General features: G+C 35.2%; 9 protein-coding genes across 11 annotated transcripts in view; 5 read left to right on the top strand and 4 right to left on the bottom strand.

Moving 5' to 3' along the window:
- LOC145601161 (D-2-hydroxyglutarate dehydrogenase, mitochondrial-like) overlaps positions 1-4,379 on the bottom strand; it is a 17,857-nt gene extending 13,478 nt beyond the window's left edge. The window contains exons 1-6 of one of the 2 annotated variants that reach the window (XR_014104353.1): positions 4,096-4,379; positions 2,728-3,077; positions 2,276-2,377; positions 1,640-1,687; positions 1,231-1,301; positions 758-876 (exon numbers count right to left, since the gene is read on the bottom strand). Coding sequence is in view for 1 of the 2 variants with exons in the window: in XM_081657112.1 (XP_081513238.1) it covers positions 758-876; positions 1,231-1,301; positions 1,640-1,687; positions 2,276-2,377; positions 2,728-3,077; positions 4,096-4,321 (916 nt within the window). In the remaining variant the exon portion in view is untranslated. The remainder of the gene's footprint in view (positions 1-757; positions 877-1,230; positions 1,302-1,639; positions 1,688-2,275; positions 2,378-2,727; positions 3,078-4,095) is intronic. The other variant, XM_081657112.1, reaches the window with a different exon arrangement.
- A 650-nt stretch (positions 4,380-5,029) lies between these two features.
- Positions 5,030-9,115, top strand: LOC145600121 (CDK5RAP1-like protein). Its single transcript, XM_081656011.1, has 3 exons — positions 5,030-5,436; positions 6,067-7,124; positions 7,840-9,115. Exons 1-3 carry the CDS (start codon positions 5,174-5,176, stop codon positions 8,349-8,351), a joined length of 1,833 nt encoding a protein of 610 aa, XP_081512137.1. The 5' UTR covers positions 5,030-5,173; the 3' UTR covers positions 8,352-9,115.
- Positions 9,116-13,838: 4,723 nt separating this feature from the next.
- Positions 13,839-29,667, top strand: LOC145601873 (3-epi-6-deoxocathasterone 23-monooxygenase CYP90C1-like). The gene is made up of 9 exons (XM_081657957.1): positions 13,839-14,112; positions 24,851-25,175; positions 25,277-25,426; positions 26,278-26,565; positions 28,132-28,221; positions 28,313-28,391; positions 28,543-28,649; positions 28,888-29,015; positions 29,300-29,667. Exons 1-9 carry the CDS (start codon positions 13,871-13,873, stop codon positions 29,400-29,402), a joined length of 1,512 nt encoding a protein of 503 aa, XP_081514083.1. The 5' UTR covers positions 13,839-13,870; the 3' UTR covers positions 29,403-29,667.
- Positions 29,668-31,356: 1,689 nt separating this feature from the next.
- LOC145602668 (ribosomal RNA small subunit methyltransferase, mitochondrial-like) lies at positions 31,357-33,354 on the bottom strand. The gene is made up of 2 exons (XM_081658832.1): positions 32,920-33,354; positions 31,357-32,810 (listed from the first exon to the last, which is right to left on the bottom strand). The coding sequence occupies exons 1-2, from the start codon at positions 33,334-33,336 to the stop codon at positions 32,046-32,048; spliced, it is 1,182 nt and encodes a 393-aa protein (XP_081514958.1). The 5' UTR covers positions 33,337-33,354; the 3' UTR covers positions 31,357-32,045.
- Positions 33,355-50,819: 17,465 nt separating this feature from the next.
- On the top strand, positions 50,820-55,919 carry LOC145600987 (beta-galactosidase 3-like). 2 transcript variants are annotated; one of them, XM_081656881.1, is made up of 19 exons: positions 50,820-51,103; positions 51,187-51,282; positions 51,398-51,510; positions 51,703-51,769; positions 51,889-51,981; positions 52,147-52,290; positions 52,463-52,551; positions 52,652-52,757; positions 52,847-52,934; positions 53,081-53,199; positions 53,313-53,477; positions 53,595-53,779; positions 53,898-54,007; positions 54,107-54,216; positions 54,317-54,427; positions 54,513-54,626; positions 54,714-54,916; positions 55,041-55,377; positions 55,469-55,919. In XM_081656881.1, exons 1-19 carry the CDS (start codon positions 50,948-50,950, stop codon positions 55,619-55,621), a joined length of 2,559 nt encoding a protein of 852 aa, XP_081513007.1. In that variant the 5' UTR covers positions 50,820-50,947; the 3' UTR covers positions 55,622-55,919. The 2 variants fall into 2 exon arrangements, with proteins under 2 accessions (XP_081513007.1, XP_081513006.1); XM_081656880.1 differs by having other exon boundaries at positions 53,898-54,216.
- A 739-nt stretch (positions 55,920-56,658) lies between these two features.
- On the bottom strand, positions 56,659-59,585 carry LOC145601888 (thioredoxin H1-like). The gene is made up of 3 exons (XM_081657971.1): positions 59,423-59,585; positions 57,124-57,246; positions 56,659-57,033 (listed from the first exon to the last, which is right to left on the bottom strand). Exons 1-3 carry the CDS (start codon positions 59,582-59,584, stop codon positions 56,842-56,844), a joined length of 477 nt encoding a protein of 158 aa, XP_081514097.1. The 5' UTR covers position 59,585; the 3' UTR covers positions 56,659-56,841.
- A 1,306-nt stretch (positions 59,586-60,891) lies between these two features.
- On the top strand, positions 60,892-61,920 carry LOC145602564 (protein FAR1-RELATED SEQUENCE 5-like). The gene has a single exon (XM_081658752.1). It carries the CDS (start codon positions 60,892-60,894, stop codon positions 61,918-61,920), a length of 1,029 nt encoding a protein of 342 aa, XP_081514878.1.
- A 753-nt stretch (positions 61,921-62,673) lies between these two features.
- Positions 62,674-63,402, top strand: LOC145602562 (uncharacterized). Its single transcript, XM_081658750.1, has 2 exons — positions 62,674-62,689; positions 62,777-63,402. The coding sequence occupies exons 1-2, from the start codon at positions 62,674-62,676 to the stop codon at positions 63,400-63,402; spliced, it is 642 nt and encodes a 213-aa protein (XP_081514876.1).
- A 2,307-nt stretch (positions 63,403-65,709) lies between these two features.
- Positions 65,710-69,392, bottom strand: LOC145601352 (protein RTE1-HOMOLOG-like). Its single transcript, XM_081657357.1, has 3 exons — positions 69,248-69,392; positions 66,900-67,176; positions 65,710-66,285 (listed from the first exon to the last, which is right to left on the bottom strand). The coding sequence occupies exons 2-3, from the start codon at positions 67,164-67,166 to the stop codon at positions 65,860-65,862; spliced, it is 693 nt and encodes a 230-aa protein (XP_081513483.1). The 5' UTR covers positions 67,167-67,176; positions 69,248-69,392; the 3' UTR covers positions 65,710-65,859.
- Between the last annotated feature and the right edge of the window lie 1,763 nt (positions 69,393-71,155).

The raw sequence follows: 71,155 nt of genomic DNA, 5'->3' as shown, positions 1-71,155 counted from the left end.
CAATGAGGACACAAGCTATCACATGCATTGAGCTTAAAGTAAAATCAGTCTAGCCATGCACAATAGAGGTGATCAAAATTCGGGTCAGGTCGGGCCAGGCCTTAACACAATTCCTCGTGCCCAAACCCGTAAAAAAGTAACGGGCTTGCCAGGTCAAAACGGGCTTTTCGGGTTTTTTCAGGCTGGGTTATGGCTTTTTAACTAAAAATGTGTTTTTATACTTGCCCAAACCCGCCCTATTTTTGGGCCGGGCCAATGTTGATCACCTCTAATGCACAAGGGTCCAATCCATCCTATTCCCACTTAATGTTCTTGCTGAGTCAATCTTCTCATAATTCCCCACCTGTCTCTAGACTTAATCAGCCACTCTTTCTCACTTGTAAGCTAAGAATGCCAATGATTATTTCATCTGAAAGTCAATCTAAGCATTTCTATTTCAGCTAAAAAATTTTGTTTAAAATTTGCATCAGAATTAGTCTATGTCTAACCTCTAATTGAAGTTCATCATTCATTACAATGGCGAAATTCAAAGACAAGCATCCTATTTGATTTTCCATTAGCAGATATAGATCCAAGCAAACAACATAGTAATTATGTAGGCTTAAAACACCACTATTTTACATTTCTTTTGCTTATAGCTAAACTTTTATGAAATTGTCATTTAAATTATTTTTAAACATCTGCAAAGGTATTACATGTTGACAAATTAATAAATGGAACTTGGGATAAGGGAAACCTAAATGCAAAAATACACTACCTAAAACATTTCCATGCAAAGATCCGTAACGAACCAAGCGTAAGCCACCAGCATTGGTAGAAACATTTCCACCTATCTGACAGCTTCCTTTGGCTCCCAAATCAAGAGACATCACAAATCTAAAGCATAAAAAAATTCAGCATAAGTAATACATACAAGATCTGAAATAGCACTGCAAAAAAAATAACTTGAAGACTTAAGGATTATACTACTTTTCCTAAAGCTGTCATGATAGTATCACACAATCATACATACTATACAGACATTTGGAAATGCAAGATAAAAGTGCACAAGTATACATAAAAGAACAAGTTGATACAATATTTGAACACATAATAGAATAATAAAACTGAAAGATCCTTCACAACCTCAAATTATCAAATTTCAAATCGCGCTCATTTTTCAATGACCGAGTAGCACAGTTAGGCACTTAAGATACCATACATATGAAGTACAAATTAACATAAGCTTACCCTTCATTGTCCAAAAAAGATTCCAGATTTTCCAATATGCATCCTGCTTCGCAAACCAGAATACCACTGACCTAAAAGATACAAGTTTTTACAATTGGCAGCATTACAAAAATGGGAGCTGAAGTACTATTATCTAATCATCCATTTTAGAAGGCATACCAAAGTTAATGAATAGCACAGGGTTACTCATCATGCATTGATAGAGGGAAAATAATTAATATGAAGAACAAAAGCTATAAGGTCTGTTAAGAGTCTTGAGACTATATGTCCCTTTTGCCACTAATTCCATAAAACGTTTAAGAGTTCAAACAGTTACCTAAAACTTTTGCTAGCATTCCTACATGATTTTTAGAGTAGTTAACTACTACTACATGATAGATTAACTAATTAAGTAAGATAGAAAGCATACCTTATCGAAAGATATGATCTTGTTCATTTGACTCATGTTGACAATAACCTACAAAAGAAAAAGAAGAGAAGCAATCATTCCACATATTAAAGTTGATTCTTTAATCTTTATAGCTTAAATAGACCAGTATACACAGATATCAACTAACTCAATTGGTAAGGTCCGTAGGTATCCAAGACCTATATATATACATGGTTTCCCTTTATAGCTCCAGGCTCCATACAGACCAAAAACAAGGACTCAAGTACTAACCCTGCTCAGGACAGCTTAACAAATTCCAGCAATACAGAGACAACTGTGTAAATCACGTATTTACAGCTTAAACAGCGTCATTATGAAGTCAGAATTTGGTTCAGTCAAGCTACAATCAACTGCTCAAATCTGCAGCACATATTACCAGGACTGGCACATATAACAAAGTTTTCTGACAGCCATTGCCAGTGAGATGTGAAAATGTTGTGTTTGACATAAAGCACACAGCCTACAAGTCAATACTTTGACAAAATGATGGATTAAACAACATAGTAATAACACACAAGTATCATTTTCAAATTTTACGACGTATATTAAAAGAATATTTCCTTGGTAAAATTAAAAGGGTTACAATCCTAATTCTTTTAAAAAATATAATTTTACCTCATCAAAGACAGGCACACTTCCACCAACGAGACCAGTGTTACCCCCTTGAGGGACGATAGCCAAATGTCCAGAGTTGCAATATCTCATTATATGAGAAACCTGGAAAGTGAAACAAAATAGTTTTGATAGAATCATCATAATCCATTTCTCACAATAACCTGGAAAAGCTGTTTCGAGTCTTAAAGCTTCATTTTCTTATAAACAACTTAGTTATAATTCATTTGTACGGGTACAAAACAAAGAATCATAGTTTTTCTTAATAGTTGAACAGTGTTTATATCTGTAAAACATTAAAACCTAGCGTTCCACAGAGATTAAATCCTATTTCCATGTATGACATTACAAGTACCACTGTGATGAACAAATGATTCTTCTACACCGAGATCATGATTAATAACATAGTTGCTTTCCTCTTTGGTGGAAATAGAAAAGAAAAAATGGACAATTACCTCTTCAGTGGTCCTGGGTAGTAGCATAAGCTTGCTTGAGCCTTGGTACTTATGCATCCAATCTGTGTTAGCAGGCTGAAGCCTATCTGGGTCCTGAATTACATTGTTCTCCCCCAATATACTCTTAAAGTAGGTGATATCCTTGGTATTAATTTCTGAAAATGATGCACTTCTCTCAACTGGTGCAGATCCATAAAATCTTACCGGAAGATTTGAGCTTCTCAGAAAAGTACCCTGATGAAGCACTCTGCGATCTATCAATATGTTGTGTAATTGCTGAAAGCTCTGCCTCTGTTGTTCAGTGAATGAGCTTAATGATGTGAAACTTCTACCAAAGTTAAACATAGAGCCTGTAATAGTTTGATGTTATCTTATGAAATTGCATCCAAATTTTTTTTTTATGCTAAGTGGAATGTATGATCCACCAGGGTACTTCTTCTACTATGAGTCTATGATACTTATCCACTAAAAACCCCCACATCTTCTTATACAAAACCCCTACTAAGGTAGGAGCGTATGTGTTGCCCCTTGAGTGCGAAAAGAGCAACAACAACAAAGCCTTATGGACATGAATTGAAATTAAAAAAAAAAAAAAAAAAAAAGCAACAATCATTAAAATCCGTTGTAGCATCAAACCATTTAGAAGATCAGCACTAAGTCATATTAGTAAAAGCCCTGAATCCTTTGGCCTGTTAGGTAATTTCCTTGTCCTTGTCGTACTGACAATGAAAGCAAGTACAGTTATCCATAATTTTTTCAACGAAATTGACAAACAATTACTCCCTCCAATCCTCAATGCCTCTCTTTATAATTTTTGGAATTGATTTGACTTGATGGACTCCCCTATTATGGATCACCCTCCATTTAACAATAATTTTCTAATAGTCATACAAGAGTTTCAAATGTTGGTATACATTATACAATACTTGATCCTTGGTATCAATTAAAAATGAATTTGACAAATACAACTCCTAGTGTGGAGTTGTGGACAATGAATGTCGACTTGCTTAATTGATCAAAAGTATTGGGGGTAAAACCCGAGACACGAAATCAAATCTCATCTACACCACTGCCTATCCATAAAACGCAGACCCTTGACCCACTTCTTACCGCCCTCTTTTCTCCAATCTCTATCTAATATAGTTGCTACTGTATTTAAACATCAAAATTCCAAAAATACACAAAATTAAAAGAGTAAGCGATAAATTCAAAATAATCATTGTTATGCTACTTGATTTTAGTTCAAAATTTGAATCACTACAACGAAAATTGATTAGCAAAATAGAATTTCACAATTTTCAGCCAATTCGCACAGAAATAGTTTTGGGGGAAAAAAAAAATCAATGGAGAGATAGAAAGAGAAGAAACCTGAATCGGAGGATCGAGAAGTGAGAAGAGAGTTGGGAAGTAAAGAACGATGATTGGGGGAGAGAGGCCTTGAAGAAGCACGCCATTGCCATAGCAGTGCATAAGCTCGTCGTTTCTCCATTTTCTCTCGCGAGTTTTTCTTTTCTTTTTTTTTTCCCCCCGTTTCCGGAGTGATTATTTTTAGTGGCGTTGGTAATGAAATACGGCACCTGCCTGCATCACGCATGAGACTTGACTCTTAGAGTATACGGAAATGGTGATAGCTAGTATTCAAAAAAATATAATGTTGATTTCTTTCGGGAAAAAAAAAAATATATTGCTGATAGCTTGGCAATTTGATACTCTCTAAGCTCCTAATGTGTTACCTAATCATCAATAACTATATACGTGCAAGTCTTGATTAGTCTTATAAAAGACGACGTATGATTCATTATTACAGTTGGTAGTGATTTTTTAAATTAATTGAAAATTAATTATATAGTATAATTATTCTGTGCAAATTAATCCAAGATGAAGAAATTGTGACCATCAATACCATTTTGTGCAATGTTTTGGTTTGCCTCAACCAACTTTTCTTGAATGGTTGGGAGTTGAGAACAACAAGATGTTATTCAGCAATTCAATGCAATTTTGTCGGTTCAAGTTTACACACATTGCCAAATGAAACGAAAACCATATGAAAAAGGGTGAAAATTGAGGGCATGGTCAAATCAAAAGGTAATGGGTATTATACTCCTCCATTGTCCTTGCCCATGAGCTTCAATTTTACCGTTGACCCACCATCATTAACAGTTTCATTACAAAGCAAACAACGTTCTATAGGTTCCAATCTACAAGCTTCGCTATGTATCCAAGTTGGTCAAATTAAAATTACATTGTTATCCCTTTTTAAATTGAAAACATTTTTTAATATACCTTTCATATGGTTGTTATGCACGTCAAAAAGATCAACTTGTATTTTCTCGGCCGCAACAACTCTATCCAATTTGAGGACGGGAGAGATGCAAAAGCAGCGCTCCACAAAAACAAGGGCGACAGCCGCACTCACAGTCTGAGAAGCTCGCACAGACACCCATCAATGGCGTCGTCTTGTTCGTTGACAACATCGTGGTCGTCGGTAGTTAACCGCCCTCCTTACTCCCTCTGCATTCATCTCCACCGACGATGTGCCTCTTTCTCTCTCTTCCGTCACTTCCGCAACCCTCCTACTACCAAATGGGCCGCCACCATCCCTACCTTCACCCTTTCTCTTTCCAGAAACTTCTCCAATCTTCCTGATGCCCTTATTCTCCGACATTTCATGCCTCGTGCTTCTCTCTCTCCTCCTGAGATTCTTCCTGGGTAAGTGTTGTTCTTTATCTCACTTCCTCTTGTTCGCTATTGTTATAATTTGCTTAATTCTATGAATTATGCCTTTAATTGATGATTTGGTGATTATGTTTCATGTTATCCATTGTTTTCTGGCCTTAATTACACCAAATATTATGATAAATTGGATGATTTTAGGCTTTTTGTAAGTCCACGTTAAACCCTAAATTTCGATTTGCTAATTTATTGAATTGTTTTAAAAAGGGGAGCCTTTTCTGTTAAATCATAATTTTTTGATATATGACTCTAAGAGAAGCAGAAGATTTTTAGAGGGTATGCTTGTGGTATTGTATAAGCTACAGAGTCTCATTTATGGATCAATGATATATTGTGCAACATCTTATAGTGCAGTGGATTGTAATCACATTTAACTTCCTATACCAAGAAAGGATTTCCCACCAACTTTGCAATTCACAAATCTGATACTATTTATTATCATTTGAACCTTGATGAATCACTTCTATACTTCATTTGAACTCCATAAGTCCATTGCAGACTACACAATTTCTTTATGTCTTCAGTTTGTGGGGGATTGTATGTCTTTTAATATCGCTTGGTTTCTAAGATGGTCTTTCCTTGTTGCTTTCGTCGATGTTTGTGTAGCAATTTGGAGGTTTCTGAGGCTCCTCAAAAAGGTCGTGTTTATCATGAGACATATGGTTGTCAGATGAATGTCAATGACATGGAAATTGTATTGGCTATCATGAAGAATGCTGGGTATAATGAGATGGTTGAGGCTCCTGAGAGTGCAGAGGTCATCTTTATCAATACTTGTGCAATTAGGGACAATGCAGAGCAGAAAGTATGGCAACGTCTCAACTACTTTTGGTTTCTGAAGAGGAATTGGAAAACAAATGTTGCCCAAGGGAGGTCACAGTCTGTCCGTCCTCCTAAAGTTGTGGTTTTGGGATGCATGGCTGAGAGATTAAAGGATAAGATACTAGATTCAGATAAGATGGTGGACGTTGTGTGCGGACCTGATGCTTATAGAGACCTTCCACGGTTACTTGAGGAGGTAGATTATGGTCAAAAAGGGATAAACACTCTTCTATCTCTTGAAGAAACTTATGCTGACATAAGTCCAGTCCGAGTTTCAAAGAATTCCATTAGCGCTTTTGTCTCTGTTATGAGAGGTTGCAACAATATGTGCTCATTTTGCATTGTTCCATTCACAAGAGGTAGGGAGCGCTCACGTCCTGTAGATTCAATTGTTAGAGAGGTGGAAGAGCTTTGGAAGGAAGGGGTTAAAGAAGCAACACTCCTTGGGCAAAATGTGAATAGCTATAATGATGCATCTGGAGTTGAAAAGGATGTTGAACCTGGAAACAATTGGGAACTCAGTGAAGGCTTTTCCAGTATGTGCAAGGTGAAAACAACGGGCCTACGCTTTGCTGACTTATTGGATAGGCTTTCCACTGAATTCCCTGAAATGCGGTTCAGATACACATCTCCACACCCCAAAGATTTTCCTGACGATCTGCTGTATCTTATGCTGGATAGATATAATATCTGCAAAAGCATACATTTACCTGCTCAATCTGGAAATAGTGAAGTACTTCAAAACATGAGACGGGGCTATACTCGAGAGGCATACTTGGAACTTGTAGAGAAAATTCGCAGGATAATTCCAGATGTTGCACTGACAAGTGATTTTATATGCGGTAAGGATACTGTGCTGCTAAATATCCAATTTTTAGGTTGCATTATAGTAGTATAACCACAGAGACGAGATATGGATATCTATTTATTTATTTATTTTGATGACCTCTTTTCAACTTTGGTACCTACTATAATTGTGTATAATTTTACAGGAATTACTTTTCCCCTACTTCGTATATTATTTGTGTTCCTAAATACAATTCATGCATGTGCCTTGTGGATTACCTTCTTTGCAGATCTATCTTGGAAAACTTATATGGCTCTAGTATTAAGCCAGCTCAGTTTCCTCTGATATTCAAATTTATATATTTGTGGGGCTTGATCTTGTTTAATAAGCAACTGTGTCAATGTAATTGTTGACCTGTTGATCCCCATTCAAAAGTCTCATGCTGTCAATTGTCTTTCCTGCAAGCGCTTATCTTGAAATTTAGATAGTGTTAACTACTCTTTCTATCCAGAATAGTCACATTTTTCTCAACCTCTGATATTATGGATATGTTCTATAAATATACCCTGCATAGTAGTCGTGTTATTTCTATCTTCTCCCCATTACTTAATAATCAAACCACTGCTATACTAGGGAGTCTCTATCTCGTTATTTTCCTATAGAAATGATTAGAAAAAATGGAGTTTTACACATTCAATCATCATATTTTTGTTGTTTAATGTTTTGTAGACCATGTGTATTTATTAATTTATATCTGCCAATTTTTGCAGGCTTTTGTGGGGAAACAGAGGAGGCATTTAGAGATACAGTTAGCCTCATCAAGGCTGTTGGCTACGATATGGCATACATGTTTGCCTACAGCATGAGGGAGAAAACTCATGCCCATAGGAATTATACTGATGATGTTCCTGAAGATGTCAAGCAAAGGAGGCTAACTGAAATGATAGAGACCTTCCGTGCGAGTACCGGTAAGAGGTATGATTCTGAGGTTGGTACAATTCAGCTTGTGTTGGTAGAAGGCCCCAATCGAAGAGCTCCTGAAACAGAGCTGATGGGTAAGAGTGACAAGGGTCATAGAGTTATATTTCCAATTATGCCATTGGCTAATAGAGATAGCCAAGACGAGAATAAGCGAAATCCTGGAGTTGGTGACTTTGTAGAAGTCAAAATATCAAGATCCACAAGAGCAACCCTTTTTGGGGAAGCTCTTGCAATAACCAAACTGAGCTCATTCTACAAGGTTGCGGAGGAAGAAGCCATGGTTTGTGCTGGTAGATCATGATAAGGTTTATGCCTACAATATGTAATTTATACTCATAATTTGCCTTTTTGTACTAGGAAATTTTGGTTAAATATAGCGAAACTTTAACCATTTAATTGTCTCCCCACTGCTTCATTTGTTCTGCCAATCAATCTGCCATGAATACTGGCTTCAATAAGGAAGAATATGTGAAAACTGATGCTTGTCCCGTGAAGGAAACATGTAGGAGAAGCAGGACGGCTCTCTGCGTTAGTGGTGGGTGTCAATGATCTGCTATTCTGCTGTTTGTAGTTTGTACAGAAACTATTGGTGTACCCTTGAACTTTGACTATTATTTTTCGAGACAAAGTTGAAACTTCAGAAGTTGGGAATTGGAAGAAACATGAATGGTGAAGCCTCCTTTGTGTCAAGTGAATGATGAATGACACAAACTCCCTTGCTCAGTTGCTCCTGTTATGTTGGTTGGTAGATTGTACTATATCTTCAAATAAGTTCCTATAAGGTTCGATCAAGCTCTATAAAGTTCAGAAGATTTCAGGTGACTCAAATTCACCCTTAATCATCATATAAAATTGTTGATGTTCTAATAATTAATGGTCGCTTTTTAGTTCTTTATATGAGATGCAAGCCTTGATTGATAGTCGTATGATATTTATAAAATTATTTATTTTACTGTGTAATTCTGTAGAATGTTTAATGTTAAAGAAGTACATTATTGACGACATAGCAAAAAAAATTATGTTCCAACACTTACACGGAAAAATCACAATACTGATTTGGTGTTACTTTTGTTTTGAAAATGATTTGAATATCAATTTGGTGTATTCTTGTTTTGGTGCATATCTATGTTCCTTGTTAAAGTAAGATTGGTCCCTATTGAATATTGATACGGGATTATAAAAAAAAAAAAAAAAGGCAATTTCAGAAGATACAAGGTTAGAAGGTAATGTCTTTGTTGAAGTTTTTTTTTTTGACAAAGAGATCTATTAATTAAAAAACAAGATTACAACCTAAGCTAAGTAAAAGGAAATAAAACACCACACATACAATAAACTCTAACACATACAAACTAAACTGAAACAAAACAAATACTGGTAAAATGTGGCTTTTGCACTTGATGGAGGCTTGATTGTTGGACGAAATCCACGAACGGTAGTGGTAAAACTTGTCAAAACAACCGACACCTGTGGTATGCCTTGACATCAACCCATAATATCTGTTGGCTGCACTGAAGAAGAAGATAGTGTAGAGACTGGGGTAGAAACCTTGAAATGGAACCAAAGGACACCAATAGAGCTTGACAAAACATGGGAAAAGTAAAGAGAACGAGTATCCATGGCCTGATTGAGAGAAACTTGCGAGCAAGACTTGATGCTCACAATAAGAGCAATCCCAATGACCTATAGTCAAGTGGGATTCTTGGCTCATTACTACAACTTGAGTCACATTTCCTTGTGACTCAGTACCCATTTGAAAGGGTACGGTTGGTCTATCCTCCTTGAATGGGATAAGACACAACTTCATTAGAGCGCTATGAACCCCCAAACATTGTGTAAGGGGAGCCTCTTTCAGATAGAATTTTTTTAAAGCAATGACTTTAAAGATCATTGCAAACTGACAAAGGGAATAACCTTTCCTTGTTAATTCCCTCTCGACCCTCATATACTCAATCAAAGACCAAGAAACATAAAGCTGCGTTCTGCCACAAACCACTGCTATAACACTACCCATAAACACCCTGCATTCTAAACCCTGCAAATCTGCAAAGTGAAATAGGCTAAAACCCTTTCCCAAAAATCTAACCCTATAGAGGAAAAAACATAAACATCCCAACCCCAAACCCACAAACAGAAATAACTCCTGTGTAGTAAACCAAAGGACAAGCACCTGCCAAGTCCGAACAGCAAAACCCCGAACTACCTCCCTTCGCCCCTGTACCCACCAAGGAGTAAACCAAGAAGCAAAACCATACAGCCTAAACCATGGATAGCCAACTACAACTTCAAACAAAAGAACTCCAACTATAAGAAGCCTAATTACCAGACTTATTAGGGAAAATAAACTAAACAAACACAACATAAAACTAAGAGAACACGAATAAGGCAAAAAAAAAACTGACCAAGAGATTTAAGGCTAAACTAACTAGAACAAGGAAAAGGAATACAGAGGGGAGTGACCAATTAAGCCGAAAAACTACCTCACCGGCGGAAACACACCCGAAAAACTTCGGTCAACCGTCAAGGCCAACGCAAGGAAGCCGTCTCACCTGAATCAGACTTCGATTAGCGAGAAAACCCTAACCTTAACTTCACCTTTACCGTCGGGAAAACAATTAACGGAATTCCTTTCGACGGCGGCGTTAAGACTAGTCTTGACTCCTTGTTTCGTTGGAGAAGAAGCTAAACCACTTGACGACACCAAAAAACAAGAACCACCGATGAATTAGGCGAACAAATTTGTTGTGGAAACTCCTTGTTTCCAATTCCCAAACAAACACCTAAAAAAATAAAGCAAACTAAAGCTAGTAAAGAAGACCAAGACTCGCCGGCGATGGCTAGGAGAAGAACGCCGATCGCCCGCGAGCAGAGGATGAGAACAGGGGAAGCGGTGGGGAGATAAGGTTGGGGGTTTTCTAGAGAGAGAAGCTGATGGTCTTGTCTGAAGTTGAACCAGTGAAAGTGGACAATTTGCAATTTCCATCCTATGTAGGAACAGTCTTCTCCTCACAAACCAGTCTTTTCTGGTATTATCAAAGACAATTCTATTGGTAGCTACTAGCTAGTACAGTACTACACGCATTTATTTACACCATCATCCATTATAGCAATGATAGTGGGCTACATTTCGAAAGAAAGGGAACGCGAAGAAACTTAAAAAGTAGACCAGACTCGTACCCAATTACTAAACTTAAAACTAATTTAGAGCTGATCCAAATAAAAAACTAGCTCCTCATTGGAAGTTACACTTTGTTTGGATAGGAAGAAATGAAAGGAAAAGAAGAGAAGAGAAATGGAGGGAGACAAAATCTCTTGTTTGGGTAAAAGATTGGGGGAAGGAAGGGGGAAGGAGAGGGAGGGATCCATTTTCCCTCTCTCTATAATAACCATAATCTCTCCAAAATTGGAGAGATTTGGAGGGAAAATGGAGCTCACCTTCCCCTCCCTTTCTTTTCCCTTCCCTTCCTCCATTTTCCCTCCCCTTCTTTTCCTTCCTTCTTTGCTATCCAAACAAAGCGTTAGTCACAATATACCAAAATATGACGTGATTGAATCAGTACTGATACATACGGAGTAGCTTGTTTTAGTGTTTTCATCCTCTCTAACCATAAGCTTACCTTGGAATTCTATTTAATTGTTGCTTTATGAGAATATTCCTTATTCCTAAGTTGTCTAACTTCCTTAACCGAATCAAACTACTTGTGAAACGTTCCATCTCGATAAGGCTCTTCATCTTACATTAGAAAGGGTTGACTTGTAAGATGTAGCCAATAGGCTAGATTTTAAAAGGAAGAATCTAGGGCAGCATGAATAACCACGCACATTAAAGAATGCTGTAGTTTGTTTGGCCAAATGAGTGGAAGCACTAGCCCTGTACATTGTAGCACTCCTACTTGTTAAGGCGTAGCAGCCCACCCAAGAATAAGAAAAAGATGTACAAATTAAAGGAAATTATTAAATGTAAATTAAAAAGTGTAGAGAGTAGTAGCCTATAGTTTGCAGGGGTCTATGGGCTTACTAGCAGAGTAGTAGTGCTCCAGTCAGTTAATGCTCTCAACAGATGAGAACACACGTTGATATTGCTGCCTTTTGTTTTTTTTCTTTATTAATCTTTGTAACATTCATCCTTTTACTACCAATTTTTCAAATGCTGCTGTATTTATTGTATCTGATCCGAGTATTCCTTCTCATTTGCAGGGATGAATGCTGATTTTCAACCTTACAGCTTCCGCATTGTCAGAGACATTTGGTATTTCAATTTGGATGTTTATATTTCCTTCTTTTTGCATTTTCTTAGCTACTTAGCTAGGTTATACGAATTCCTTTAGGGGCCTTAGTTAATAACATGTCAAAAATCAAGTTTTGTTGAGGTGTGCTGTGCTGCATGTGCATGCTAGAGAGGCTAATAATTGTACACTTAATAGAAGTTGTCACATTACTCAAACCTTTTAAACTCGTGATTTTACTAGAAACACCTTTTGACTAGTTGTCCTTCTCGTAATTTCTCACGTCTCTACTGCTCAATGACAGTTGAAAATTAGCGGTATCAACCTACTTATAAAAATTTGGTATTCTAAAGACATGTTGTATCTTTATTAATAAAAAAAACATTCGGCATGTAACATTTATTTTCTTTGGGACGTAGTATGTACACATTATTTTTCCCTTAAATTACTTTTCTACACTAGACCACCAGACCCATATGGGATATGGCCATATTGATGCTACTTGGTGTCCCAGAGGGGCCATCTGTATAGGTCAATTGGAGCCAGCATGGGTTGGTATCCAATCCAATCCACCCATCTTCGAATCCTGCCGACCCTTTCCATGCAGTCCTCGATCACACACTTCTGGACCTAAGTACAATATCCTTCGTTTAAGAGTAATATTAGGTTTAGGCAGAGATATGTTAGAATTAGAAAATTATCATAGGTATTGGAACCTAGCTTTTGTATAAGCTGATTTGATCTTGTATAAATGATTTAATTTAATAATTCTGTATAGATAAGGTCATGGAGTTTCCAGACAAATATTTATAATCCTTGCTCATTCACTGCACCAAGAAGGTGGCCCATCCTCGCAACCCCCTCTCCTCCCCTGGCCTCCCCTATCATTTTGCATAAAATCCTACGCAAGTTATACTGATGTGATTAATTTAGGACGGAGGTAGTATATCTTTACGTAGTATAATTTATTAAATTTTGCTAAATTAATATAAAAATTATGGTTGAAAAAAAAGTGCGGCCTTTGTTTCTTTAAGTTGTTTTAATTTGCAAATTTATACCATTTTCACTAATGTATTTTTATACAATATAAATCATAAGCTACAAGTTGAAACAAATCAAACAATGAATGTTAGATCTAATTTGCATAAAGATTTTAAATGTCAGCAATTTAGAAACGTGTCAACTAAAAAAGAACAAATGAAGTATTGTGCAATCTTAATAACTTACACTTGGTATTTATAAAGAAATGGGTGGTCGGTAGCACATAGTCCATATTATAATACAAGTGATACTATTTGTAGATTTGTTTTAAGAGCAAGATATGATAGATTAGTGGAGTAGATCGATATCAACTACGATTCTAGGGATCCTAACGATTTGGATTAATCTGTGAAGGGGATTCACTTTATTACCTAAAAATAAATTATTCCTCATTAAAAAAAAAAAGAATTAATAGAAAAATAAGGTACGGAAAAGGTAAAGGGAACAATCAAGAGAGATTGTTGAAAGAATATAATGACTAGTCTCAAAGTGGAAGTTATCATAACACAAACTAACTCATTACACTTGTAACCCAAAAATTCATATCAAGAGAGAAATGATGGAGGGATGGTGGGCGGCTATGGGGCTGATCATCATACCGCTGCTGCTGTTGCTGCTGCTGCTGCTGCTGCGACGACGGTCGAAATTAAACGAAAAGAAGATGAAATACAAAAACATGATGAGTAGTAGGGTTCCTGATGGATGTTCAGGTTGGCCTTTTATTGGCGAAACTCTTGAATTCATCGCTTCATCTTACACCTCCAAGCCTGTTTCTTTCATGCTCAAACGCAAATCCTTGTAAGTTTACCCCTCTCTCTCTCTCCTTTTTCACTCTACTTGTTTCATTTGCGCTTTCTTTCCTTAAACATCTATCGTCTTTAAATATCCAATATTAATCTCTGTTATAACACTTGGATTATTCAGCAAGTTTATCCATTATCCCGAATAAATAAATACAGTAAGGGGATGCCTGGATTGCAGAGAATAATTAGGGGGGTAATTATTAAAGCACTAACTATTCAAGGGGGGAGGGATGGGGTGGACAAAGTGTACAGGGGTAATTATTTGTCAGGTTTGGAAATGTTATCAGATTTATAATTTCCAGCCCATTTCCAAGTTTGAGAATGTTACGCTGGGCTTTATGATGTTACCTTCGTACTGATATTACTCAAGATCACTTCTGTTAGTTTGTTTTTTTTTTTTTTTTACTCTTTCTTTTTCCATTTTATTTTTCTAACATTTCTTTTATGATTATTTTGGAAATTAAACATTAAAAAAGCTAATTAAGAAAATAAATTCATAATTAGTACTTAAGTACCTTACAATAGTAAAATAGACAGTAAGCTAAAAGGTAGCATCAACATTATTAGTACATATGTCAAAATATACTCCCAAAGACCACCCTTACTTCTTTAAAATCATATTTAAAAAATCATATTTCTCGTTATCATCCACCAAGTCTCGAAATATGACTATCTCATCTTCAGTCATCTTAACACACAAAGAAAGTGCATTAGCCGTAGAAATACCGGGAACTTTTCCTAATTCTTCACGCAATCCAACCTTGATATTTTTTGGCCCTTCGAGAATACTCACCAACTTATCAATCTGAGCATTGCTATTCTCCAACATCTTTCCCATCATCGACTCCAAATTTTTTTGAACATTTTGAATTTCTTTGTTGGTTGTTCGCAACTTTTTCTTAGTTGCCTTCTTGGATGAACCCTCATCTATAGTCCTCTTATTAGACCCTTCAATCAACACATCATCATCGTGGTTTGTAGATGATACTTCAACAGAATTTTTTGATGATGTAGCATCATCTTGGGTGATGTCTTGGACATTCATGACTTGATCATCTCTATCAAGAGGCATTGCATCTTTCACTCCAGTAGCTCTATATTTTGCAAATACTTCCTTAAGATCATCAAACAATGGGAATGGTTTTCGATACAAGCCCTTTGCTTCTTTGTGAGTCTGTAAATTTATGGTATTAGACATGGCAGCAGCAGGATGTACAAGGAATGAGCAACACTAACATAGCAACATGGCAGCATTATACACAAGTTCTATGTTATTATAATTAGGGAGGGGGGAGTGCAGGAAACAAAAGCAAGTAATGATAATAATTCAGTTGATACTATAGCAATCTGTTGATATTCTTGATACCAAAATATTGTCATTTGCCACTCATATTATTCATATCATTATAACTTTTTCTTATCAAATAAATTTAATGTCAAGGTTCTATAGTAACTCACAGCATAGGCTCTATGCAAGTAATGAAATATTTTGCAACAAAAACTCTCCAAGACTGCAGATATTCAGACAGGATAAACACAGAAAACTTTACACATACTACAGGAGAAAGAGACACTACAGGACATAGCAATGGTCTCACATACAGCAGGACCAGAACAACCAACACTAGGCACAGAGCAGCCAATAACTAGCATAGCAACAGTGACATAGCATACAGAGCTTAATAAAATCATGCATGTATAACTAATCTCTCCAATTAACATACTATATAAAATCCCAGCAAACTTTAAATTTATCAAGCATACAATATAAAATCCCAGAAAATTATATTATCAAGCATTAGGGGTTCATAAATTTACCTTAGCCCATCCTTCAAACAAAGTACGATCACCCGTGACCATTTTCAAAGTGTCATCCCAGCCAAAACCACTACATTTATGCTTGATATCCAACAATGCATTAAACCTTTTCTTCAAATAAGATAGTCTTGAATCAATGTTTGATGCTTTTAAACCTGCTTCAGGCATCTTCTCACCAAATAGCTTCTCTAAATGATTCAAGTAGCCACTTTTAAAGCCACCTTCACCTTTCCATTTTCCGTCGTTGTTCATCTCAACCAAAAACTGGACCAATAAATCATCTTCTTCACTAATCCATCTCCTCGGAGCATTCCTATCACTCATTTTTATAAAACTAAAAATGCAAAAAAAATAAAATACTTAAGTAGGCAATATATATAGTCAATAGAACAAGCATTAGAGGTTCATAAATTGGATGCATTTAATTAATAGTACAAGCTATAGTCAAATATTAAAAATAAATACAAAAAACAAAACAACATAAATTTGTCACAAAAACCATTTAATCTATCCTCTATGAAGTTGCCAATTATCAAATATTTGACGAGCAAGGTTATCTCTCCAAATAGTCCACGCATTAGAAGTCTCAAGGACATTGATATAGTCTTCATCATCGTCATCCATGAATTGTCTTCCGAATTCGGTATCTAATAACGGTTCAAGTGGATCAAAGCGCATTTCTCTACGAATGAGGTTATGGAGAAGACAACAAGCGCTTATAATATCAACATGTGTTTCAATACCATAAAAACTACAATTTCTAAGTATTGCCCAACGCATCTTGAGTAATCCAAAACATCTCTCAATTACGTTCCTAGCACAAGAGTGTTTCATGTTGAAGTACTCCTCCGGAGTAGTAGGTTGATAACCCTCCTTCCACTCTTTAAGATGATACCTTTGACCTCTATATGGGGCAAGAAAACCTTCTCCATTTGTGTAACCGGCATCAACCAAATAATAATTTCCTAAAATATTGTCAAAAGTTTATCATAAATCAATTATATTAAATCAAACTTAAGTTAAACTCAAAAAGTATTATCCTCACCTCGAGGGACTTTAATAGGATGTCTTCTACTAAGTGCATCTTTGAGAACCCTACAATCGGCAGCAGAGCCTTCCCACCCAGGCAAAAAGTATATAAATTGCATATCCATAGAACAAGCAGCTAAAACATTTGTTGCTATGTCCCCTTTCCTTGTCCGATATCTAGGCTTGTCAATGTCAGAGACCCTTAATTTGATGTATGTTCCATCTAAAGCCCCTATGTAATTCTACATACAATAAAAATAAATTTAGCTACCAATGTATGAAAATATGCCTAAACCAAAATCTGACAAAACTAATTAGCTATAATATATACCTTAAACCACTTCCACCTTTCATCCTTGCAATCCTCTTTAATAGGCTCCGGAGTCTTTAACAAGTTTTTGTGCAATCGCAAAACACATCTCAATACTTCACGAAAGTTTCTAGTGATGGTCTCTTTAGATCTTCTTAGACGTCTCACTATCAACCTTTGTTTTAAGTCATGACCTAGTATATTTAAAAATATAGCAACTCTCTCCTCAACAAACATGTTTCTTGATTCTTTTAAACCCCCATAATTACGAAGCAAAATCACATAATGTATAAAATGTATTTCTATCCATTCTTAGTTGGTCAATACAACTAATTTCATCACGAAGAAACTCTTTTATATTCTTCATACCTCGAATAAGGGTTCGTTTGGAAGAATGAACATTTTTTTTGCGTGGTATTTTTAATGAATCAAGTATAGACATAATGTGTAAAAAAAAAATCATCATCATCATCATATCCCTCAATCTAATAAAGTAAATAAGTAAAATAATAGCATTTCGGCGTTTTGATGGTGGCATACGAGCCATGGCTGCATAGAAGAATAACATACAATCAATAACATGTAGGACTTTTATCTTAGTACTCACAGAAAGTCTTATATGGGATAACAACTTTGACTTTAGAATTTCTTATATCAAATATTGGCAAGATTTATCATAAACTTCAAGATGGCTAATTATATGAGTGTTTCATCCTTGATTAAAACATATATCAATGTGTTTCAACTAGTATAATAAAAAAAATTGGAGATTACCCAGCAAGTGAACATCAGTCAACATCAGTCGGGTAGCTAGAAACATTAGAAAATTATACTACATTTTTAGTTATTATCATACTACAATGTTTAATACCCAAAATAATAATCCTATACAAATCAATCACAGAACCATCCTTAAAATGTGCAGTACATAATATTAATTGTCGTGAATTAAAATGTGCAGTACATAATAAATTTGAATGCATAAATTTAAAATTCAATTTGAATGAATGCATAATATTAATTCATCAGAAAATTTGAATGCATAATATACAATGCCAATCATAGATCTAATCACAAACATCAATTAATGGAACTAATACTCGTTCAATTTCATAAAACCGCACAAATTGAACTAATTTTCGATAAATTTCATAAATTACGCCTACTAAGAACCCTAGATTAAATTCAGAAAAATAAAAACGAAAATTATCGTAAAAATCAAATAACAAATCATAGATTTAATCACAAATTAAACATCAAAAGGATTCATAATCTAAGAAAACCACAGATCAAATAACCAAGATAGAACGGCTAACCTTCAGATTCAACTTCGATTTGGGGCAATTTACAAAGAAGGAAGCAACTTCAAATCCAATTCTTCAAGGAAAGTGTTCGAAGGAAAGGAGGAGAGGAGAGAGAAAGCTTCAGTCGGCCGCCATAGCTAGGGTTACTTCGTGCTTGAAGGTCAAGAGGTGAAAGAGAAATGAAAATTTCTGGTCTTTTTTTTCACCCGTAAAAAGTTAAGCTGGGGGGGAGAGTAATCCTTTACCCCTGTTTTGGGAGGAATGAATTACGGGCCAACATTACTACCCTCAATCCAAGTATGCCAAAAGGCCCATAATAATTAACCCATAACATTTTACGGGCTTTTACCCTCAATCCAGGCGGGCCCTAAGAGTTAATTACTACTTGATTAATTCCGAATTAATTAGTATTGTACGTTTCAGGCTTAAACTACAGGGTAGTGTAGTTTTTGACATGGCCAACAATACAACTAATTACCGAGTGGAATTGTACTAACATATAGTGGATCTTACATCCAACACAAACAGATGTATCAAGGTCTTGTCAACACGCTCTACCCGTCAATTTCTCTGTACTAATCTACCGATAATTAGCAGAGAATGAGTCAGATCAAATCATTATTAATTTATCATCACACACTTAATTACATGTGTTTTATTTGATGTTCAAAGTCAAAATTTCCCATTAATACCTATGGATTTCTGTGTTTCAATTCATAAATTGTTTATTAAAAATTTTACGTACAAAAATGAGGTTTTCAGCTTTCATAAACAAATGGAGTAGATTCTTTTCATTTTTATTATGTTTTGGAAATTTGCCTATTTTGACATTGAGATGACCATATGGGGGACTCAGGGTAGCATATGCATATCCGGATATCCCAATTTCTATATACGAAGTATATCCTAGTTGGGGTTTGAAACACATTCCACCATTTTTTTTTCTTTGGTCTATACTCTCACCCCATCAATGTTAAAAGTATCACCTTATCAATAATCAATCTATAATATCAATCCGTATAACGTATTTTATTATCAAAGACTCTTTCTAGAAGGACAGCTGGAGTACAGCAAGTCCCGCTGAACAATGACACACTAAAAATGACACGTGTCATCTCCTTGTGTGTCCTTAGTTTTTTTTTTTTTTTTTTTTTAATAATTCAATTATAGTATAAAATCTTATACAAAAATAATTTTTATATAGGTTAATAACAAAGATGATTTCTTTAAATAAAAAAGATTTGATATGCCTTTCCACACAAACATTTATGACTTTAATAGAAAATATGAACATAATTAACTTTAAGAAAGTATTTATATTTTTCCCCTAATAAAAATAATGTGTATATTTATTAATTAGAATTCACTTCAAAGTAGTGTGTATATTTACTAATTTTATTTAGTTATTTTTTTAAATTTTGTAAAATAACAATTTATATTGAAAAGTTGCTACTATTTTTTAAAATCACCGATCACCAAGCATGACACGGGACCTAAACTAATTTGTACAAATTTATACTCCGTTTGTAATTAATTTTTCCCCGTTATCAATAGATGTATACGTTTATACATACTAATAGATACATTTGTTTATAAACCTACTTTGATCACATATATATTTGATTATATGTTAGTAAAAATAATACTACCTCCGTCCCCTTTTGATAGTCTCTTATGAGCAAATTTTAGTCCCAAAATGTTCACCCCATTTGCTTTTTCCAACAATCATTAATATTAATTTTTTACCAAAATTCCCTCCAATTTGCAACAATTCTTATGCAAATTTAAATTTCCCATGTAAATTTTGTTTTTCCATGTACTTTTATTACTTTCTCTCTCTATTTTTTTGTATACCCAATGTCAATTTACTTTTTCAATGCACTTTTACTATTCATATTTGTGTTTATTAATTCCCGTGAAAATGCCCATAAGGGACTATTAAAAGGGGACGGAGGGAGTAAAAGTTTAATAATTTTTTTTTTCTTTGAGGGCATAAAAGTTTAATGATTTGATACTAATATACATACATTGAAATTAACCCCATAACAATTAGGGTGTTGATATTGCCAAGGCAAAAAAGTGACTTTCAAGGCTAAATTATCTACTACTGCCCGTAATCTATAAGAATCTATAAATGTCAAACTTATTAATTCAATGAAATATTTTGTAATCTTATAATAATCTTTTATTGCCAATAATCTTTTATTACCTATAATTTTTAATAGCTAAATATTCCGATTAAAAATTTTCCAAACTCCACCAACTAATTATATTCGTCAAAATCCTCCATTAATTGTTCACCATTATAGAGTGTCAATACTCTTACAATTTACTATTCCTTGTACCGGATTCATATACGAGTAATTTTTATCTAGCCCATGGTGATAATAGTGCACCAAATTCAACTGATCATAATGTACCTCATGTGTTTTTAGATTGATTATTTTTAGTTTCTTAGGAGTATCATGTAAGTGGTTATTTACTTTTTTTGTTATAGTACTCCGTATAAGTTTTAACCTTTTTAATAATATACAAATTAAGCTTTAAAAAAAATTACTCTAACATTGAGAAACTACTACTCCGTACTTGTTATTATGGATATTAATCGTATGATGTAGAACTCCTTGGACGTACGATATATTTCTCCAGAGAATGATGACTAGTTGGTTTGCCCGGTTATATTTATTGTCTTTAGAACTAGATTAGGTCCCGTGCCATGCACGGTTATTTTAATTACTCCATATTTTCTTTTTATAAATTAATTTATGCATTTATGGCATACAAAATAAAAAGTTAATATCTTTGTAGAATAAATTATATTCCACCATAATTACACTTCTGTAAAAAGATTATTTATTTCCGTCTTAATCCGTACTTAATTGGGTAATAACATAAGAAAGGTAAATATATTATTGTTTGTTCATTTGGTTGACAAAAAAAAACTTTTCTTTTAAATAACTTCTTTAAATAAAATTTTCTAAATTAAAAAAAAAAATACTAAGGACACACCAGGAGATGACACGTGTCATTGCTGGTGTGTCTTTTAGTATATAGTTATTGATTGATGAGAAATATTTAAATTGAAAATATTTAGCTACTAAATTATAGTAACAAAAGATTATAAAATAATATTTGGAACAAAAGGCATTAAAAGATTACAAAATTAATGAGTTTGACATTTATAAATCGATTCTCATAGATTACAAATAATGGGTAAATAATTTAGCCTTGGAAATGACTTTTTTTGTCTTGGCAATATCAGCACCCAACAATTATAATAATGATATTTATGGGTGTGTAGTACTCATAGTAGATAAAAGCTTGCCATGAGGTTAGCTTGTGGGTTTGTTGCTTTTTGCCTGTTAGGATAATAATGAAGATCCTAGAGAGAGTTATTATTAATAATAATAACAACAACGGCTTTTGATTAAGAGTAGGTACACATGTTAAACGCACAGAAGAAGAGATCAAGAGTTGTAGCAACACTTAAAGATCGAACCACAAACAACACCTTTAATAATCATGATTCTTTAATACCAACATCAACTAACGCACCTACTTATGAATGAAAAATCTTCCGATAAAAAGTGGTGTGATCGATGACCTATTTATGAAAATGAAAGGCATGCATGATATTTTCTTGCTCCATAAGAGCCGTGAAGATCATCATCATGCATCTTTTGTCAATAGTATTGTCATCCATCATCATTAGTCGGTTGTATCACTACAAGAGGTAATTGCCCTTTTTAGGTTGCTCATCATATATATAGAAGTCGGCCAATCCATTTTCATTTTCTTCAATTCTCTATTTTAATATCAATAAATATTACAATTAAATACTCTATAAAATAGAATAGAGTAAAAAATTAGGTGACACTGTCTTACAATATTTGTATCATTATTACGTAATATCTACTATATTACTAAAATTCTTTAATTAGCATCCTCCTAAACTCTATTAATCTAGATTAGTTGGGTAGTAGTCCCTAGTAGATCTTAAAGTTGATACATTACGTCAAGAGAAGCTTTAAGTGGATACTTTAATTTGTCGCATTTAATAAATTTATTACGAGACATGGAGAAGTAGTTAAGTTTTGTTCTTTTCAACTTAGTGATGGAGTTTAATTATATTTGAACTTAACAGAACTGAACAAAAAATCTAAAAAATAAGTCCAATGCAGGAATGTACTCATCTCAAAAATGATGAATTGAATCACCCTTAGCCATCGTTATATATATAACTATATACCCTTTAATAAGCTATTGCGAGATTACCTCATATGGAGTGTAAGAATTTTTAACCGTATCTCTTCCTTTTTCATCACTTAGGAAATAGGAATGACTTAATATTCAAGTTGTCTACAAGATAGCATGGAATAAGAGCATACAAGCATTCAACAACAAGCTAAGTTTGTGATTTTATTGTAAAATTGTACCATACAATCAATGAAATAACAGTGTATCATTTGTCAACACACTGTAAGACTCTATATAAGATTATTGCAATTTGCATATAATTAAAAAAATATAATTTGGTTTTATAAAGACTAAAGATGGCAATGAATTGTGTATGGCGGTCAAGGGCTATCTCTTTTAGTGGGTCTGTCAGTTAATTAACACGGTCCACACGCTATATTTAAGCCAAGTTGATGCCGGTCCACCGGCCGGTGTCATCCTCTTGCCCATTAGGAGGCCTCATGACGTGTTGGGCCTCTAATTATATGCATAAATTTGGAATTTTCCGGTTTACCTCTAAAGAACTATATAATGTTGGTCTACCTCTACAGGAGTTGATAATGTTTGGGTTAATAAACAACTGAAAACATAGGAAGAAGTGGAAAGTCACAGAAATGAAGAACAAGTGTATAAAGATAACAAAGTTTATCCTGTATATGAAATGAATTATATTTATGTATGTATGTTGAAAAAGAGAGACATGAGGGTCTGTTTTGCAGAAGTTTCCCCCTGGGCAACAGTAGTCAATCTGGAAGAAACCTTTTTGTCTCTTTTCTTTAATCAATGTAGCAGTTTTATTTTTATTCATATATTTAGTGGGAATATTACTTGCATAGTATGTTAGCATATGGTAGTTGATTGACTAGTCAGTAGTTTGAATTATTTCAGGCAAAGCACATAATAAAACAAACACTACATAACAAAACTAATACAGAAAGAAAAAGATATAGCACACTAACTACAATGTGAGAATTATAATTTTTTGTGAGAATGGATGTTTAATCACAAAGTGTTCAATTCATGTGGTGTGTTATTCAATCTGTTGTAATTAGGCCATGTTCGAGTACATTAACAAACCTATTATTGTATATTACTCTGTACGTGTCAATAATCAGCTGGATTGACTTAATCTACTGGATCGAAAATAAATTATCTAGTTTTGGGTACAATTGGGGTTCGTACGTGTGTCTTAAAGGATGAATACCTAACAGTTTTACCTTTGAATAGGAAGAAAATAGGAGGCTAATAATAAATAAAGTATCTTGAATGGAAAAGACTGTTGACTACAGTAAATTGACTCAAAAACCTGGAATCTGAACAAAATTGGTTCCGCAGGCTGTAAATACAAACACACAAATCTAAAAGTATATCCTTGCATTGCTACTCACATTAATAGACTAGTTGAGTTTTCCAATGTAAAAAATAATGACTCCCATCCTCCTTTGTGTGATAGGGGCATAGGGCCATTGCATGTTTCACACTTTGATCACTACACTTGGTTTGTTTTACAACTCGTATGACTCTCATATAATTCATGCAATCAGCTACCTTTTGTTAGCTCTCTGAGAATTTGCTTGCTTGTTGCATGTACTGTATCATATCACATGTGTTTTTGTACCACTCTAGTAAGGGTCTGTTCTCTTACGTTGAAATTCAGTTCAATTCAGCTCTTAATTTCCTTCTCTTATAAAATATTCATTTCAGTTCAGTTCAGCTCAGCTCAGTTCAATTCAGTTCAGTTCAGCTGAGTTCAGTCAATGAGAACAGGCCCTAAATTGCACTATGTCACGTATGATAATTTTCACCATTGATCACCTCTAAATATGTGCTCTAAAGCGATGATAATAATCTAGGCACTTTGGGAGAGAAGCTCTTGTTTAGATGATCTTGTCTTAGCAATCATTAAAAAAAAAATAAAAAATAAAAAAAAGAGTAAACTCCGATGTACTTAATCATGTTGCCTTACAATTTTAATTACTTTGCGTGTTCTCTATATCGATATTAACTTTTATTAACGTTTATTTTCTTTATTTTAGGTATGGAAATGTGTTTAGAACACATCTATTAGGAAAACCGGTAATAGTGTCGACTGATCCAGAAATAAACAAAGTGGTGTTACAAAACCATGGGAACATATTCATTCCATCTTATCCAAAATCCATAACTGAACTATTTGGTGAATCATCTATATTGAGAATGAATGGAGCTCTCCATAAGAGAGTACACGCGTCGATTGGAAGATTTTTGAAGTCCCCAGAATTGAAATCCCAAATTACAAGAGACATTGAGAATTCTGTTAAGACATCCTTGGAGAAATGGAAGCATAGTAACCTTGTTTACATCCAAGATCAAACTAATCAGGTGCATTATCAAAAAAGAAATATTTTATATTTTGGAAGTAAATCATTGAGTAAAACTTTTAAGTGAATAATTGTATGTACATTGTGTGGGTCATATTTCAGCTTACATTTGAGATATTGGTGAAAGTACTGATGAGCCTTGGTCCTGGTGAAGAAATGGAATTGTTCAAGAAAGAGTATAAAGAGTTCATCAAAGGCTTGATTTGTTTGCCTATCAAGCTCCCTGGCACACAACTTTACAAATCTTTAAAGGTAGACTCTTTTTTTTTTTTTTTTTTTTTTTTTTTTTTTTTTTACATTTTGAATTTTGAATTTAATTTTTTTTTTAATACCAAGTAACAAATTAATAGTGCATATAATATATGCATGCATGATCATTTAGGAGTCAAAATAAATTAAGTTGGCATCATCCTCAATTTTTATTTATTATCAAATGGGTTGTACAATTAATACATTGTGGTACTCGATCCACACTAACTTAGCCTGAAAATAGATGTACTCTTCCTTAATTAATGAGACTCCATCAACCAATATGCATGCTGTTTAGTTAATTACATTAAGAGTATCATTTACTAACAATATATAATAGGTTTTGGACCATCTAGGGTTGGTTGGTATCTATCTACTAGAGTAGTTTCTTCATATAATTACAAATGTGGCCTTAGCCCTTAACATTTTAGGCATGTCCTCTGTTGATCGAGTACAAATTGTGTGGCAGAAAAAGATAAGGATATACGGAATAGTAAGAATGATATTTATTGTCTTCATTCTCTCAATTCTCAAGCAAGTATCCTCTTTGTCCCTAACAAAGTAATTAAAAAAAAGTTAGTATCTTTATATATAGTAGGTTTACTCCTTTATATTAATATATATGAGTACTTATATTATTTTCTGAATTTAGGCCCCCCCAATAACTTTCTATTTATGCTTATGTCCTCACACATATGTGACCCACCCATAATTTTCACTTTCGATCATGAGCAACTACAAGTTAATAAGGTGACAACTTTATTAAGGGATGGATGATATGATTATAGTCATTATACCATTGTAATTTGAAAAGTAGACTCTTTTGCTAAAAGATTTGATGTTGATGCATGCAGGCCAAAGAGAGGTTGCAAAAGATGATAAGAAAGATAATTATAGAGAGGTTAAGCAATAAAACTCATGATACCAACAACTTAAGTGCAACCATCTATGGGAGTGACGCTATTGACGTATTGTTACGTGACATTGATGACCGAAGTGAAGCTGATCAATGTCAACCATTGGACTTTATCGCCGGAAACATAATCGAGATGATGGTTCCGGGAGAGGACTCGGTGCCAATGGTGATGACCCTAGCCGTCAAATACCTCAGTGACAACCCCGTTGCTTTGGAACAACTTGTGGTAAGTGTGTCATGAAATCATTATTATGCAGTTACTTGTAGGTAGGGATGGCAACGGGTCGGACGCGGAGCGGATTATGCTAAATCCGACTCCGATCCGACAAGAAGTCGGATGTTAAATCCGACATCCGACTCCGACTCCGACATCCGACTCCGAAATCCGACTCCGACTCCGACTCCGACTTCAATATCCGACCTCCGACTCCGACTCCGATCCGACCCGACTCCGAGTTTCTTTTACATTATTTAATATACTTTGAGATGTTGGGCTATTTGGGCTTTGACAACCCACACCCAATGCCACCATGACCCACACAAAAATCCACTATCTATTGGAGTCGGAGTCGGATAATCCGTCAAAGTCGGACATTTGTCGGAGTCGGATTTTTTTCTCGGATTTTTTTAGGATCCGACTCCGACCCTCCTCTGACTCGGAGTCGGATTATTTTAACGGAGTCAAACTCGGATTACTTTTTTCTTGGATTCGGAGCGGATTTTTTACCTCGGATCGGGGCAGAGTAGGGTCGGATTCGGACTGGATTGCCATCCCTACTTGTAGGTTTATTCAATTCATATTTCGTATTGTCTTGGTACTTTTGCATGCATTTTGGACAACCCTAATTTCGGTGACTGCCTTCTATTTTCTTTTTTCTAGCTTAATACTGTACTATATTACTTAATTCTATAACCTCATCATTAGTGGATCGGAATTTTTTGTTCACATTAAAGTAATCCAAAAGTTTGATAGAATTATTGTATACAATACACCCGTTATACATACAAGTAATTTATAATAGACCTAGTGCATATTGTCGGTCAGTCACAAGTTGGTGGAGGTAAGCATTAAATAAAAAGGGTGTGCAATGAGCTGTCGTGATCACGTTTTAAATTTTGGGGGCATATTCATATTGCATGGGCAGTGAACCCCTGCCGTCCACGTCTAATATAAAGCCACAAAGAAGTTAGCTAAAGCTAAGCTACGCTACATATATACCAAACTTTGACTTCTCATTACTTAATTTCATTTGGCTTTTTTTGTTCAAGACACGGGGATATCTTTGTATACAGAGTACCCCTTTATTCTTCCATTCCTATGATAACAGATTAAACCATTTACTTTCCCTTTTGCGGGTCCTCCAAAACGTGGAATTGTAATCACTTAGTGCCAAATAAATTGGATAAGTATAACCTATTTAGATAGTAGTTAGTAGTGACATATTATTCAGGCCGAGATAATATTATACTCCGTATATGATTAATTATGTCGGTTCTAGTTACCCACACTATAATATTCGGGCTGAGATAACATTGTATATGATTAATCATGTTGGGTTTAATTAATATCCGGCCTCTTAGGTTTAGAATGTGTAATATGCAAGTAAAGTTATCTCATTTTTTAATTTTTTAATTAAACATGCATGAGGTTATTAGAATTGCCAATGAAATAGTCTCAATTAAAGGAATAGGAAATCTACATAATTTAACACTATTGATTAAATTAATGAGGCGTTGCATGTAACGAAACAGTAATTCTTTTGTTTTTGTTTTTGTTTTTGTGGGGAAGTAGGATGAGAACATGGAATTGAAGGGGCAGAAGGCTAATTCAGTGAACTCCTATGCATGGACTGACTACATGTCTTTGACGTTCACTCAAAATGTGAGTTGATTTTTGATTGTATACTTTAGTTTTCACTCAACAAATTTGTTTTTGTACTTGATAATTCTAACTATGGTTATGCTCCTATTAGGTAATTAGTGAAACTCTAAGAATGGCGAATATCATAAATGCAATTTGGAGACAAGCCACTGAAGATGTAGAAATTAAAGGTGAGATTTCCATGGACTATTGTATTTTCTATCAAATTATTTAGAATAGTGTTAATTTAAGCTTATAGAAATTAGTTTCAAAGTCGTACCTTGTTTCGATTTATTTTATAAAAGAATAAGTAATAAGCGAGTATGGTATCTAAATTTGCAGGTTATTTGATACCAAAAGGATGGTGTGTACTAGCATCCTTAACATCAATTCATATGGATGAACAAAATTATGAGAATCCATATGACTTTGATCCATGGAGATGGGAGGTTAGAAAGTGCATGTTATGTTATTTGACAAAAAACATAATACTCCATAATTATAACATAAACATGCATGGTCATTATCATCAATCATTGCTTCCCACTTATAATGATTACAGTATTACTTACCAACCCATTACTATCATTATCACCATCAATTCATCATCATTACCATTATAATTTTAATTAATAATTGGATTTCATCTGAACTTTCTAACTTTTTGGGCGGCCTCTTTTTTAACAGAAGAAAGGAATTGTTGCAAGTAGCAATACGTTTTCTCCGTTTGGTGGTGGTCAGAGATTATGCCCTGGTCTTGAATTTTCAAGGCTAGAAATCTCAATATTTCTTCACCATCTTGTTACTACTTATAGGTAATTCTACTTCTTTTAGACAACAACTTTCGCAACTTCGATCAATACGTACATATATACATTTTGTTTAATACTTCTTCACTATATTGATTTTCAATTTGTTTTGTTTGCATATATTCAACCACTTAATACCCAAACTAAGACGCACGAATGAATATATTACTTGTAGTTTGAAATGAATTAAAGTATATGATAACAATATGCAAGAGAACATGTAAATTATTAATATACTCCTATAGTAATGTTCATACTTTTTCCGTTCTTTTTTAATCGAAATATGACAGATGGGTAGCAGAGAAGGACGAAATAGTATACTTTCCAACAGTGAAGATGAAGCAAAAACTTCCCATCTCAGTTAAAAATCATGGATATGATGACGAAAGTTAGAGTCCTTTATTTTATTTATGGAGTAAATGATTACAAGTAGTGAAGTAGATGCATGAGCCCACCCAAGCTAGCTAGGGAAAAGCAAGTCAGCGAGATAATATAGTCATAGATATCCTGATTTTTGGGCCCTTTTACAAATCACAATGTTTTATTTTTATTATAACTTCATGTGGGGAATGGGGATGGTGTAAACTCTTTGAAATATCAAGTGTGAATTTTCTCGAAAAATTACCATCCATTATTAAAATTCAACACATTAAAATTATGAAAATTGATTTTGAGACACCTTTAATTGATTTTAGCACACCCCTATGTGAGAAGAGCATAGAAAATCGTGCTCTCACATAAGGATGTGCCAAAATCAGTTTCCCAAAACTATCTATGCTTGTAAATTAGTTTATATAATGATAATTCAAAGCTTTTTTGTATAATGTATTTGAGAGATGATCGTTTGATCTTTACACATGTGAATATGTTGTATCTTCGATTGAAATATAATATGCTTATATGCTATGATTAGATTTTGTATGGTCGAAGTGGAGTGTCAAGTGTGGTCTCAAGGGAAAAACTTTGTGGCATATATGAGTTTGTTAGGTTAGTGCATTTTTTCGTGTTGGGCAATTCTTCTTAAACGTACTCAAGGACAGAAATTTCTTCCTAGCGCACTAGCAAAGTTAGTCTCAGCCTAAGGTAGAAAAAAAATGCAGCACAATATTATTGAACTTTGAACGTCAGATTGCCAAAAGAAAGACAATAATTCGTTAAAAGCTTCCACACGTGTTCTTACTTAGTGGATTTTCAGGGCCCGTTGAAAAGGGCTTGGAATCACAGTACATTTGATCGTACTATTATGGATTATATGATCCAACGATTCAAGATAGAAGCTGATAACGAAAAGGAAATAAAATGGAAGGTTCAAAATAATATGGAGTTGTTTGTTTTGTCATTGTCAAAACTTTAATGGTTGGCAGTCTTGCACCATATTTATACCATAATTGTCAAATCCACGATATAAAAGTATTCAGCCCTCACCTCTGAAAGAATTAGATATGGGCTATAGCTATAGCCTATAGATGGATGTGGACAATTATGTAGGCTTATTAGTGAAAATTAGAGGTGGCATTCGAGTTGTTCAGGTTGAGTTGTTTTTTGGTAAGACTTATTTAGATAGTTTTCGAGTTTAAATCAAGGAAAACAGTAATTTCAAGTAGAATTCGAATTTTGTGTCGAATATCTCAGGTCATGTAATTGAGTATAGGTCAGTTTTGCTAGGTGCGGCTAAAAGCTCAAGATCCTTATAACCTTAGTGTCAATGAATATATACTTGTATAACATAGTCTAGGATTTTAGGATCACTGTATTCATCATATGCAACAAAAATATAAAATATTAACATGGTCAAAGATTTCAGGATCACTACATCTTATGTGGTCTCAACCAATTGATACAAATAATATATTGTTTGTTAATAGTATTGAAATAAATTCTAGATTGTTGTTTTTATAGTAGTATTTTTGAACATGGTAGCATATTAACAATTACGTATATTGTGAATTAACTCATGATACTCCGTAAAATTTATACTTGGTAATAATGAAATGTTGATTAAAAAAACTGCCTTTACATCTTTTCCACAAAAAAAAAAAAAAAAAGAAGCTAAATTTCACCTTAAAAAATAATAAAAACAGTCATTAACAAATTAGAATAGATGAAACTGAACATAGGAATTCACAATAAATCACAGTACATAAAAGTAGTGAATTTATGCCGTTACTGATCCAACAATGCCACACTGTAAAGACCCAAAAGAATTCCACAATGCCTAACATTTGCATAGGCCCGCCCAACAGCAGCAAGTAAAACCCAGTGCCACAGCCCATCTTAGGATGATATCAGTGCATTCTAGTATATATTCAAATTCATTTACAAATTGCCCTTTGTGTTTTGTTATGATTACTAAATCTTAGCAAATAGCAAGTAATATTATTTTATTGAAATTGTTTTAATTCTCAGCTCTGAAGCAATCACAATTTGCTGATCTGTGGACTGATAATACATTTAATGAACAACTATAACTTAACTTTAATGAACACGTATTGGTATGCCATGAACTAGTAACAATACGGTTCATCTTACAAATTTAACACACTAACACTTGTTCATCTTGCAAAACTTGCACGAGCCTTCAGCCTTTGTAAACCCATGAATAAATATAGACGAAGAGCAATGATTTGAGTCCCAGTTACATACACAGTACAAAACCTGCATCATTTGGCAGCAACTCAGCAACCCATTGGGTTAAGGCAGCTGCATAGTCTTTTGACTCTTTTCATGTCGCACCACGGTCTCCATTAGAGCCAGACAGCCAGCACCACTTGCTCGTGTTGAGGGAATTGATTGATCTCATACTTAGAGCCAACACCAAATTCTCATCTTTTGCTTGTAAAACCATAATTACTGGAGTCAGTCAGTGATTGAGTGAGTTGCAAGATTTTTTTGGATGATTTTTCTCATATTTCCATGAGCTACCTTAATATGAAGCCTTCAGAAATGTTGTCTCGCAGTCTACTAGCATACAACTTAAGGCCAGCAGTGGACAACTGCACAAAAAATTACACAATATTTTGCCTTGGAAAATTGAGTCTATGATTCAAAGAAAGTATCCAGAGCTGCATTGCTTTCATCTTCTTCATTGCCATGAAAATAAATCTTGTTTTCATTAAACAACGACAGCAAATGCAATAGCTCCTCAATAGATATCTTTAAAGGTCTCTTGTCTTCAAAGCCACTACTTCTGAGAATTTTGATAACCTTTTCTTTGAATAATGAGACTCCAGTTTCTGGAGATGGAGTAGAATTATCCATATAATCATTTAGCCCTTCAACACCTACTGCATCTTTGTATTTATCACTGCTTTCAGGAGAAGGGTGAAGCATTGAAGTTTCTTTGTTCACGCCCATAAAGAAAGATATTCTCATCAGCTCGTTTAGCTTCTTCTTTTGCTTGAATGTAGCACCTAATGTCTTGTTTTTCTTACTAAAACAAGTCCTCGTAAATGCACACCATTCACTTAGATCAACTTGAGGGACGTCCACCTTTGGTCTGATTATAACAACGGAAGAGTCAACTTTAGGAACAGGAAAAAAGTCCCTTTTGCTTACGTTCATAACATGTTCCACTTCTGCAACCAGTTTCACATTTACTGCTAAACGATTGAACTCTGAATCCCCTGGATTAGCTAATAAGCGACATGCAAACTCTTTCTGAAGCAGAAGTGTGGCACTCCTAAAAGGGCGAGTTCCAAACAGTAATTTAGCAATCAGAGGTGAAGAAATACCATAAGGAATATTTGCCACTACCAGATCAAAATAAGGAAACTCTGTCTTCATTGCATCTTCACGTATTAGCTGCAAAACCAATCTATGTGAGCTAAGGCGTAAAAAAACTTGCTAGTTTGATAATGACTTTAGGATATTCCACAAAAATCATTAATAACTTGACATTTTTCCGACTTACAGTTAAACGATCTTCAAACCCACATTCAGCAACTCGCTTTTGAAGTGCTTCAGCCATCCTTTTGTCAATCTCAATAGCCACAACCTTACTAGCAGCTTGTAGGAGCCTCAGGGTCAGATTCCCAGTACCAGGACCAATTTCTAAAACTGTGTCAGTGGCTTTGATGTTAGAGCTTTTCACAATGGAGTCAAGAACCCGTCCACTAGTCAGAAGATGTTGACCCTTGCTTTTATATAGTTGGAAATGGCATTCAGCATTTTCTTTAGCAGTTCGTAATTTATCACCAGTATCATCAATACTGCCAACTTTTGAGATATGATTATGATAAAGCTTGCAGTCAAGTTCATGAAGCAACTGTTGGTAGCGCAGAACAAAGATATTGCGCGAAAACCAGGGGAACTTAATTTGCTGAAGCATTGTGTCTTTACCTAGTTACTTCTGCAACTGATTATATTATCAGGCATTAGCAAACTGCATGAGTAGGAAGACTTTCTACAAGTCAGATAACCCAAACATACAAACTCCAGTACTTATGCATCATATAAAAACTAATAAATTTGCTTTCAAAGCAACACATCCAGTAGTCACAACTATAAAACCATAATCATAATCATTGTGCAATTCGACTAGGTTTCAGATTCACGAGAATTATCAACAAGAAACATGCACATATATCAATATCAAGCTCCCACATAGTACATTAGCACCATGGAATAGTCGTCTGGAAAACGGTGTAGGTGATCGCAATCTTAAAACTACAGACATCATGCATTCATGCCTACCTAATTGCAGTCACCATAGAATAGTACAAATGAACCATAATCCCTAACAGAATTACAGAAATGCAATAGAAATAGTGATGTTTCAAACATATTACTACTACATCATCAAATAATAAACTTGTAGGATTTAGACCTTATATCTAACAAGTTTTGCACAAACGTGAAATACAAGGACATTCCATTCAAATCATAGCCAAAGTAAATTACCAAAATGAAACCCACTTAAGTATTCATAGCCAGAAATTTGTTAATAATGCTTCCTTTAACTAACATTGATAGTGACGGATCTTAAATATTAGTTACAAAAGTAGTGTCGTGTAATTATTGAAATGGGAAGATGTGAATAATGTTGCTATAAAAATACAGTGAATTCGGGAAACTTGATGGTTGCAACATCTGGGAATATAATCAAATAAGGGCAATAAAACAGGAAGATGATAAACTCAACTCAGCTAAACATTTCATCAAACAGGTTGTGTGCATAAATAAAAGTATCACTAAATAGAGTACTCATCATAATCGCTGCAATTATGAAACGTAGTTTTCTGAGCTAAACAATTCATCCAACACTTTGTGTGCAAAACAATATAGACTCCTTTAACATCATAAATCATAGGTTAATGTATAATTGTGTAGTTAGTGACGAATAAAAAACGGTAACAATTATGGGTAAGCAACAAGCAATAATAAGTAGGAATAAATAGAGAGAATAGAAATGTACTTTACTCGCATATAAGCTCACACTACTCGGGGCAGCTGTCTAAGTTTCTTGGACGTCTGGCCTTGCAAGTTTTGTGATGAATCGGATTTTATCCAAAATGTCAATTATCTAGATATTTGCTGCGTTTCTTTCCAAATCGAATAAACTTGGGAAACATTCAATTTGACGTTTGGCCAATTATAATTTAAATGAGCTTATGAGCGTGTTAAGTACTAGTCGGATTTGAGCCGAATAATTAGGTATAAATCACATACTTAATTAAGGTGTACATCAATTGATGGATTCTTTAATGGATTAATTAATAAATAAAAAATATTCTTTATCTTAGTTGAGACCAACAGATAAATATATAGGAGTAAATGTTAGAAATTACAATTACAGAAAGTTAGAAAACTAATTACAATGAAAATACAAAATAGAATAGGACGAGATTAATCTCTGTCCTTAGGATAATATTAGGCCCCACTATGATGCTGATGGGAATTCCTACGCTAATTTACTCCCAAGATTATCCTATTTCTAAGAATGAAAAACAGCATAATTTTCACTCTCCATGGACATGTTTTTGAGAAGAACGTTTTAGAATGAATATGAAAAAACTGATTATTTTTTACTGCCAATGAAACAATTATATAGAGATAAGTATGGCAGTTATTTTATCCCAAAAAATAAATGCCTCCCTATATTATACGAAAATTAAAAAAATATTGATTAATTGGCACATGTTAGTCATAATTAATTAACTGTTACGTGCCTAAGTGCTAGTTTATGATTAGTAAATATTCTGATAAATATATCACTAATCATCTACTAACAAGCCCATGATCAAGCCCACACAAAAAGGCTTACAAATCATAATACACATAGTACAATTAGTATTATATGCACCATGGTGCACCTAGTTCTAGGTGCACCAGGCCCAATCTGCTGCCCAGCCCACTTAAATTCACGCCCAGTAGAAATAAGCCCGCGTCTAATAGTTTGAAGCCCAACCTTTTTTTTTCTTTTTCTTTTTTTTGGAATTTTGATATTCTCCTTTTTTTCTACCTCTAATTTCTTTGAAAACCTAAATTAAAATTTTCAACAACCATTTTCGATTTTTCTCTCTCCTCTTTTTTTTTTTTTTTACCTCATTGTTGACAATTTTGATTCTCCCTTATTTTACCTTTAAATTACTAGAAGCTCAATAGGGAAAACTCCACTTTTATATTTACTTTAACATAAAGTTTCTTGTATTTTGTTTAAATGGAGATTTGCTTCTTCTTTTTTTTTTTTTTTTTTTTTTTTGAAATCTTTTTTACCAATTTTGGTGGATTGTGCAATAAAATTAGCAAATCTGATGTTAATTGTTCCGTATCCATTACCTTCAATTTTTTGTTCATAAATTTCGTGTTTGATATTCATGTATGTTGTCTTTGATGTCCATATATATATATGTGATGTATGAAGTAATAATTTGTGTATAACTTTTATCAAGTATTTTGGTATGAAATAATAATTTATTTGGATGTTGTGTATTTCCTTCTTTTGTTGCTTAATATTTAATTATAGACTAACTAATGAACACTTCTGAACATCCTATAGAAACTTCTGATAAGACACCAGAAGTAACACAAAAGCCCCCATAAACTTATGATAAGCCCCTAGAATTTTCTGATAAGCCACTAGAAAACACTGAACCACCTCAAAATCCTTTGACCCCCCCTACAAAAACTTTTGAACCCCAATTACAAATCACTGAACACCCTTTGAAAACATTTTAACCACCTTCAAAAACCACTAAACCCAACCACAAACTACTGAGCACCCTACCAAAGCCTCTGAACCCCGTACAAAAACTTATGAACCCCGTACAAAAACTTCTGAACCCCAACCACAAACCACTAAACACCCTACAAAAACTTCTGAACCCCAACCATTGAACCACTGAACACCCAACCAAAACTTATGAACCCCCCACAAAAACTTTTGAACCCCAACCACAAACCACTAAACACCCTACAAAACCTCTGAAACCCCTTCAAAAAATTTTGAACCCCAACCACAAACCACTGAACACCTTACATAAACTTCTGAACCCCAACCACAAACCACTAAACACCCTTCAAAAACTTCTCGACCTGAAGACACTGCTCAGAATGTTGCTCAGCCTTCAGACTTTCCTTATAAGCAACTTCATACGTTCTAACTGCAATAAACAAACACAGTTCATAATAATCATTACTGGGGTTCAAAAATAAAACAACAAAGTTCAAGTATTGGAAAAAAATGTTCATAATTACTTTTACAACTATATTCTAAAAAGCATATATAAATACTCAGAGAATTATGTAAAATGGAAAGATTCATTAAAGTAACCTAAATGTTCATAAAAATAGAAATAATATTCATAATATGATACTGCTAATAATAATTTTGATAATAAATACAATGAAAACTGCGTTATTCAAATTTTATGAACAAAATGTTCAAATACATGATATAAACAAATCATATTCATAAATAACAAATTAAAGCATCAATTCAAAAATTAAATAATAATGAAACTGAAAATAATAACAAAAAAAATAGCAACTAAAATCAAAAATAAAATTCAACACACTTTCAACAGCTTAAATAACATTAAATATATGAATATCTTTCAAATAATCAATCTTACTCAATTGTTCATAAAAAAAACATATACATGTTCAAATATATACCATAATAGGTTCATAATTACAAAACATAAAAAGGTTTTCAAAATTCATAATCGAAAACAAAATAATTTTTTATATGCAAAGAATCAAATGTTCAGTTATATAAATTATAAAGTATTGAATACCAATTTTTTTAAAAAAAAAACGATTACAAAATAAATAGATCTAAAAAAAGTTCATAAGAAATGTATCATACGTTCAAAATTATAATAAAGATGTTCATAAATCCAAAAATAAATGTCAGTAAAAATATATATTTATAGGAAACGTATCATATGTTCATATTTTTAACTTAAAATGTTCAAAATACCAAAATGTAACAAAAAAACAGATCTGTTAATAATAGAATACACAAATATTACTAACAAAAAAAAATCAAAATAATATGAAAGCTACCTATTTCGAAATTCAAACGTAGCCATAGTGATTTAGACAATGGAATCTCATTGGAAAATAATCATCTCCATCGTCTTAAACACCTTCTCCTCGTCAAATCCGCCATTTTAAACTTCACTTCTTTGCAAAAACTCCATTAACAAAGCTTCAAATTGAAGGTTGAAGAAAACGAATTTTGAAATTAATATATGGTGTGATCAACAATGGTGATGAAGGAATTAAATCAACAACAATGAATGAATTTAAGAAAAAGAAAAATCGAGGTAAGAGAAATTAGCTCGAATTTATGAATTGTAAGATGAAGGATCTTGATCTATGGTGATGGAAAATAGTGATGAAGAAATTAAATCCAAAAAAAAATAATGAATGAATTTAAGAGAGAGAATAATAGAGGAGAGAGAAGATAGAGGAGTGAGAAATTAAGAAAGTGTGAGGGAAGAGAAGAGAGGAGAGAGAAAATACCGAGAGATAAATGTTGGTAGTGATGAGTTGATGACAAATTGTAAAATACGTGGCATTTTATTACTGGTGGTGCACACAGTTTAACATGCACCATGGTGCATGTTATAATTTGCGCACATAGTACACACTAGTTAATAAACAAGACCAACCTTTCATATTCTTTCCATGTGGGACAATGCTCCCACAAAAACTTACTTATTGAAGACTACATACAACAGTAAATGGGATAAATAATTAGTCATTTTGATAATACAGTACTTGATAGTTGATATGACTATATATTTTCTTTTCCTCAATGAGTAAATAAAGATCCTAGTGCTGCATCATGTGAGGATATCCAGAAACAACTCTACCAAGATTGGGACAGGCATAACATAACTGAAAGAATTAATTAAATTGTTAAACAAGCTAAGCAAATATTAGCTTTTTTTTTCATATAATTATGATTCCAACATGCCCTTAATTTCGGAATCATTCTACTATAACAAATAACGTACTCTTCGTTGGAAATGATTGGATGCATGGACCGTTAACATACGTCTAAACCTTAAGAATACAGCAACCGATTGCAAATCAAAGCATGCTAAAAAAAAGTCAACATTTGCCAATAATTTCTTAAAGTTGTTATTGGTAGTTAGCTTAATTATCAATATGTAAAAGAATCAATTGTACCTTTTAGGTATATATTATCCTAAGTACGTAGTAATGATTTTGCTATATAACTCGTAAATATAAAAAAAATAGATTTGGGACATGTATAATTTGGCATGCATGTTGAGCTTTTCAATAGCACCAACATAACAACATGATGTTGATTAGTTCATCCTTTATTTTGACGGGAATTTGTTCATCCTTTCTTGTTTGATTGATTCTTATTGGAATTAGATTAGCATTGAGGAGTTTCCTTATTATATCATTCAAATTATGTATTTGTATGTATAGCAACATTTGATAATATTATGATGTACTTTATTGTCTCTATATATAACTTTAGGAAAATGCTATACATAGCCCTTAGGGCTACATATAAGCATTAAATTTAGCCTTGAAAATCGTTAAAAATTAAGAAATCATGAAAATATAAACACTAATTACACTGATTTACGCGTGTTTTTATCATGAATTCCTAATTTTATACCATTTCCAAGAGTGTATTTAATGCTTATATATAGCCCTTAGGGAATAACTTTATTTGGATTATGTAGTTTTTTTTTTCTTTTTTGGCAACAACATTATAAAAAATTAGCAAAATAAAGGTCTTGTTGAATCTATTGCTAAACACCCAATTGCATGATTTCTTATAATATGTCTATCCCAAATAAAACTAAAATTATAGTAGGCTTTCTTAATACTACTCATACAATGAAACAAATATACAATAGTATGTACTTTAAATACGTAAAATCCTTGATTTAGGAAGCAGTACATAGATAGTGTTGCGTGGGACATGAATGTCTAAGAACGTAACTCATATAATGAATGCAAAAATAGAGATGCAGCCTAAAAAGCATGCGAAGCAAGTAAGACAAGCTTGTGGACAAAGCAATGATAATGCCAAGGGCGTGAATCTTGATTTTGTTAATGTTTTAATAACGGCATTAATTTGATTAATTAGCCATCTCTCTTGTCCCTTAATTAAACTAACGGAATTAATTTGATAATTAGGCTTTTCTTGTCCCTTAAACTGAACTACTTCTTGGATGTTGATGATGATGGTTTATACCCATATTCCGTTCCCAAATGATTACTAAAAGCGAAATTCTTGTTTTTTGTAATTGCAAAATAAACGGCTAATTTTTGGAAGTAATCATGATACAAATTACTACAGTTAAAATTAATCCCTGATCAGGACCCTAGAGTAGGCCTCAATAAACACTTTCTAGGTTCTACTTATGAAAATCAAGATTTTATGAAACTCAAGTGAAAAGGTGGATTGGTAACGACATAAATTCACTACTACTCCGTATTTGACGACAATGAGGTTAATCATGATATACGGAAACACCCCACCTCTTAACCCCCCAAAAATATATACTTCATGTATAGATATTTCAAGGTTCACACTCTTGATCTTACGTAATCGTTTAAACAATTTCTCTATACTTAACTAGATATGCATATTAATTGAATATAAAAGTTGTAAAAAGTAATTGGGTTATGTGATGGTTGTGATGAATGACTTGTTGAATATTGATTAGTTTTCTATACTATTAGTATTAGTATAAATAAACATTCTGCCATTTATTGGATGTATGCACGTACTACTTTAATGAATTTTCTTACATATATAATAAAACTATAAGTGTGTATATTACGAAGTGTATTGAAAATAACTCAAACTTAACTAACACTCATTTTTATCATAGATATATATGTTGTGAATTCATAAAAATGACGACATATGCAACCAACTTTTCTAATCCAATAATATGTAGTATTATTCCATTTTTATTTACAGTAGATTAAGGGTGTAATGAAACGAGAAGAAAAGCGATATTGCAAGCATAAGCTAGACCGAAAAGGCTAAAAAAATTGTAGGGAATGAAGGGGGTAAAGATGAAAGAGAGATTCCCATGAAAGGGATAACGACCTAACTGTAAAAAAAAAGGTAAAGAGTGAAGTAACGGCCAATTTACAGTTCCCGCCAATTAAGCGAAACACGTGCACCGACGATATAAATTCCAATGATCCATGATAATCTAGCTGGGTGTCACGTGTCGCAAGATGGTTGGGCAATCACGTGATATCTTGACATGTGTGCCTGGGGTGTATTTGTATGAATCTATCCCCATCCTTATGTGAGTTGTTACAATCCGTACACTTCTCTTCCTCCTACCTTCCTTGTGCCCTCCATGTAATGTCCCCACTTCTATGCTCATTACTTCATTAGTCATTACAACAATAATAAGCATACGATACATTCAATATAAATATATATATATAATTATTCTCACCGTATCTGATGAATATAACAAACCACTTAAGATTTACAAGATCATTGTGACAAATAATATAGACTTGCACTAATTTCTAATACATACAACTTACGCAAAAGTCACATGTATATATTACTCTATACTACTAAAATGTTTTGAATAAACTTACATGCCCTGCTATTTAAAATCTTTTTGTGAGACAAATTAGTCAAATTAAAAATAAGTATATGATGAAATGGAAGAGGTATTATGTATTCTAATAACATACGTGTTATTACTCGTATATGTGAGTTTAGGGACGAAAGAGTATGCGAAGAAATAATGTAATAAGGAGTAATAATTAATATAATTATTATATGTTTGTTAATTTGTAAAATAAAACTTGCAATGTTGCTTGCATTGATTTTTACCTGGCCTAGAGGAACAAATTAAACATGAAATAATTATGACATGCTAGTTTGATTGCTAATTAGTTAACTACATACATACACATAGGATAATTTAGTAGCAAGTTTTGGGTATAATTTATACTTCGTATTTGGTTATGAAGTAGGGTAAAAGTTGAAATGGTACGGAGTAGTCCATGAAAAGATGAAAGTATGGAATTGAAGGGAATAAAAGACGAAAGCAAGGAAAAGGAAACAGCCATAAATAATGGGAATTGCAAGATACTTGTATGAACTAGAGTATAATATGGACCACCACACCATAATTATATAATGGGAGTATTATGCATGGTTGTTGTTGTTGTGCATTTACTGAATACCTACATACGTGGATCATTATGGGCGCGGATTCAAGGTATTTTGTCTAATGCTGACCGGATATATATACAACAAGTAGTAGTACATATTATGGACATGTAACACAAATTAAATAATCTTATTTTAATGAAAATAAAGTACTAAGAGATACATATATACAAAATTACGTCATATATATGTACTCTGTACTCATGCATGCAAAATAAAATATACATATACTTTATGTTTTCGTCTATATCATGATTCATGAGAATAATTAAGGCCAGAGTGATGAAAACCATAATTGTGGCTTGTTTGCAAGTGCACTAATTAATGGCAAACAAATTTATTTGCTGCTGAAAGTTGGTACCTATAGTACTGAAATTAAGACTTTAATTTTGTTATGAAAGTTTGGCAAAATATTACAAATTGATTGCACAAACGACATTAAAGCATTGCTGAAATAAATCTAATTATCAACTGCCCGAGATTTTGGGATTGAGCAGTATATGTATATCTATGCTATCCCCAGTCCTAGCTAGGATTAGTTAGGCTTGTGTGCATGCATATATCCATATCACTAAATGCATATACATACATCTATTATTAAACTTATGCAAATTCTGAAATGGAGTTTGTTAGATTTCGGGAAAACTCCTCAAATTGGAGTGTGTACCATTGATCACTTTATATAATGTTACAAGGCGATTCCTAATCACGTTAGGAATCTAATAAGATAATTATACAAAATATATACAAATATATCCGACAAATATTATCTAGAAAATAATATCTATCACACCCCCACAGTCAAAGCGGTAGGAGGACGAACGCAGAGACTGGATCTGAAGTCTAAAAATAGCTCCCTTGATAAGCCCTTAGTAAAGATGTCTGCAAACTGAAATCGTGAAGGCACATGTAGAACCCGAACTTCACCCAACGCTACCTTTTCCCGAACAAAATGGATGTCCAATTCCACATGTTTGGTGCGTTGGTGATGAACCGGGTTACTAGAGAGATAGATTGCACTGACATTATCACAATAAACGATAGTAGCCTCTCGAAGGGGACAATGAAGCTCCAATAATAAATTACGAAGCCAACAAGCTTCAGAAACCACATTTGCAACGCCTCGATACTGTGCGAATAGTAGCCGGTTTTACGACCGGACTAAATGTCTCATCACAATCAACGCCAATTTCTTGCGACCTGCCATCACAAACAAGACGAGCTTTGTGCCTTTCAAGGTCACCATTAGCCTTGTATTTATGCTTAAAAAGCCACATACAATTAACAACATTCACCCCCATAGGTTTAGGCACCAAATCCCAAGTTCCCGTTTTAATTAAAGCACTATATTCATCTAGCATCGCGGCATTCCAATTAGGGTCTTGGAGAGCTTGCTTGTGATTTTTTGGTAAAGGGGATTTATGCTCAATGGTCAAGTGAGCATATTTGGGATTTGGTTTAATAATGCCATGACGGGATCTCGTCTGCATTTGGGGGGAAAAGAGGATGTTGGGTCGAGAAAGGATGGCAGATTGGCGGGCTGGGGGTGTAAAATGGCGTGGGCTGTGAGCAAAAGGTGGGGAAATGGGCCGTGAAATAGGCGAGCCCATTTGCGGAGAGCTGGGTGATCCAGCGCCCAAAAGAGGGGAAGCTGGACCTGGGCTTGCTCGGTCTGCTTGGGCCGCTGGGTTTCCAGCGCCCAATGGGTTGGGAGACCCAGCGCCTGTTGGCTGGGCTGCTGGTCCAGGTCCGACACCCACTGGTTGGGCCGCTGGGTTTCCAGCGTCCAATGGGTTGGGAAGTTGGACTTGGGCTTGATTATGGGAAGTGGGCTGCTGCAATAACACATGGGTTAGCAAAGGTGATCTGTCATCAATGCCCAAAAAATCATAATCTTTTAAAGTGAACTTGTCAATGTCTTTAAAGGGGAAAATAGACTCATTGAAGGTTACGTGTCGAGAAATAATAATTTTGCGGGTTGCAAGGTCTAGACATTTGTAACCTCGATGATTAGAGGGGTACCCTAAGAAGACACAAGGAGTGGACCTAGGAGCAAGTTTATGAGGAGCAATAGCCGAAAGATTAGGAAAACATAGACATCCAAAAGTCCGTAGATGATCATATGAAGGGTTTCTACGAAACAAAGCTTGAGCCGGGGTCATGTGCTTAAGAGATTTGGTTGGCAAAATATTAAGGAGATAAGTGGCCGTCTCTAGAGCATGGGACCAATATGAAGGTGGCAAAGAAGCATGGAATAATAGAGTTCGTTTGATATTATTGATGGTTCTAATCATTCGTTCGGCTTTTCCATTTTGAGATGAAGTGTGAGGACAAGAAAATCTAAAAACCAATCCATTGTCAAGGCAAAATTTTTTGAAGGGGTCATTGTCAAATTCGCAACCATGGTCACTTTGAAAGCATTTAACAGGACGTTCAAATTGAGTTTGCACATATTGTCGAAAATGTAAGAAAGATTGGAAGGCTTGAGATTTATAAGCAAGAGGGATAGCCCAAACATAATGTGTAAAATCATCAAGTAGAACCAAATAATATTTATGACCATTAATACTCCGAATAGGAGAGGTCCACAAATCAGCATGAATAATATCAAAAGCAGAAACAGTATTATTATTTGAATCATGAAACGGAAGTCTAACATGTTTTCCTATTTGACAAGAACTGCAAAGAGAGGGGTCGTGCTCCTTATTACAAGAAATAAAATTATTGCTCCTAAGAAACTGTAAAGAGGAAGGCCCGGGATGTCCTAGACGATCATGCCACGGGTTGACTGCAGTGAGAGAAGTGGCTAGACATGTGCTTGGACTATGGGTTGTGACTGGATAAAGCTCCCCGGCACTATTGCATCTCGTTATTACCCTCCCCGTAAGAAGATCCTTCACAGAAAAACCATTAGGGTCAAATTCAATAGACACCGAATTATCAGAAGTAAATTTACGCACAGAAATTAAATTTTTGATAATTTGTGGTGCAAGTAAAACATCATTGAGCCTAAGGTTATTATTTGGAAGGGATGTATGACCATAACCAGTAATTGGAATGCGATGCCCATTGCCGACTAAAATATGATTATTAGTGCTTAAATTAAAAAGGGGAAGAAGAGTACCGGGATTGTTTGTCATATGAGACGTTGCACCCGAATCCATGTACCATCCATTCTCCGGAGTTGATAAACTCATTGATGAATACGCACTGCCTAGCTCGGTTGGAGTCATCGGTGGGCCATAAGAGGACGGCCCCATAGAGTAGGCCTGCTGAGGTGGCCTACTTAGAATCGGCCTAGGTTGATATTGAGGTGCCGTGGGAAACGGGGCAGGAGGAACAGCCCACGTTTGCTGCTGTGGCCAGGCCTGTTGCTGATTGGGCCATTGGTGCTGTTGGGCCCAATTAGGCTGCCCAATAGGACTGGGCTGAGTTTGCCAATGTTGCGATTGTTGTTGAGGATTCTGCTGCTGTTGCGAGTTGGCTGGAGCACCACGACCACCGGCTTTACCTCGGCCTTTCCCACGGCCTTTACCGCCGCCGCCGCGTCCCTTCCCGGAGACACCACCGCCCCTGCCGGCGGTTGTTTGCTGCGACTGCTGCTGTGTGGACTCGGTCTGCTGCCCCGATTGATGCTGGGCAACAAACGCGGTTTGAGGTGGTGAGGAATCGTAATTCCGTCGGGTTTCTTCCAATAAGAGCCGAGAACGAGCTGTGTTGAACGATGGCAGGGGTTCGGATTGTGCAATCATGGTGGCCACCGTGTCAAAATCAGTTTTGTTCAAACCCGCGACCAAGCGAAGAACCAATTTCTGATCGGAAACGGGTTGGTCGACGTTGGCTAATTGATCAGCAATGCTTTTCAATTGTTGACAGAACGAGGTAACATTGGCAAAATTATCAAGATGAAGAGTATTAAATTGATTCTCGAGGTATACCGCCCTTGTACTCTTGTTATCTTGAAAAATATCCTTGATGCGATCCCAAATTTGCTGAGCCGTGGCTTTCCTAGACAATACAGTGTTGAGAAGATCAACAGAAATCGTTCCATAAATCCAGTGCTTTACAATAGCATCCAGTCGAGTCCAAAACGCATCGGAGATGTCAGTGGGTTTCGGAGTCTTGGGATCGATATGATCAAGAACGTTATATGCACACGCATGGTTCTCAAACAATTCAACCCATGTGAAATAGTGAACGTTCGTGTAGTCAAGGGTAATTGGGATTGTTGTCTTGATATTATTGACCGCGAGGGCCGGGTGAAATTCATTCACTGGTGGTTTAGGCGGTGGAGGAGTAGGTGTTTCGCCATCTTTTGTCATAGTTGCAAGCTAATCAAAAGGTCAGTGAAGAATTGGAGAGGGCGGCAGTAAGAGTAGCGGAAGCAAGAAGAAGAGAAAAAAAATAAAACTAGGATCGTAACCTAAAGCTGTGATACCATGTTAGATTTCGGGAAAACTCCTCAAATTGGAGTGTGTACCATTGATCACTTTATATAATGTTACAAGGCGATTCCTAATCACGTTAGGAATCTAATAAGATAATTATACAAAATATATACAAATATATCCGACAATTATTATCTAGAAAATAATATCTATCAGAGTTAAATGTTTTTGCAAGTTTATTTACTACTTGAACATATTGCAGAGTACTCGTAATAATTAGGGGAAATGGAACTAGAAGTTGAATTTCATTGCTTTAATTTGCTACTCCCGGCCTACTTATTTCCATTATTTTACTTTATAAAGTGAGTATGTAAATTTGCCCTTTTTATGTATGTGGGATAATAATTAAGTGGAGAAGTAGAGAAAATGTGCATACCGTGTTATGAACTATGGAGTATAAAAATTAAAATAACAATTCAAATAAAATTAATTAATCTAAAATAATAATTTTAAAACGATTTATAATGAAAAATAAGATACGGAGTATATTTAAACGAGGGGGAAAATATGTGCACGGATCTGCCTTCAATTTTGTTAGATAGTTTAAGAAGCTGTGTGTCTAGTACACGCATCACATCACCCTGGATCTGGTTCTAGAAACAAATGTTAGGTAGAGATTAAGATAGTTTCAACTGCGTCATTTGTCAAGTACTCAAGTATTATTCATAAGTTAATTAATTATCCATTAGTTTTGAAACTTGGGTTGATAATTATCTACTATCGAGATCCCTTTTTTTTTTTAAAGACTTAAAGAGTAGCATGGACTATGTTGTAAACAAACAGTATTCAAACTCATGTCCTGAGTATTAATTATTTGTGTACATGAGTAATATATACTTGTATGACTTTATTGAGTAGCTAGATTATTTGGTTGGTAAAGAGAATGGTCTCACCGGGCAGGAACCTCTCTTAGGTCTTACGGTCCGGATTAACGGAATGGACACTCTGAGAGTGGGAGGGGGAAAGGGTAAGGAAATCCACCCAAATGTGTCTTAGGTTTTAAGATGCAAACTTTTCCACTAGACCAAACTTTATTTAGTGATATATGTATTTATTTAAAATGAAACAAAGTTCATATAAGTTTATATTAAGGGAAACCTAGCTAAAACCACCCATCTTAAAATTGTACGAGTACATATTACTACCTCCGTTACATATTATTTGCAACGATTGGACATTTTCCCTCTCTACTTTATGTCAAATCGTTGCAAATAATATGTAACGGAGGTAGTAATATATTATAGTAACTAAGTATTAGATGAGTGTGATTGTGTACTTCATATTACATATGCATGAGTGTAAATTTATAAATTCAATGACGTGATAGAATTGAGTATATATATATGCGTCGGTGGGCATGATGAGAAGGATTGTATACTCCGAGAATGGTACAACACATGTAGAATGGTTGGTTAGTACTTAGTACTACAACTCCAACTCCAACTAGAATGGTAATGTAGAAGCTAAGTGTTAAGCGTACAAGTACAACACATGTACATGTAGTGATGATTTAGGAAGAGACCTGAGCTGACCCCCAGAAAACATATCCTTAATTACCGTTTGGTGCCCCTCAACGGCTAATTATATTCATATAATAATTAACCATATTCATTCATTTGTATGTAGGGTCTTTAAATCAACCAACTTAACAACAACTATTTCTTAATTGATGCCTTCCCAATTTCTCCCGTTCATTCCGCCGTTATCAAAGTAAAGCAGTTTTTGATCAATTTTATAGGGGAAAAAAATAGGACCAACAAAAAATGAAAGAATGAAAAGTAAACATGCACTATATCTATAAACACCACTTAGCTTAGATTGACCACTATCAAAATTAAGCATTGTCCAAGGGCCCTCCCAATTTACAATTGCATTCGCATGTGGAGGCCTCTTTATATTGCGGGGCTTCTTCTTCACATTTCCGTACATGAAAAATCAATACTTCTTTTATCTTACTATTTTATTTTCCACTTTTTATCTTTATTGTAGCTAGCTTTTTCATTGTTGCTTGTACTACTATGTATTCAATTTGGATTTGCTTAATAAACTTATTAACTCGATCATACTCCATTAGTGTATGTTTGATTGTTTGTTATTACATACTATTACAGGCTATCATTACCATGCATTGCCTTAGCTACCTAACTTTATGCAACAAATTAGTGGACATTAGAAAATGAAGAATTGTATAGCTAGATCCCTTGTTCTAAATGATATGATGTGCTTTTACAAAATACGTTATGTACAATTGTATCAACTGATTTTACCTGTCACTTAATATAAAAGCGTAAAACATTAAAAAAAAATACTACTCCGCATGAATTACTTGGTATCAAACGCCAATCACCCGATCAACAAAGTATTATACCTGGCCTGGCTACCCACGCCATCAGCGCAGAAAATCAAACAGGAAGGTACCGAGAAATGAGATACAAGTAGCGTGGATAGGTTGAGAAAGGCAAGCAGAGTGAGTCTGGGAGATAAAAAGGGGGCATGTACGTTCATGTTTATGCATTTGGTGGTATCCCAAGGCAAACATGACAATTAGCAAACTGGCAAATAAAACATTTTCCTCTTTTTAGTTAATCTTCTCTGCTTTCGCTCTTCTTTTTATCTTTTTGATAGAATAAGCTGCTTTTCTTCTTTGAACGAGAAACTATTTACTCCCTATCTTTTAATCAATTTCCTCGTTGACTAATCAAAAGCTGTAACCCCTCTCACGTTTATTCCTTTTAAAGCTGCATTCATTTTACCATTTTCATAACAAAGATTCGGACACTAGATTGCTAACGTAACTACTCGTATTAATCTGCTTGCTCTATATCAAAATTTGAGGATTATTGAATTCCATAGATTATTTGGACTATTTAATTTCCAAGAATTACTTATTGGGACTTGGGATCATCTGTAATGAAATGACTAATGAGTACTTGTATAACTTAAGCGCCTGTTCTCATACATTGAAATTCAGTTCAGTTCAGTTTAGTTCAGCTCAGTTCAGTTTAGTTCAGCTCAGTTCAGTTCAGTTCAGTTCACCTTCTAATTTCCTTCTCTTATAAAATATTTAGTTTAATTCAGCTCAGTTCAGTCAACGAGAACGTGCCCTTAATCTGGATAATCTTTAAGTAGTCTTATTGACTTATTGTAGTATACAGACATTACAACATGGAGTTTTTTTTTTTTTTTTAACAGTGGATCTTGATCATACCTTAACCTTCACGATATTTTTTATGTACAGTATTTTCGGGCCAGACACTTAAAAGTAGAGGGGAAGGTAAGGGTTTTCCTACCCAAATACCTTCACTTGACAGGATTCAAATCACAAACCTCTAGATACGAGGTAAGACGTTACCGCATGAAGTGATTGGTATCAATATATGAAGTAATCCATAGTCCATACATAACATGAGGCCAGGACGATTCATTTTTTGTAATCTTAATTTCCTGGAAACTCAATCCTCAGACGTAAACGTATACAAGTGTAAAGCAAAACTCATTTAGCCGATATTTCAGGGAAAAAAAAAAGAAAAAAAAAAAAACTTAAATTGAGAGATTTGTTAGCAATGCAATTCAACTGTACTGATCAATTAATGGCTAAAATCTTGATTAACATGATTACGGCTGTATCGACAGCCTAATCCTTATTTAATTAAAGCAACTGGGAACAAAAATTATGCAGATAATTAGTGAAGCAACCCTGTTGTAAGTTGTGATGTTTGTAAGCTGTAATAGCATCCCTTACTTATCTAAGGAAACTACAAGGTAACCTCACCATTTATTAGCAGCAATCAACAATTAATACAATATTAGGTGCACATTTTTTAATATTAACTGCGAATAATATTGGATGATCTATTTAGTCAGCAACCTGAATAGAAAATAATATTCTCAATCTAACTAAATCTCAGGTATTTCCCACCCTTTGAAAATGACTTCTTAGAACAAGTTTTGTGTATTACAGTACAAATCAAAACTGTAATTATTGATTCGCCACTTTGCTTGCTGTATCATACATTCATACTCACCTTTACTCTGTATAGGAATAAATACTCCGTAATAAAATTAAAAAAAAAAAAAAAAAAAATTTGTAACAAAGGTTTGGCCTAGTCTTTACTTTTAAAAATTGCTTAAAATTCGTAGGTCGAATTCATATACAAAGTGCTCCGTATATACAAAGTAATTGCTTTGTATCAAGTATTTTAAGAAAACCATACGAGTACTACGTAAATACAAAGACCATGTACAAGTATTTTCTTTAAAAAAAAAAAAAGAAAGAGAAGTAAAAAAGTAGTCTGTATATGAGTGATTTAGGGAGTGATACATGAAAGTGAGATCCCTGTCACAAGAAGAAAAAAAAGGTGGGGTCAAGACTCAGGTCTAAATCTTGGTTTGACTAAACAAATTATAAAGCGTACTTAAGCTAATGTTACTTTAGTAAATCTTTTATACTCCGCAAATTTTGATAGCAAAGTGGACCGGATTTAATGCACTTTTATGTCAGTATTTTCTTGCTTCTAATTTTCTTCCTTTATAATTTTTATAAAAAAAATAAAAATATAATACAGAGCATAGTGATGGCACGCATTGACATTAGTGAAAAATGCAAAGCTGTATGAAACGTGAGAGTGTGTTTAGATTATATATACCAAACTCATTTTGCTACTCCCAACACCCATTTTCAGGAGAGAGAAAGTAAGAGCAAAAATGGGGTGTTAACACTCTTAACAGTCTCAGCCAAACCAAACCGCAAAATACATTCCCATTTGATTTCCCTCTACTACTTTCTCTCTCTAAAATCCTACCCACATTCTTGATTTTAGAGTGAGAAAAAGATGAAAACTTTGGTGTATTTGTGGGTGTTAATTGTGTTTATGAATGCTAAATGTATGCAATGCAGCGTCGGTTATGACAGGAAAGCTCTTTTAATTAATGGCCAAAGAAGAATTTTGATGTCTGGTTCTATACATTATCCCAGAAGCACTCCTGATGTATGTATTTGCTCTCTTTTTTATGTCATTTTAGTATGTAATCTTGGTTTATTCTGAATTATTATACTGTAAATTTGATATAGATGTGGGAAGATCTGATAGAGAAGGCCAAAAATGGAGGGCTGGATGTGATTGATACCTATGTCTTCTGGAATGGTCATGAGCCTTCTCCTGCCAATGTACTCCACTTTTTTAATTACTTTTTTTTATCTAATTAATTTATCACTTGTATTTATTACTCAGTGTAGTATTGTCTTATTTTGATTTTTTTTTTTTTGGTTGGACAAATTTCAGTACAATTTTGAAGGAAGATATGATTTGGTTAGATTCTTAAAGATTGTTCAGAAAGCTGGACTCTATGCTCATCTTAGACTCGGACCTTATGTCTGTGCTGAGTGGAATTTCGGGTAACTGTTTCTTACTTTTATTAATTAACCCAATGTAATTATGTGTATAGTATTTCACCAAAAAAAAAAAAAATTATGTGTATAGTGTATATAATTAAATGAAAATCTAATTAAGAATTGGATGAAAGAAAGGAAATGGGGGTAAATTTGGAATATTCTAATGGAATTGATTAAATTTTGTGGGTTTTGTAGTGGGTTTCCTGTATGGTTGAAGTATGTACCAGGAATCAGCTTCAGAACTGATAATGAACCTTTCAAGGTTGGGAATCTGAATTTTGCACTGTTGCCTTTCATTTCTCAAGTTGCCAATCTAAGTTGTGTATAAAGTAAAATAAATATTGGAATTGTTGATGGAAAATGTGGAATGGGATTATGCAGAGAGCAATGCAAGGATTCACTGAGAAAATCGTAGCCTTGCTCAAGAGTCATAATCTTTTCGAGTCTCAGGGCGGTCCAATCATTCTCGCTCAGGTAACGATTAGTGAATTAAACTCCTGAAATCGCTACTGTATGATGTGGATGTCATTGGATGCATCAAGTTTTGATAAAATTTTCGACTCGTATTTGAGATATGTTTGTTCTTTAAGATGGCTTGAATGCTCTATATTATTCACTATAATAACACCGTGTCTCTAGGTTGAGAATGAATACGGGAGACTAAGAATGAGACTTGGACAAGAAGGGAATAACTACATGAACTGGGCTGCAAACATGGTTCAGAGTATGGATACAGGGGTTCCCTGGACCATGTGCAAGGACGACGCTACTCCAGACCCTCTGGTAAGGCCTTTCTTGCATTCAGAATCATCAATTGTTGGTCTGGCTTACCACATTGTATTTTATGTTGTTTAAAGCATGTCAAATTATGTACAAGCATGATTATTTGTAAAATAACTAAGTTAACTGCTATACATTCTCATCGTGAGCTTCTGTGTGTTGCTTGCTGAGGCAGATAAACACTTGCAATGGTTTCTACTGTGATAATTTTACACCTAACAGACCATTTAAGCCCAAGCTCTGGACTGAGGCTTGGACTGGCTGGTATGGTTCTCTCTATATAATTAACTATCTTCGAATTTGAACATTTACCGTATGCTGAGAATTTGATGAGGTTATTCTCTGTTCATACCATCTTGAGCAGGTTTACCGAGTTTGGAGGACCCAAACACCAAAGACCAGTAGAAGATTTGGCCTTTTCTGTTGCTAGGTTCATACAGACAGGGGGATCCTTTGTTAACTACTACATGGTACACTTCTTTTACAGTGTTAATTTCCGATGGTCCAATGTTTTACCTATCCTCGACGAAACTTTGCTAACAAATATCATGTCAAACAGTACCATGGTGGGACGAACTTCGGGCGGACAGCTGGAGGTCCATTTATCACTACTTCTTACGACTATGATGCTCCTCTTGATGAATATGGTAAGAATTGAAAACTTTGCCATGTAGAGTAGTTTGTAAAAGACCTTCGGATATCCTACATTGTTTTGCTTATTAATATCATTATATGTACAAACTTCTAAGAAGGGGACAGGCGAATGTAAATGAAACTTCTTTTCTGCTTATAGGTTTGATCAGGCAGCCAAAATATGGTCACCTAAAGGAACTTCATAAGGCAATTAAGCTATGTGAGTCAGCACTGGTTTCGTCTGATCCTGTAGTTACTCAGTTGGGGGATCATCAACAGGTTTCAACTCCACCTACAGCATCTAGAAAACTTATTTTTTTGGTTTTATATACTGCTTATACCTTATACTGATATAAAGTAATAAAAGTATAAACCTCTATATATATTTTCAGGCTCATGTATTTTTCCCCGAAAAAGGAGGCTGTGCAGCTTTTCTAGCAAACTATGATACAGAATCTGGTGCGAGAGTTCTGTTCAATAATAAACACTACACCTTGCCTCCCTGGTCCATTAGCATTCTTCCAGATTGCAAAAATGTAGTTTTCAACACTGCAAAGGTAAGTCCACTGGAGGCTTATAAGATCCTGACAAAATGCTTTCATTCATTAGTCAACTTCCTCTATGGTGATGATTTAGAGTGAGGAGATAATTGTCTTGTTGCTCATGACTAATAGGTAGGTGAACAAACATCGCATATGGAAATGCTTCCGAGCAACACAGATATATTCCCATGGGAAAGCTATAACGAAGATGCATCAGCTCTAGATGACGGGTCAAGCTCAACAGTAACAGCTGTTGGTCTCTTAGAGCAGATAAACATGACCAGGGATAGTACCGACTATCTTTGGTACAAAACTAGGTATACATGATACGTATTACTGCCTTATTTTTATGGGCTTAATATATTCTCCAACCATAATCAAGAATTCAAACTTCAAGTTTTAATATGTCTTTTGCTTTGATTGGTGCTCTTGCAGTGTTGAAATTAATCCATCAGAGTCCTTTTTTCGTGGTGGGGAACTCCCAACGCTCATAGTACGATCTACAGGGCATGCTGTTCATGTTTTTGTAAACGGACAGCTTATAGGTACTGCATACTGCAATATGTTTTATGGAAACAGCTCTTCTGTAATAGTTTCAATTTCTTTTATCCTGATACAATCACTGACGATCACATCACTTGCAGGATCTGCCTTTGGGGAAAGGAAGAATAGAAGATTCATCTTCAGCAAAAAAGTGAATCTACAGCCAGGAACAAACAAAATTGCACTCCTGAGCATAGCCGTTGGTTTACCAGTATGCATTCTGCTTCTCATACTGTAAAGAAAAATTTGTACCTGCTACAGAATTATTTATTATTCACATACTAAAAAATAATTGTGTTTGATTGCTGAAGAATGTGGGAGGACATTTTGAGTCTTGGGAAACAGGAATCCTAGGCCCCGTTGTATTACAAGGCCTTGGTCAGGGAAAACTAGACCTATCCTGGGAGAAATGGACCTATCAGGTGATTTAGTTGTATTACGATACTTACCATTATGTTCCATTGAACTTCTTTAGTTTTTTTAGTAATGCTAACCATCTTCTTTCAGGTTGGCCTAAAGGGGGAGTCCATGAATCTAGCCTCTCCAAATGGTATATCCACGGTAGAATGGATGGACAGTAAAATAGCTGTCCAAGACCAGCAGCCATTGATGTGGCACAAGGTACAGGGATTTTTCCTTTTCTGATCATTCCAGTTCTCATTGATATTGGTGTCTTAAACTCTAATTTTAACAACTGGGAAATTGTAGGCTTACTTTGATGCACCTGAAGGAAATGAGCCATTGGCTTTGGATATGCAAAGCATGGGGAAGGGTCAAGTGTGGATCAACGGGGAAAGCATTGGAAGATATTGGACAACTTATGCTAGTGGTGAATGTAAGGGATGCAGCTATGCTGGAAGATTTGATCCTCCCAAGTGTCAAGTTGGATGTGGCAAGCCTTCCCAAAGATGGTAACCACCCAAACCAACAAAGCAAGATCCCCCTTTTCTCCTTAATTATTTTGGAGGCAGGATCTTTAAGAACATAATCTAACACGAGATTAACAATGCTATGTATAAAAATTTGATTTTGCAGGTATCACGTGCCTCGATCCTGGTTAAAACCAACAAGAAATCTGATCGTTCTCTTTGAGGAAACAGGTGGAGATCCAAGCAAAATTACCCTTATGAAGAGATCAATGAACACAATTTGCGCTCAAGTCTCTGAGACTCATCGAACCGTTAAAAGCTTTCAGATTGAAAGTTATGATAAAACACAAGAATTTTACATACCCAAAATCCATTTGCATTGTGCTCCCAGCCAGTACATTTCATCTATCACATTTGCAAGCTTCGGAACTCCTCTTGGAACTTGTGGGAGATTTATGAAAGGTTCTTGCCATGCTTCCACCTCATATGCAGTCTTAGAAAAGGTACTGAGAAAAGAAGTATATTTCTTAGGGTTTGATGCCATCAAATTACTCTATTCATGTGTTAAGATATTTGCTTTTCAATTTCTCACAGAAATGCAAAGGGAAGCAAAGTTGTGCAGTAACGGTAACAAACAGCAATTTTGGAAACGATCCTTGTCCAAATGTGTTGAAGCGACTATCAGTTCAAGCAATCTGTGCTTCCACGGATTTTACAACATCTAACCAAACAAGTATACACTATTGATCACCATGCATGATAGTTTCGACAGAACATACCAGTGAGGAATGAACATTAGTCTCGGAATGTAAGTTTATTAGATAGGCTCAAAGTGTAACTGTTTAGAGTTAGATTTTAGACCGTGCTAATCAAAGGGCATTTGGGCGGTTAAATTTAGTTTTAATAGTTTGTTTGGTATCCATTCCGTAATTGTAAATTTAGTTTTGTTTAGGTTTAGCAAGTTTGATAATTTTGTGGTTCTAGTCTTCTAGCCCCTGGCCATTAAACAGAGGCTGGGAGAGATTATGGTGTGAATTTTATTCTTTTTTTATCTTTTTTCTTTTGAGAATGACTTATAGAAGTAAAGGGTTTTGTGTGATTAGTTTTGTTTTTTTGGGAGGTAAGGTAACCACCTCCTCTTCAATTCACATTCACGTTTTCAGAAGTTATGTAAAAAGTTGACACAATTGTTGTTGAAACAATAAAAGCTTTGGCTTTCCATTTTTGCTTTGACAATGAACTACACAGTCTATTGAACACTGTCTCTAGCTACACAAATTTATTAGAGCCTTAAAGGTAAAACTGCAAATATCTTTCACTCCTCAATTCTGCCATTAATGGAGATTTATACAAGGTGATATAAGCAGGGCAGGGCTGGCTACGAACAATAATGAACCAACAACAATTTTTCCGTGAATTGATAAAATTCAAAAATCAAAATGAAATCATAGAGAAACTTTTTTAAATGGATAATATACGTAGTACTTCTTTTTCAAAAAAAAACAAAAAAAAAAACACTACTTATAATAAGAATTAATCTTTGGATCAAGTTATGTTACTTCCTTATTCCTGTAAAATGGATCTTTAGACCAGCAAATTACATAAGGTTGGAGTTTAATAACTTCATTGATAAAACTAAGTAATGACCAAGTTTTTGGTAAACTCTTACTATACAAACAGGCCCTTTGAGACTTAAGATTATGAGTACGAATCCTGTCTTCAAAGTTCAAACTGCTAAATAGTACTCCATATAAACATACAATTTTTGTCATCAAATAGGCTCATTAAAAATAACAACCATTAATATCTGAAATTTGAGAGCAAGGTCCAAAGCTAGTTCAAAGAGCAGCAACACATTATTAAGATGTACTATGTATAAATTGTATATTGTATGACAAACAGAAAAAACCAGCAGTTCCTGAAACCAGCATAACTACTTTATGATAAGGTCTGCTGTTTCATACCAATTACGCAAATACGTAGTAAAAGATAGAAACCCCAACATACAATATTTCAACCAAGTAAGCAGTAGAAACATGCTTTGCTATAGTTGCCTCCAGCTCTTCCTTCTTTGCACCCACGACCGTATCAATAATCTTGCCTTCTCGCAGGAACTTGAACGTTGGCATTGCCTCAATAGCCCAATCACTTGCAACTTGCTGTTGAATACGCAAAATCAAAACTTAATGGAAGATATACTAGGAACAAAAAAATGCAACTTTGAAGGAAAATAGGAGTTTCATTCAAACCTTTAACTCATCCACATCCACCTTAACAAATATGACTTGGGGAAGCTTCTTAGCAAGCTCAGCCAGGAAAGGTGCAATTAAACGGCAAGGTGGACACCATGAAGCAGTGAAATCAACAACCATCTGCGCATTTAAAAACTCATATATGATAAGCACATGTCATTAACATCCAAATTCTTTCAAAAGCCTGAAAAAAATGCAAGCAGAGAGGAAACAAACAAAAATCAAAGAGAGATAAATCCTGCCCAACAGCCCAACTAGAGTAGTAGGACTGTAGGAGAGCTCACAAGAACCCCCATCATTTGAACTTCCACCAGCATTGGTTATTCCTTTATGGAGAGAAAGAAAGCAATTCATTCAGGTGCTCGCTTTTGAGCTACACGTGAAAGAATATTTATAGCTCCTATCTTCATCTTTGGGTTAAATAGTATTCACTCCCTCAACATTTGAACAATTAGGAAGTACCAAATTAGAGTCTAGATTTCCAAGAGTAATGGAAATTATTTTGCCTAATGATTTTTGTTTCCTTTGATCAATTAATAAAGAAAGCGGAAGGGGAATCCATTAAAGTATGACCTCAAATTGATATCCTATCCAAATACACCAACAGAGAATGAAAACAAAGTAAAAAATGCTCTTGATTGGTCTGTCTCATTTTACTAGAAAGCATTGAATAAGAAAGAGCAGGGAAGATATACTCATATATCCTTCTAAATGGGGGATATTGATAATATTACTCACAACTCTTACCAATTAAATCAACTAAAGACACATGCACCTTGTCTCATCACCTAAATTACATTATCACAATACAAGGTAAGAGAGACCATTACCAACCCTAAGGGCCTAAGAGAAACCTTGGAGGAGTAGCACATGCAAGGGGTAATTGGGGATAAATTACATACTGAGGTGGTGGCAGATGGGATGAGGTAGATATTGTGTTAAAATCGTGAAGGGGGAAATACTCTTGTTTTGGGGATACGAACTATCCTATGTCCCTACTAATATACTATCACTTCTTTGCAAAACACTTTTAAATCCATCTACCAACACTTTACCCTTTTCATCTTCTTTGTTTGGCTCCTTATTACCCTTTATAAAAGCATGCCCGAAAGTTGAATGAAACATAGCAATGCATAAGGGCAAATTATCTACCATGGTCATTATAAAAAATAAAAAAACTATAAGCACACAAGTGCACAACCCAATATTGACACTATACATATGCTCCAATAAACACGAAGTTAAAAGAAAACATAAAATATCATTATTGTGAACGTGAACTAAAACGACAACCCCAAAGCATAATGCGCGCTTATAAGGGCTAAAACAAAAGAAATTGGGGAACTTGAGAAGCAATGGAAAAAGGTAAATAACTCGAAAATCAAATGCAAGAATATACAGGAAAATAATCATGAGTATATATTAACTTACACAAGTAAAAGAACATACCTTTGAGATGAGTTCAAATCCCAAGAACAAGTATAATCTCCACTCATACAAGAATACAAAGTTTATTGTATTATAGAAATGTTTTAATTAATTAAAATAAAAAGAATATACTATAGGAACATACCGATTCTAAGTGTAAAAGTTGTTTCGAAAACTGAGTACTCATCCATCTAATTTTATGAATTAAAACATCAAACATAATCATTTGTAGCATAAAAATCAGTTGCAACAAACTCATAATTTCCGTTAAGAAATACTTCCTACTATCTACTACTTCGTAAGAGTGTAAGAGTAGTCGTTATCCTTTTTTTCCTGAAATTGGTTTTGCTGGATCCAAGAGCAAAATAAATATCTTCATCAATTCCTGCTAATGGATTTGAATTATTTTCTGTTATGTGTTTTATGTTGAGTTGTTTTTGTAGTGAGAAAGAAGACAACCTCATGTTGTTTTCGCGCGCATTTTGTTTGTGGGGGTTGTCATTTTAGACCAATTAATGTAATTTAATCAGCAAATTTAATATTCTCAGGATTGGATTATCCGAGTAAAGACAAAACAATTAAGAAATATTTAAATCATCTAGTCCTTTGTATACTATGTAGAAAGAAAACCCTAATAACAAAATGTATAAATGCAAATTAAATAAATAAATAAATAAATGAATCGAGATTACAAAAAACAAGATCGAAGAAGAAATATATCGATGTTAATAGTTGGTATGTACAATTGAAGAATGATGTTACAAATGGAAAAGAACTATTTTTTGGAGGAAAAAAGAAAATAATTCAACAACATAGAGATTAAAATAAGAAGAACAGCAAAAGAAATAAGTAAAAAGATGATCCGTACGAGTTTTTTGGAATCATTGGCCTTGGCGAGCTGATCTTCCCATGCCTCCGTGCTGTGACAGCTCATTACTTGTCCTTCGTCGCCCATCTCTCTCTCTTCTCTTCTTTCTCTTTCTCTTTCTTTTTCTCTCTGCAACACAATATTATTATGGAACTCTGCCATCATTCTGATTTATGCACACTAAAATAATCCAAAAACAAATATTAGTTGGATCGAGCGGCTTAGCGTTAAACAGGTGTTTTTTTCCTATAAAAAAGCTTTTGATTTTTGCGCGGGGTTGTTATTTAACGCCCACAAATTACTCAAAACGCCCGTAAAATTACAAAATAATTACGATATTACCCTTGACTCTATTTCTTACCCTCTTCAACTCTATTTCTTATCTTCCATCCCTTTCATAACTCTAACTCTCAAAATCGAGCTAAAGTAAACTCTACCACCACCGAACACCGCCACGGTTACCACCATCAACACCACCGCCAGTACCACCAACACCCAACACCACTACCACCACTACCACCACCACCACCACCAGCACCACCACTATCGCCACCCGGTTACATGTCGGAGGCGGAAAGCAGGGTGTCCACCCCGCCGGACCCACTTGGTGAGGTAAATTTTTAATTTTTGTCGCCGAAAATGTACAAAACCGTCCGAAAAAACCGGTTTGACCATGGTCAAAACGCCCAGGAAAAGCGGTTTGACCATGGTCAAACCGCCTAGGACAACCGGTTTTACGGTGGTCAAAACGGGTTTTCTAGGCGGTTTGACCATGGTCAAACCGCTTTTTCTGGGCGTTTTGACCATGGTCAAACCGCTTTTTCTGGGCGTTTTGACCATGGTCAAACCGCTTTTCCTGGGCGTTTTGACCATGGTCAAACCGGTTTTCTCGGGCGGTTTTGTACTTTTTTTTTAAAAAAAAAATCTTTGCTTTAATTACTATTATTATTATTATTATTATTATTTCTATTATTATTATTTCTATTATTATTATTTCTATTATTATTATTATTACTATTATTATTATTATTTCTATTATTATTATTTCTATTATTATTATTATTATTTCTATTATTATTATTATTATTATTATTATTATTATTATTGTTATTATTTCTACTACTATTATTGTTATTTTTATGATAAGTAGAATTAAGTTGTGATCATTGTTGTGATTATTATGTTTTTTATTTCCATTATTATCATGGTTATTATGCTAAATTTCATGTTATTTCTTTGTTTAGGCGTCATTGCCGGATTATGGGGGTGATGGAGTTGACTACAGTGCAGTCTTTATAACGTCAACGATGTTCCCAACTTTTGAAGAGGCCTTTGAATGGGCTCAAAACATCTCTATTGGTTGCGGCTTTTTCCTTACAAAGTCTTCGTATAAGACACAACGAGATGGTCGACCGGTCAAGTATCTGAAGTGCGATCGTGCCCATAGAAATACAGCCGAAGACAGGGATATGGAGAATGCTGTACGAAAAAACACAAAAAGAAAGGGTATCAAATGTCCTTTTCGGATCAAGATCACATGTGTGGTAGATGATCTTGGGTGGCAAATAATTCCTGTATCTGGTTTGCATGGCATGCACAACCACCCTATGATGGTTTATCGAGAGGGTCATCGACAAGTGAGTGGTTTAAGTCTGGCTGCGAATCAATTGGTTCGACAAATGAGTTCAGCATGTGCAAAACCTAGTAACATAATGACAGCTGTGAAAGATGCGTATCCCAATGAGAACCCTAACATGAGGCACATCTACAATTTCAGAAGTCGTTTAAGGGTTGATGATAGTGAAGGGAGAGATGTCGTAAACCAGTTCCTTCACTTGGCCAACGAGCACAAGTACGTTAGTTGGGTAGCTGCTGACCCCGACACACGTGTTGTCACCCATGCCTTTATGGCACATCCAGAGATGGCGAATATGTTGCGGACTTATCCACATGTCATAGGGATGGATTCCACATACAAGACAAACAGGTACAACATGGCGTTCTTCGAGATTGTTGGGGTCACACCGACAAACCAAAACTTTTTGATCGGGTATGCTTTAATGAAGACAGAGTCTTATGAGAGTTACAAGTGGGTGTTGGAGAAATTGAAGCTGTATATGGGTTTTGAAGTGACTCCTACTGCGATTCTAACTGATCGAGAGTTGGGACTGTTGAAGGCGGTGAAAGAGGTATTCCCAGACACAGCTCACTTGTTATGTAGATGGCATATCAACAAAGATGTGTTGGCCAAGGTATACCATTTGTGTAAGAAAGATATGGTGTTAGCTGAGAAATTTAGAAATGGGAGGTGGTCAAAACTCATGAATGCAACAACTGAGGCTGAGTATGAATTTGAGTTGCGTCAAATGAGGGATACTTGGGGAAGATCATGGCGTACCGTTGTGGATTATGTGGAAAAAACTTGGCTTGTACACAAGGAGAAGTTTATCCTGGCATGGACGAATCAGGTGTTGCACTTTGGCAACGTGAACACGTGAAGGGTAGAGAGCCAACATTCTGTGCTTAAACAATGGCTCGGTAGTTCCAGAGGGTCGTTGGATTCAATATTCAGTCGTGTGCACCGCGCCACAGAGGGTCTACTTATTGGAATTCGTCATCATTTGGAGGACTCCAGACGACGAATTGGAGTGGAGTATAGGGGCATGCCGTTGCACAATCTCAGTGGCCATATGTCCTTCCACGGTCTCAAAATTCTGAAGCAGGAGGTGACCAGGATGAGAGAGTTATCTGATGATGTGTACGAGCGATGTGGTTGTACGTTGTTGATGACACACGACCTACCATGTGCTTGTACCATATATACCTCGATTCAGGGTGGCACGGGTTTATATTTGGATCAGGTCCATCCTTTTTGGAAGACTCTCGTCATTGGGGATGGTGTAGGCATTCATACTTTTGCTGATGAGTCGGAACAGGACACTGCGCAATTTAGATCCCTAGTTGATGAGGTTCTACAACGCGACCCCGGTTTTGTGCGGAGTGTGAACCGAGTGTTGTTTGCGGAGCTTCACCCTGAAGAAGGAGATTACGAAGAACCTGAGATAAACGAGACAACCAGGGGTCGACCACAAGGCCAGCAGTGGTCCTTGTCTACTAGACGGGATGCAAGTGGGTTCGAGCACATTCCGAGCAGTCGTAGTCGTGGTCGTGCTCGTGGGTGAAGTCGTGGTAGAAGCAGGGGTCGTTCTACATCCAACTCCGGTCGTGGAATATCAAATGAATCTGTAAACATGAGGACGTCACCTGGTATAAATTGTTATTATTATTAATATTTTTGTACATTACGTAATGAATGGCGAATATGTAATTAATGCGTTGATGATGTATTTACAGGTAATCAGATGAACATCGACGAGTTTTTGTACGTCGATTGGTTTCCAAATGTCATGTTGCCGTATTTGGAAGGATGGGTAGACCCTATCGGTGATGGCAACTGCGGATTTCGTTGTGTTGCAGAATTCTTTTGGGGTAACCAGGAGGAATGGATATTGGCCAGGACTGTGATTGCGAATGAGATAACCAGGCATCCTAATGTCTACTCGTACATTTACGGTGATCAATTGGAAAATGAGGTTCGTCGTATCACGTGGACTGGTGGTAGGTGCACAGGCGACCATTGGATGGCAGTGTTTCAAGACTTGTTCCCGATTGCAAATCTGTTCAACGCTGTCATTATGCTATTCGGTACAGGCATAAATGGTGTAGGTGTGTATCCATGCATCACTGTGTTACCGTGGAGTGCCCCGTCCACTTCCACGGGCCCGAGTAGGGAGCTTGCACTACTAACGGTGGGGAACTATCACTACGTGCGGTTGCAAATGTCTCCTAATTTCCCTGTTCCCCCAATAGCCGGATTTTGGTATGACGTTCGTGAATTTAGCGTCCAAGATTGGGACCTACGATATGCAAGTAGGATAGCAACATGGCATAATATTAATAGAAATTCTACTTGTAATTAAAAACGCAATTTAAATTCCAGTTCTAATTAGTTTTTAATTACAATTTTAGTTATAATTAAAAATTACATTAAATTCTATTACATTCTCATCATTGCATCCCACGCCGCAATAAGCTCCTGGGCCTCAACCACTGTTGGGGTGACCTCACCGCCCGTGTCTGCAATGAATCGCCGAATCACATGCATGGAACGACCCATCCACTGCACAATACAAAGCAAATAATCATAACGTATAATATTTTGTACAATAATAAAATAATACAATGATACACTTCATAAAATACTTACTTAATCAGTGTTCGTCCTCTCTGGAACTGTCGGAGGGGCTAGTTCCGCAGTATCGCAGATAAGCCGAGGATGGGAGTACGTAAAAAACCATGGCAAATAGTCAGGTGAGCATGTGGGAATCTCATCTAGTAGAGGTGGATGGACATGCAAGCTGAGACAGCAGCTCCCAGGACCGAACTTCTTCCATAAGACCTGACCCCGAAAAGTGACGCTGTACGACCGGACATTAGCAGGTCTATACGCCTCGTCAGGGACAAAACCAGGGAGCGGTATCCCCTGCACGTGACCAAGTTGCCGTAAGACCCTGTCTGGGTTATACGGCTCGACGATGTCCCGACACTGTATACAGCCCATGTAAGTGGTCCTCGGGACGTCCTAAATATAATATATATAGAAATATAAATGCAATTACTTTTTTTTATCTAATTTCCTAAATATAATGCTATTAATATATAAACTAAAATTTACCAAATATATTAATTAAACTCAACGTAAAATATAAAACTATATTAGTTGATTATCTAAACATACACCTAATTATTTTAAAATTCAAATACACAAATACATTATTTTATTTCTAAACATAAATTTAATAAAGCTACACATATAAAAAAACAAACATATACAATATCATTTTTTTCCTAAACATATAATTAATAAAGCTAAACATATACGAACATATTATTTAATTTCTTATACATAAAACGTGAACTTAAATTAAACAAATATATATAATTAATATTTTTTTAAATTATACATAAAACGTGAACTTCAAATAAATATTTTTTTTTTACTAAACAAATATTAAAATTAAACTAAACAATTAATAAACAAATATATTATTAGTATAAATTTAAATTTAAAAAAAATAATAATTTAAATTCCAGTGCTCAAACCGCTCAAGATATTCGGTTTGACCATGGTCAAGCCGCCCAGTGAAAACGGTTGACCGTGGCCAAACCGGATTTCCTGGGCGGTTTGACCATGGTCAAAACGCCCATGAAATCCGTTTCGACCACGGTCAAACCGCCCAGGGAATCCGGTTTGGCCATGGTCAAACCGTTTTCACTGGGCGGTTTACCGTGGTCAAACTGGATATCTTGAGCGATTTGACCATGGTTAAACCGCCTATTTTGGGCGATTCGGTCAAGCGTTAAAAAAAAACGAACCTGCTCCTCCGGCACGCCGTCTTCCTCCCTCGACCGTCCGACGTTCTTCGTCCTCGGCATCTTGGCGGTTCTCCGGTGGTGTTTTTGGGTGCTTGTGGTGGTGGTGGTAAGGGGGTTGGGTGTTGGTGAAAGTGGTGGTGGTTTTTTGTTTTTTTGGTTTGAAGGGAGTTGAAGAGAATGGTTTAGGGTAGAGTGGTTCAAGGGTAGAGTGGTAATTTCGTTGTAATTTTGCGGGTGTTTTGAGTAATTTGCGGGCGTCAAATAGCAGTTCACTTTTTGCCAGATTTCTCATCCCCAATTTGGTACGAGTAAACTTCTAAGGAAAAAGTTACTCTACTACGTACTCGTAATTTATTGTACGCCATAATTAATTGTAGTGCACCGGGTGTATTTAACAAATTCCACCATAACCATCATTTGGGAAGTGTAATAGAAACATTTTTACTCCGTATGTCTTTATTTTTTCAACAGTTTTTTTTTATTTTTATTTTGACAAACTCTGTATGTCTTAATAATGGATCTTCATCGGATCCAATTCTTGTTTTTCTCTGTAAATATTATCCAACTTCACAACTAGAAGGTGCTCATTCTCGATACCATGGGAATGAGTCAATGAACATTGATTTCTCATACAAATTTATATACAATTCCATTCTAATCCAGAAGAGATAATAGACAGGTGATGGCCATGCCCCGTATATGGGTACATGCGCATAATTGCACAACTCTGTGGAAGTCAATCTCTCTTTCGAATGTTTCAATAATAGTAGTATGAAGCTACTTCGTATAAGGTGTATGCACAAGGTTTTCTTGCCCTAGGGAATTAAAATACACGTAAATCAGCAGTAGTATGAATTGGAATGTCTTTCTTTCACACACAGTTCTCACATAGCATTAACTAGTGAAAAATTTTCCTCAATGACATGGTCGTTTCTGTAAATTTAACAATATAAACAAGAACTTGACAGAATGTTCAGGTACAAAAATACAAGTATTAAGTTTCACAACTGGATTAAAGCCTTAAAACAATATGATCCAATAAAAAACCAACCAACAAGGATAATCATAAACATAGCCCAAAATTTCAGAAAAGACCAGCCTCCAAGAACAAGACCCAAAGGAAATACAATAAGAAAGGGCAAGTAAGATTTTATGATGGAACCTCTGTCCACCCACCGACCTTTCAAGAGAATCAGTACTGCAAGACTAACCACATTCCACCTGCCACCATTGAAACCTAGGCGGTTTAGATTGTTTGCCACAAAAGAGTGACAGTTGCAAGTCAAGATATTGTACGAATGGTGTTGGAATTCTAGTGTGCTTTTTCGAAGTGCATCATCCCAAGTAAAAATCTCTCCCTCAGATTCATTTGGATCCTGTGGATCTCCATTTCTACGGGAAGCCAAGAAGGAAATTGCACGGCATAGCTGAATAAAATTTAAAACAATCAGTACATGTGTAACTTTATTATCATAAGTAATATATGTAGAAAACTTTGAGTAGTATTAGTAAATAAGATTCCAAGTTAAGTAAATTATGCAGATGGTCCATCCAGATTCACTCACCAAGCTAGCACTAATAATTAAGTATAACATAATGTGTATAAGGATGGCCTCCCATTGGCAGGCAAGGCAAATCACCAAATAGATGTATATTAGATACATTTTTCAAGATCTCCTTAAACTATCATGTACTGCAATTCTGCATACAATGCTCATAGAGTCCTAGCCTCATATTTGAGGCATATACCCTGTATGGCAAGAAAATCAACTCCAGAGCTTGGTAAGTGATGCAGCAAGCTAGCAATTACAAGAGAAAGAGATTTAGGTTTGCCCCTATCCTCTTCTAATTTATCAAAATAGGCATGAAGTTGTATATAACTTTGGTTCGTGATTTTGGCCTGAATGTAGTTTGTTACTACTTACTAGTTTCTGCTTCACTAGTAAATGCTAATAAGTTAATTTGTTGGAGGCAGCAACTGTTTTAAATTAATTTTTTTTCAAAAAGGCGAGATTATGTTTGTAAGAGGCTAAGAGCATACCTTTGCATCTATCTGTAGGTATCGAGTCACTGAGCCGAAGGAAAAGTTGTCGACACATACATAGTTGGGGCCTGCAAAGTCCAAAATTACGCCATCCTCTCTGCAAATGCCAATATGACCAATAAAAGGAATCAACCATGAAATAACAGGAAGAGGCGTCCATACGATACAGAAAGGAAATCGAGCTCGTTTAGGGTCAATTTGTATGGCCTGTGAAGAACTTTCACAAATCATTTGCTGTCCTTCTGTGTCCATAATTGTGGCCATTGAAAAAAAGCTGTATAAAAATTATGAAAACTTGTCATCGTATGCTGACTACATTCTTCATCATTGTAAGAAAATCAAAAAGGTCAAACAATCCAAAGGTAATATTTCTATATGATACCAAAGGAGGAGTCATATACAGCAGTAATTAAGCAAGCTTCCCAGGATACTAAATGAAAAGGTAATTAAGGGTTAACAACTTAACACCAATATCCATAACTCAGAGTATAAACTCCAGTGCAAGTTAAAATCACTGCAATGACTCAAGATTCTGTCAGGAGAAAAAAATACCTATACAAGATTTTCCTTCTGGCTCCAAGAAGTTCTCCATCAGTCCCAACATTAAGTTCCAATTTACCTTACTGAAATGTCACAAAATACTCTTCCCATTCTGCATACAGGGATCTTTCTCTTCACTTAAGATAAATGTTGGACCCAGTCCTACCTATCTTCCAGTTTTCTTTTTCTATAATAATTGTTCCATAAGTGAATAGGGAGCATAATAGTCTAATAGACATAGGAAATAGTTAATTTCAATGACATAGCGCTGCTCCGCAAGGCAGTCACATGCATATTCAAGGACATTTAACTACCGAGATTGATAAGGCATACTGCATAAGCTAGCCTAAGCTTTGTTCAGAAAGAAGGCAGGTCCTTTACTCCTTTCCACGAGAAAATCAACAATCACATCAGTTGGCTTCCAACAGAGTCAATTTTTGTTGAAATATATTTTTGGGTTCTTTTCCCATACATGCCTATAAGCTAGCCCCACATAAAGATAATCTTAGTGAGTTAGTAGTGTAATTTATTATGTAAGAACCTAATATCATTATATTGAGAATACATCCAATCTACCACTTTTATGTAATCTCGTCTGTCACAAACAAAATTATCCCCATTTGTCACAAACAAAATTAAAGTTTCTCATGTTCATTCAGTACACATTTTATTATTTTAATATATCCCCATTTGTATGCTCAATTATGATGGATTGAGTGAAAAAAAACAGCAGCTACGTAGTTATTTTATTTCAGGTAGAGAAAAGAATAACTAGAACAGCTGGCAAAAAGGATATACACCAGGAAATCCCCCCCCCCTCCCCAAATTGCATCAGCAGAACTGTAGAAGTTACCTCACAGGAAATGCAAGGTACAAGAACTTAATACTCATACGTTTCGACTCCTGTTCTATCTTTTGTGCACTAGAGCAGCTTCTCCTATCATGCTCAATTGCTCAAGAGATATACAACTCCTGTTTTTCCTTATGATAAACTTGGTAAGCATTAGAAAGGGGAGAAAAAGGTACAGCTACCATACATATACACAGCAATAGTGTGTTTAGATGATAGAATTTGAAGGCAGAGGAAGAGGAGCAAGAGTAAGGTGTTTAAATTTTCTTTAATGGAAAAAGGGATGGGAAAGAATTGGAAGATCCATTTTCCTTCCCTTTAAAATACCAAATTCTTCCACTATCAGAAATATTTGGAAGGAAAAACGAAGCACACTCGTTCCATCTCCACTCCTCCCCTCACAAGCATAGTGTAGGTCCTATTATGAGAAACATCTATCTAATCCCACAGGCCGCAAACTATGTAATCTCTACAGCGGAAGGCCGAAACAAATAGGAACAAGCTAATTAACAAATTGAGCTACAGAGGAAATCGACCCGTCAAATGAAGCATCAACGTCTGCCTCAATCTATATTAGTTCATACCTTGCAAAGACTTTTTGAACCAAAATTTCAGACTCCAGAGTCATTCGAGTCTATCCTGGGTTCTAACATTGAAATTAAAATTTCCTTTTCAACAATTTCACTGTTCTATTCCCCGAATTACGTAGTATTTCATTATCAAAGTTCAACTATAGAACTCATAGTTGATCGATAGCTGCATATAGTGGGATAATGATGATAAAGATTAAAGATATGTCATACAAATGAAATGCATCTAAGAGAAGGTGACTTAATTGGACAAAGGAGTAAATCATCAGGTCGAAGGAAACCCTAATTTTGAAATTTAAGCAATTGAATTAATATCATGAGTTAATTAAGAAGAAGGTTAAAGAACACAACAAAGAATAAGTTACCTTGAGTCCGTGACGAAGCTGATGGCCTTGCCGCTGCTGACTTTGACGGAGACACCCACACTTTAATGGGAGGAAAAATGCTTGGCTGCTGATACTGCCCTCCTTTTTATTTTGGTGGGGTGGGGGATGTGGGGGAGCCTCCGTTGAATGGTTGATCTTATTGACAAACATTTTTTTGTTTTTTTTTTTTTTTGAAAGGTATTGACAAACATTTTATGATTATCTAATGGCAAATTTGTAATTTTGAAGAGGCATGGCAAATTTGTAATTTTGGAGGGCTGTGGCAAATTTGTGTTGTTTACCTAGACTAGGACTAATGTGCTGGGATGGAGTTTTACCTCGACGAGAAAAGTCTATAATCCACATTTTTTTAGGAAATTTCGAGATTTCGGAGCCCGATGGTAAAAAGTGTTGAGACCTTAGGAGATATATCTCGGGGTCATATGATGCCGTTTGAAACCATATATGATCATTATATGTTGTCATAAACGTACGTGGTATACTTGAGTTTACAAAATCAATGCAAGTTGTGAACGGGTAAAATGACCGTTTAAGGGCATATTGAATGGTTCCACCGATCCAATTGGACACCCGGAGGGTTTTAAGGACCACGGTAAACATCTCGGCAATTTTTGTTTCCGGGCGAAAAAATGTCTAAAAATTACAAAATTGAAGACTATAATAATCCACGCTTTTTGAGGAAAATTTGGGGTTTTGGGGCCCGATGGTAAAAAACCTTGAAACCCTAAGGGATACATCTCGGGGTTATATAATGCCGTTTGAAACCATATATGATCATTAGAAGTTGTCATAAATATCCGTGGTAGACTTGAGTTTAAGAAATCGTTGCAAGTTGTGAACGGGTAAAATGATCATTTAAGGGCATATTGGATGATTCTACCGGCCCATTTGGACTATTGGAGGGTATTAAGGACCATGGTTAACATCTCGGTAATTTTTATTTACGGGCAAAAAAAGGTCAAAAAATTACAAAATTGAAAGCTATAATCCACATTTTTTGAGGAAATTTTGAGGTTTCGGGGCACGGTGGCGAAAAGCCTTGAATCCCTAAAGGTTACATTTCGGGGTCATATAATTTCGTTTGAAACCACATATGATCAGTATATATTGTCATAAACGTCCGTGGTATGCTTGAGTTTACGAAATCACTACAAGTTGTGAACGGGTAAAATGATCGTTTAAGGGCATATTGGATGGTTCCACTAACCCAATTGGACTCTTGGAAGGTATTAGAGACCATGGTTAACATCTTGGTAATTTTTATTTACGGGCAAAAAAGGTCAAAAAATTACAAAATTGAAGGCTATAATCCACGTTTTTTGAGGAAATTTTGAGGTTTCGGGACACGGTGACGAAAACCCTTGAAACCCTAAGGGATACATCTCGGGGTCATATAATGTCGTTTAAAACCATATATGGTCATTATATGTTGTCGTAATCGTCCGTGGTAGGCTTGAGTTTACGAAATCACTGCAAATTGTGAACGGGTAAAATGATCGTTTAAGGGCATATTGGATGGTTCCACCGACTCAATTTGACTTCCGGAGGATATTAGGGACCATGGTAAACTTCTCGACAATTTTTATTTCAGGACGAAAAAAGGTCAAAAAATTACAAAATTAAAGGCTATAATTCACGCTTTTTTAGGAATTTTGAGGTTTCGGGGCCCGGTGGCGAAAATCCTTGAGACCCTAAGGGATACATCTCGGGGTCATATAATTCCGTATGAAACCAAATATGATCATTATATGTTGTCATAAACGTCCATGGTAAGCTTGAGTTTACGAAATCACTATAAGTTGTGAACGGGTAAAATGACCTTTTCAGAGCATATTGGAAGGTTTCACTGACCCAATTTGAATCTTGGAGGGTATTAGGGACCATGGC

The sequence above is a fragment of the Chenopodium album genome, chromosome 21 (genome assembly GCF_948465745.1).
Source record: "Chenopodium album chromosome 21, dcCheAlbu1.1, whole genome shotgun sequence".
NCBI classification, from domain to species: domain Eukaryota; kingdom Viridiplantae; phylum Streptophyta; class Magnoliopsida; order Caryophyllales; family Amaranthaceae; genus Chenopodium; species Chenopodium album.
Note: the sequence above shows the minus strand (reverse complement) of the source record. Positions and strands in the feature narration are given on the sequence as shown.

Bases quoted from the DNA above. Each gene is read 5' to 3' on its own strand.
- LOC145601873 (XM_081657957.1), top strand. From the start codon at position 13,871: ATGATGGAGGGATGGTGGGCGGCTATGGGGCTGATCATCATACCGCTG. The intron at 14,113-24,850 runs GTAAGTTTACCC...TCTTTATTTTAG, and splicing joins ATGCTCAAACGCAAATCCTT to GTATGGAAATGTGTTTAGAA. The intron at 29,016-29,299 runs GTAATTCTACTT...GAAATATGACAG, and splicing joins CATCTTGTTACTACTTATAG to ATGGGTAGCAGAGAAGGACG.
- LOC145602564 (XM_081658752.1), top strand. From the start codon at position 60,892: ATGGAGAATGCTGTACGAAAAAACACAAAAAGAAAGGGTATCAAATGT.
- LOC145601888 (XM_081657971.1), bottom strand. From the start codon at position 59,584: ATGGCAGAGTTCCATAATAATATTGTGTTGCAGAGAGAAAAAGAAAGA. The intron at 57,247-59,422 runs GTACGGATCATC...TTAAATGCGCAG, and splicing joins CCAATGATTCCAAAAAACTC to ATGGTTGTTGATTTCACTGC. The intron at 57,034-57,123 runs GTTTGAATGAAA...CGTATTCAACAG, and splicing joins TGGATGTGGATGAGTTAAAG to CAAGTTGCAAGTGATTGGGC.
- LOC145600121 (XM_081656011.1), top strand. From the start codon at position 5,174: ATGGCGTCGTCTTGTTCGTTGACAACATCGTGGTCGTCGGTAGTTAAC. The intron at 5,437-6,066 runs GTAAGTGTTGTT...ATGTTTGTGTAG, and splicing joins CCTCCTGAGATTCTTCCTGG to CAATTTGGAGGTTTCTGAGG. The intron at 7,125-7,839 runs GTAAGGATACTG...CAATTTTTGCAG, and splicing joins GACAAGTGATTTTATATGCG to GCTTTTGTGGGGAAACAGAG.
- LOC145602668 (XM_081658832.1), bottom strand. From the start codon at position 33,336: ATGCTTCAGCAAATTAAGTTCCCCTGGTTTTCGCGCAATATCTTTGTT. The intron at 32,811-32,919 runs GTAAGTCGGAAA...TTGGTTTTGCAG, and splicing joins GGTTTGAAGATCGTTTAACT to CTAATACGTGAAGATGCAAT.
- LOC145601352 (XM_081657357.1), bottom strand. From the start codon at position 67,166: ATGGCCACAATTATGGACACAGAAGGACAGCAAATGATTTGTGAAAGT. The intron at 66,286-66,899 runs GTATGCTCTTAG...AATTTTATTCAG, and splicing joins ACCTACAGATAGATGCAAAG to CTATGCCGTGCAATTTCCTT.
- LOC145600987 (XM_081656880.1), top strand. From the start codon at position 50,948: ATGAAAACTTTGGTGTATTTGTGGGTGTTAATTGTGTTTATGAATGCT. The intron at 52,552-52,651 runs GTATGGTTCTCT...CATCTTGAGCAG, and splicing joins ACTGAGGCTTGGACTGGCTG to GTTTACCGAGTTTGGAGGAC. The intron at 55,378-55,468 runs GTACTGAGAAAA...AATTTCTCACAG, and splicing joins CATATGCAGTCTTAGAAAAG to AAATGCAAAGGGAAGCAAAG.